The sequence below is a fragment of the Saccopteryx bilineata genome, chromosome 3, assembly GCF_036850765.1.
Source record: "Saccopteryx bilineata isolate mSacBil1 chromosome 3, mSacBil1_pri_phased_curated, whole genome shotgun sequence".
In the NCBI taxonomy this organism is placed as follows: Eukaryota; Metazoa; Chordata; class Mammalia; order Chiroptera; family Emballonuridae; genus Saccopteryx; species Saccopteryx bilineata.
The window spans coordinates 254733835-254805718 of NC_089492.1; the positions used below are offsets into that span (position 1 = coordinate 254733835).

Genomic DNA, 71884 nt, shown 5'->3' on the forward strand with positions numbered 1-71884 from the left:
GTCAAACTCAAGAGTGCAGCCAAGTCCTTATCATGGACTATTATATCATGGCCCTAAGTGATCTACCAAAACCTCCTCCCCCTTCAACTCTTTTTTTCTTAATGATTAAGTCCATTTATTCTGAAATAAAACAAAAGAAATAGAAGCCCTTCAACTCTTTTTTTTTTTTTTTTTTTTTTTTTTACAGAGAGAGAGAGAGAGAGAGTCAGAGAGAGGGATAGATAGGGACAGACAGACAGGAATGAAGAGAGATGAGAAGTATCAATCATTAGTTTTTCGTTGCAACACCTCTCACCTGCAAAGAGTACACTTACCTGACAGCCTTTTTAAAAAAATTTTTATTTTATTTATTCATTTTAGAGAGGGAGAGAGAAAGACAGAGAGAGAGAGAGAGAGAGAGACAGAGAGACAGGGGGGAGGAGTTGGAAGCATCAACTCCCATATGTGCCTTGACCAGGCAAGCCCAGGTTTCGAACCGGCGACCTCAGCATTCCAGGTCGATGCTTTATCCACTGTGCCACCACAGGTCAGGCAACCTGAGAGCCTTTTGCTGGCCTTAGCTTTGGTGCTTGCTTTCAGGGATGCCTCAGATGATTATTGAGCACAGCAAAAGTTCTAGCGATTTCTAACTAATGTGGGACTCCTCTAATGTCCAGAGTTCCCTATTGAATTGGCCAACACTTTATCAGACATGCATCGCTCTCTGAGACTTTTCCTACTCTCGCACCAGAGCTGAGGAACTGACCATCATTTCCCTTAAAATATGTGCCCGGAGAATTTTTCTAGGAAAGCAGAGAATGACCTTTGTGGAACATATATTTCTTGGCTAGTTTGATACATTTTATACTCTCTCAAAAGGGTGGACACTTAGGCCCTGGCCGGTTGGCTCAGTGGTAGAGCGTCGGCCTGGCGTGCATGAGTCCCGGGTTCGATTTCCAGCCAGGGCACACAGGAGAAGTGCCCATCTGCTTCTCCACCCCTCGCCCTCTCCTTCCTCTCTGTCTCTCTCTTCCCCTCCTGCAGCTGAGGCTCCATTGGAGCAAAGTTGGCCTGGGCGCTGAGGATGGCTCTGTGGCCTCTGCCTCAGGCGCTGAATGGCTCTTAATGCAACAGAGCTGGGGCAGAGCATCGCCCCCTAGTGGGCATGCCAGGTGGATCCCCGTCGGGCACATGCAGGAGTCTGTCTGACTGCCTCCCCATTTCCAGCTTTGGAAAAATGCAAAAAAAGAAAAGAAAAGGGTGGACACTTATTCAGAACAAGACAGCCTACCAAGGCAGTTTAGACCTTAAGGCACTCCCATATTACCCAGTAAACTAACAAAAACAGAATCTAGAGGAAAGTAAGTGGCATTTCAAATCCTGACTCTGTATGATCTTTTGTTTCCTCCCTTGGAAATTTAGGAATAATACCTCTTTACTTTGACGGTTAGGGCAATTATATAAGCTAATGGCCAAGAAGATAGCTATAAATTATCACACCAATATGAATACCATATGATATATAAATATATATATATATACACACACATATGCCATATATAAATATCACCTGCCATTTATATATGAGGACAATTTTTTTTTAAATGTTTTCTATCCAGAAGAGAGGACACTTCTTTTTTTTTTTTTTTGTATTTTTCTGAAGCTGGAAACGGGGAAAGACAGCCAGACTCCGGCATGCGCCCGAGCGGGATCCACCCGGCACACCCACCATGGGCAGACGCTCTGCCCACCAGGGGGCGATGCTCTACCCCTCCGGGGTGTCGCTCTGTTGCGACCAGAGCCACTCTAGCGCCTGGGGCAGAGGCCAAGGAGCCATCCCCAGCGCCCGGGCCATCTTTGCTCCAATGGAGCCTTGGCTGCGGGAGGGGAAGAGAGAGACAGAGAGGAAGGAGAGGGGGAGGGGTGGAGAAGCAGATGGGCGCTTCTCCTGTGTGCCCTGGCCGGGAATCGAACCCGGGACTTCTGCACGCCAAGCCGACGCTCTACCACTGAGCCAACCGGCCAGGGCGAGAGGACACTTATAAGAAAGAAACGAAGAAATCTAACTTCCCCTCTCTTTTGCCCATTCAAGCAAAGGGTTTCTCGGGCAGTAGCAGAGCGATGAACTAGGCAGCCGGCACTTGCTTCCTCTGACAAGCTCACTTCAGCCCGGCCGGTTTTTTCACTGTGATTATGCAAGGCCCGCCCCACCCCGGAACTTAACCGTTGACAAAAAAAAAAAAAAAAAAAAAAAAAATCAAGTGTTTAAATCCTCCGGAACCTGATCCTGGAACGCCAGCGGCGCCTCATTTCTCCAAGGAGACTTGGGATTGGTCGAACTCTGGTCCGGTGTGGCGTGCTGATTGGCTAGCGCACCAGCGCGTCGCGGAGACTTTGCGTAAGGCTTCCGACACCGCCCCTGAATTCTGATGGGTCGGGTTTCTGACCAGTCAGCGGGCGAGGCGCGGGCTACGGTTTGACGAGTTGTGTTTGCCGCCTCAGTTCCCGCGACCCCAACGTCCCAGGGCGGAGTCGGTGGAGGCGTTCCTTGGAGCAGGCCTATGTTCCGGCTCAACAAACAGACCTGGCCTCGGCGGAGGTTTCGGTGAGGCGGATTTCATGCTTCGGTTTCCACTGAGAGGCAGCAGCGGGAACCGGGCGAGGACGGCGGCCACCGTGCCGGACTCTGTGGTTGGTTCAGCCCTCCAGGAGCCTGGGCTGACGAGGGAACTAGTGGGAGAAGTAAGCGGACCACGAATTTCTTGAGAACCATTTTTGCTTAGGTATTCAGTCGATAACGTGCCGTTTAGTTGTTTTCAGTGTGAAAATTTCTTAAGAACTGAAAAGGTGTATGCTCGTTCTTGCATTTCTCACGTTATGTAGTTCACACAGCTGCATAGTAAGGGACCGGTTAATGTTTGAAGTTCGTGGTCTCCTGTGAGTAATGTAATGTGTAAACAAGCAAGTGTGAAAATGCTGAGTGTATGAACACAGACAGAAATACCACCACCCTGGTGCCTAGGAGATGGTTTCACAGAGGACAGGGATATTAGAGTTGGATTGTGAAGGATGATGGGGGTTTACTGTTCCAACTAAAGGGGACGGCCTATGCAGATACTCAAACTCGGGAATTGCAAGTAGATCGGTTTGAATAGGATGTAGGATGAGTGGATAAGGGGTAAAGTTGGAATAATAGAGTGAGCCAGATTGTGATGATTCTTAATTCTGTATATGAAAAAGAACCAACAGCAAAAAGAAGAGCCATCAACCTTTTAAGCACGAAAATAATTACATCAGGTTTATATAGAAATAACCTAGCAAAACTGAGGATTTTACAGTAAATCTGGTGAGTTGAAGAAGTCAGGGATTAAGTAGAGATGGAAAGACATTTTATCGGGGAAGATGAAGAAGAGGTAAGGATGACTTGATTTCTATTTTGTACACAATACCATTGTCCAAGGAGAATATGTTTTGCTAGGTATAGTTGTTAAGTTGCTTTAATTGCTTGAGTGATTCTATCAGAATGTACTGTTCCACGTGTATTGTTTTAAAATGAGAAATGGATCAACGTTATCTTTTTACCGTAAGTCATAAAGAAAGGAGACATATACAGAGTTTTAAACCTCTTCTGTTTAATGAAGAAAAATGGCACTTTATATATTTCCTAGAGTTACAGGGATCAAGAAACTATTCATGACAACCAAGCAGCATAGAAGGGCTTTAGCGTTTTAAAACCTGCATCCATAGAAGTTCTGCCTGAAGTCCAGATACCTCCAATAGGGACTTTATAGTCTAACTTTCAATAGGATTTTGTTCTTGTAAATATTTTCAGTCTCTGATTTTATCTAAAAAGTCTCTTCTAAATGACTTTTGCACCTGCATTATTAACTCTTTGCTTCCTTATTTTCAGACAATTCTTTTTTTGCTAGAATTGAAATAGAGGATACAGGGCCTAAAGAACTCTAAGACAAAAATAAATGAATATAGGAAATACTGAATTGTAAAGAAAGGACATTGAGGTCTGTATTTTGTTTTGATAATATTTAGATGAAGATACCCAGTGAGCAATTAAAAACATGGGTTTGAAACTCAGCAGAGAGGTGGAAGCTGAAAGTTTGCTATATACAGATGGATGTGGAAGCAGTGGGAGTGGTAAGAGTACCCAAAGAAGATGGGTGGGGCCTAAAGAAACCACTGACTTTGCATGGATACAAGTCAGTTTATGGGGATGCAGTATATATCTTCAATCTCCACAAGATTGAAGGTTCATTGACTTCATTATAGACCCACTAAATATCTAGCCCAAATTATTCATATCTGCTGCTTTGTGGTGTTTTTTAATAATTTGGTACTTTTGTTCAAAACCTCATATATTAAATACTACCTGCCCTGCCGAGCTCATATAGTTGATACAATGATCTTGGGGCAGGACCTATGCTTTTCTTTTTTTTTTTTTTTTTCTTTTCATTTTTCTGAAGCTGGAAATAGGGAGAGACAGTCAGACAGACTCCCGCATGCGCCTGACCGGGATCCACCCGGCACGCCCACCAGGGGCGAAGCTCTGCCCACCAGGGGGCGATGCTCTGCCCATCCTGGGCGTCGCCATGTTGCGACCAGAGCCACTCTAGCGCCTGGGGCAGAGGCCACAGAGCCATCCCCAGCGCCCGGGCCATCTTTGCTCCTATGGAGCCTTGGCTGCGGGAGGGGACGAGAGAGACAGAGAGGAAAGCGTGGCGGAGGGGTGGAGAAGCAAATGGGCGCTTCTCCTGTGTGCCCTGGCCGGGAATCGAACCCGGGTCCTCCGCACGCTAGGCCGACGCTCTACCGCTGAGCCAACCGGCCAGGGCCATGCTTTTCTTAATGAATAGATATATTGGTAGGTTTTGCTGCCTAGAATAAATCTCAACATTAATTTATAGGCAGAATGACTATGAAGTATACAAAAATGATTAGAACCCACACACATTTAATCTTATTAATCTATAGCTGAAGACACTTTATGTAAGTAACCTAATTTTGCCTGTAATTTGTTAATAAGTGGTTAAATCATGTTTCTTATATTTTATTTTTAGTTACTCATTATTAATATTCTCTTTTTTAGGATACTGAACATTTAAAATTGAATACATCATTCACCAACTATCATGCAGCCTCCATATCCTTTTGCAGGGTCCCAGATGAATACCAGGTATAAAAATATTTTTATAGAATTATTGTTCACAGCCGCTCACATAATTTGGGAAAGTAGGTTGGAAAAAAAGGGAAAAAAACTTTAAAATCAAGAAAGTCTGGGACCATATCCCAGCTCTGCCACTTATTAGGTGGGTGACCTTAATTGAGTTAATTAGCTTCTCTAAGCCTCACTATCCTCATCTATAAATTGCGGGTGGTAATTTTTATCTAACAAGATTTTTGAGAAGGGTTCAGTAAGATTACTAAAGAGACTGTTACATAGTAGGCACTTGATAAATTTTAGTCTCATTCCCTCCTTCCCTTATTTTAGTTTCACAGAGGATCTTTTTATTGATGGAAAATAATACCTGAACTCGTTTTTGTTTTTATTTTGTTTGTTTTTGTGTGTATGTGTATGTTTAGTGAGAGAGAGAGAGAGAGATAGGAAGAGAGAGTTGTGTTTATTGATTGCTTCTCATACATGCCTTGGGGGGGGGGGGCAGGGGGGATGTGCTCCAGCTGAGCTAGTGACCCCTTACTCAGGCCAGCAACCATAGGACCATGTTGAGAATCCCACGCTGAAGCTGGTGACCCTGCACTCAAGCCTGATGAGCCCACACTCAAGCCAGCAACCTTGGGGTTTTGAACTTGGGACCTCAGTGTCCTAGGTTGATGCTTGATCCACTGTGCCACCATCAGTCAGGCCCTGAATTCTAAGGCTAAAAAGTTGTTTACATCCTAGACAAGTGGGAAAATGGTTGGGTTCCTTCCCTCTTCTAAACCCTAATTTCTTTTTTCTTTTTTTTTTTAACCCTAAGTTCTTGATGGGAAAAATCTTACATTGGCTATACTTAGTTCCTTTAAATATCCCTAAGCCTTTTCCCACACATGTGGAAGTAAGAAGGAGGAGCTTGCCACCTGTCTGTCTCCTGTTTTCTAATTCTGTCAGTACTGAGGGGACCAGTACTGTGTTATTTGCCTCTTTGAATCATTTATTCCAGGGGTCCCCAAACTACGGCCCCACCGGCCCCCTGAGGCCATTTATCCAGCCCCCACCGCACTTCCGGAAGGGGCACCTCTTTCATTGGTGGTCAGTGAGAGGGGCATAGTTCCCATTGAAATACTGGTCAGTTTGTTGATTTAAATTTACTTGTTCTTTATTTTAAATATTGTATTTGTTCCCGTTTTGTTTTTTTACTTTAAAATAAGATATGTGCATTGTGCATAGGGGTTTGTTCATAGGTTTTTTTATAGTCCGGCCCTCCAACGGTCTGAGGGACAGTGAACTGTTCCCCTGTGTAAAAAATTTGGGGACCCCTGATTTATTCTATTTTCCCCCTAGGGAAGAACAGTTAGTGCTGACATGTGAAATTTTATTTTTCTAAACTAGAAGTACATCCATGAGTTACCTTCATTCTCTGTACTGCTTTTCTTTGTGCCAGATGGTCTTGAGGAAGACAATGGGAAACATGACCCAAAGAAGTGATCTTATTTCTTTCGCTTAATTTTGGCCCTTCTGTTCTGTTGACACTTGTAAGGTTTTGAAAACTTGTCAACAGAAGTTCTTTTCTTTTTAAACTATTATTGGGTCAAATTTATTCCTTATATTCTAGGTAAAATAATATACCCATGTGACTTAAACTTATTATTCTCGGTATATTCAACTGCAGTTTTTAAATTCAAACTCAACTGTAGTTTTCTGTTTTTTATTTTGTTTTACTGAAACCTGTGGTTTTCAGTAATCTATAGGCTTTAGGGCAGCAATTCTGAATTGGGTTAGAGACTGCTTTGAATATCTGATAGCCATGAATTTCATTTTCTAAGAAAAAGTACTTATATACATACATGCAAAATTTTGCACCTTATTTATAAAGCTGTTTTTGTCTCCCAAAGTCTACATGTATATCTTAGATTAAGAAAACAACTAACAACAGTGTCTTTTTAAAATCTTGCTGTGCCAGGTGCTTTGCATGCATTATATATTTTTATTTTTTTAAGCCAGAGAGATAGGCGGGGGAGAGATGAGAAGCATCAACTGATAGTTGTGTCACTTTAGTTGTTTACTGATTTACTTTATATATAAAGTAAAGCACCCTTGATGGAACGGGGGTGCTTAATCCAAGCCAGTGATCCCTTGCTTAAGCCAGTGACCATGGGATCATGTCCATGATCCAACACTCAACGTCCAATTGACGCTCTATCCACTGCATCACCACCAGTCAGGCTGCATGCTTTATTCTTAATCTTTACAACAAACCTATTAGTTATAAATACTATTATTATCTACCTCTTTTTTCCTAAATGACGAAACTGTAGCTTAGAAAGATGATCCAGCCCTGGCTGGTTTGCTCAGTGGTAGAACGTCGGCCTGGCGTGCAGGAGTCCTGGGTTCGATTCCCGGCCAGGGCACACAGGAGAAGCGCCCATCTGCTTCTCCACCTCTCCCCCTCTCCTTCCTCTCTGTCTCTCTCTTCCCCTCCCGCAGCCAAGGCTCCATTGGAGCAAAGTTGGCCCGGGTGCTGGGGATGGCTCTATGGCCTCTGCCTCGGGCGCTAGAATGGCTCTGGTTGCAGCAGAGTGACGCCTCAGATGGGCAGAGCATCACCCCCTGGTGGGCATGCGGGTGGATCCCGGTCGGGTGCATGCGGTAGTCTGTCTGACTGCCTCCTGGTTTCCAACTTCAGAAAAATACAAAAAAAAAGAAAGAAAGATGATCCGACCCCAAGTCACACAGTGGTAAGTGGTACAGTCAAGATTTAAACTTGATACATCTTCTACTCTGTACTGCAACAAAGTAAACCTGAATTATGTAGTTTGGGCTTGAAAGGTATTATGGACTACTGAGAGCAAAAAGAAATACCTAACATTAGTACTTACAGGTCAAGAGTTTTTCTTAGCACTTTACATATATTGACTCATTTGATATCCAGTATAACTCTTTCAGGAGATACTGATATTATTCTGTTTAATAGGTGAGGAAATTGAGGTACAGAGACATTAAATATACAACTAGCAAATTTTGAAGCCTGGTTTCAGTCCTAACCAGTTGGTCTCCAAACTTTTTGCTTTAGCTTTGCATTATACTGTCTTTCATCAATTTATATATGATGTATTAGATATAGAGATATAAACTTACACTTTGTCACTTCTTAATCTCAGATTATGTCCTGATTTCAAAGCAGGGTGATTAAACATCCTTCCCTTCCTATAGATATCATGAACTCAAATTAGACAAGGATTTAAAAGCACATAGCTGGGAATGTGGTGGAGCCAGAATTTTTTTTTTTTTTACACTTTCTTGGGTTTTTTTTTGTTTTGTTTTTGAGCCAGAATTTGAACCTAAGCTCTGAAGCACTTATACCACTGAGCTGCTAGAAGTATAAGATTTGAAATCAGCTACACTTCAGTCCATATCCTAGCTCTGCTACTTAATTGCTATATGAAACTAGGAAAGTTAGTTTATTATCAATAAAGTGTCTCTGGAACATTTATAGTGAGAAATACTGTGTATGTAAAGTGTCCATTAGGATGCCTGGTGCCTCATAATAGGTGACTGGTAAACTGGGGCTAGTATTTTAGTTGAGAAGGTTCAACAGGTGATACATGAAAGTAAGAAGGTATTCATGATGCATGATATGATAAATATTCTTTCAGTTCAACTACTTAACAATCAGCTACCAGGCAAATGCCCTGTTGTAAATAGCTCACTGTCAGGGCTTTTTTGCTTTAATTACATGTGACTCTGACAGTTTCTCCCTAGTCTTTTCTTTCCATTGTCTTTTCCTTATTGTGGTTTTCTTATGTTACTTACGTAAATAAAAACTGTGATGGTATCTTGTGTGATTTAATATTGAGGCCTTGCTTTATGCAACCCCGTAGGATCTTTGTTGGGAACTAATAATGTCTTTTTGATGCTTCAGTAATTAACTTATATGATAGGGCCCAAGATACCAAATTTGGAAATACTGAAAAGTAGAAGACTATTAAGTTTTTGTTTTTCATAATTTTATTAGGTATTACTTATCAATTATCTAGAAATCAGTTCTGAAGGACAGATCTTAATTTTAAATTTAAATGTAAATTCATGGCTTATACTCATTTTTCTGTTACTTAAAGCAGATTTTATAAGATTAGTACTCCTGGTTGTTTTTTAAAGCGTGTATGTGTTTAAATTTATGTATACATAAGAAAAAAAGGACAGATAAAAGCTATATCTAAATTTTGAGTGCTTATTCTCTTAAAAGTAGTTACAAACTGATATATTTTTTGCTTTTTAAAAATATTTCAGCTGTTCTCAAATAACAAAAGTAATCTGAAAAGCATCATTTAAAAAGTTAAACTGTTTCTTAAAAAAGTTTATACTGTTTGCTTTTCATTGTTCTTTGATTTGAATTTTTTTTTTAAAGGTTTTCTTCAAGCAGGATGGTACCTTTTTACTTTCCTCCATCAAAATGTGCACTTTGGAACCCGATACCAATTGGAGATTTCATCTACTTACATATTAATTACTACAGGTATATTTCTTTTTTCAAATCAAACCAGAATAAACAGAAGTCAAAAATATGTGTAAGGCAAAACTGATTGCTATGATATTTTATTTTTTTTATTCAGAATCTTCCTTCCCTTCTGCTTCTTTTTAAATCTGTTCTTCATGCTTTTGAGGAAAAAATTTTAATTACACAGTTAAAATAGTCTGCAAACCTTATTATATAGTCTTATTGTTCTAAGTACAATAAGAATTCAAAAGTGACAAAATAATAAAAACTGAAAGCATTTTTCACAATGCTTCAGCATCGTGTCTTTGTAGAGCATTGAGAAGATTGAACTGATTTTTAGTGAGTGGATCTTATTAGAAGGAATATAAAATATGCTATTCCAGGATCTTGATAGAAAGACATAGCAATTTAGGCTTAAAGTCATAGAAAATAAAGATCCATTGAGATTTTTATATAACGGAGTTACTTGTTAAAAGCAAAATTCTAAGGATCGATCATAGTTGAGAGAGCCTAGAGTCAACCTATCTGCAAGATGGTTTTCTATAATATAAGAAACAGATTTATACCATAGTTGTTTAAAGTACTATAACTAGAGTGAGACTGCTTAGAGGGTTAAATCCTGATTCTCCTATTTCTTATTTATGTGACCTCAGTAAAGTATCCAAGAATCAGATTCCTTAGTTATAAAGTGGGGATAATGGTACTTGTTTCATAATATTCTTATAGGATTAAATGAGCCAGACTATAAAGCATCAGTTGGCACAGTGCCTGGAACATAGGAAGTTTTCAATAAATGGTAGCGATTATAAGGATTTAGAGCAGTATTGGGATCAAGAGGAAAGAATGAAACAATGTTTTTGAAGAAAGTTTATAGCATTTGATGATCTACTGAATAGAGGAGCTAAAGATGCAAGTCAAAAAGTAAGTTCTAAAACAGTTGGCAGAGATGGGTGGTATCACTGACGGAAACAGTCCTGTAGAAGTTCAATTAAATATTTGTTAGACTTGTGTGTTCTTTTCTCCATGTCTCTTAACCTATCTTTTGTATTTTCTATTATCTTTCTGTGCTGCTTTTTGAGTAATTTTATTCTTCAGCTCTACTAATTTTTTTTAGCTGTGCTTAATTGCCATCTATCTTATTCATTTAGGTTTTTTAAACATGGAAGTATACTATATATATGAAGGACTATTTATAACATATATGCACAGTTTATAGAATAATAAGCATTTGTGTATCTATCCCCACTTGATTATATAGCCTATTGAGTTTTTAATTGATCATATTTTTAATTCTACAAGCTTGTGTGGTTCTTTTTAAGATTGACTAGTATATTTAATAGTATCTTGTTTCTTGCTTATATTTTAGAGTCTTTATATTTCTTTGAACATTTGGATTATGTTTATATTCTATATTCATTAATGCTAGACATCAAGTGAACAAATGAATGTGACTATTTCAGTGAAACTTTACAAAAACAAGAGGCTGGCCTTATCATTTCTCTGTCCCTATTCTGGTTCATAAAATTAAGCAAATGTCTGGAGAACAACTATTACTTCCGTGTCTGCTTACTGCAGTTCAGATTTCCAGGCAGCCCTCCCAGTGCCCTACCTTTGACCATAGGATTTCCCAGCAATGATCTTTCTGTACATTTTTAAAGACGTGAGTTATATTTTAGGCAGCATTTCATAGCAGGAGGGTTTTTTAGGATATCAGATCCACTACCTTCATAAAAGACTTATTATTTTTCAGAAATCCAAAACTTGTGGTAACTGAAAAGACCATCCGACTTGCTTGTCGACATGCTAAGCAGAATAAAAAGAACCTACCGTGCTTTTTACTTGGTTCTCTCACAGTAGATGAAGGTAATACACTTTAAAAATATATATTTTTATTACTATAAGAGTTTATTTTTACCAATCAGCCAATTATTGTTATAAACTTTGTTATGAAAAAGAATAAAACGACACTATTTATCACAGATTTCACAATCTGGTCAGATGGAAGAATATATACCCCCCACAACATGCGCGCGCGCACACACACACGCGCGCGCAAGTAATTTTTAAAAATAAGAGTTTAGTGTTACTATTAGTAAGATATGAATACAGTATTTTGCTGTAATGTATGTTTGCTTGGTTGATTTCACTTTTTTAATTGGCATGCTATATACTAATTGCTATTTTTGTTGTTCAGATGAAGAAGGTGTAACATTGACAGTGGATCGCTTTGATCCTGGTCGAGAAGTACCTGAATGCTCTGAAAGAACTCCTACTGCTTCTCTTCCTGGGGATTTTGTGATTCCATGCACAGTTAATACTCATGGACTTAGTTCAAGTGAAATAATAGTTCACAATGAAGATAACTTCAGTTCAGCTTTTAAGGTGAGATTTATTGATAACTGTTATTCTTAATTCAACACAAGAATCAAACTGTATATTATATTTTAATAAATCCATATTTACTAAGTATTCATGATAATTTGTTGGCCTAAATGCAATTAAGCATGGTTTCTGAGGGCATAAATCCTAGATAGGTAATATGGGTAGCATTTCAGATAGAGGAAGCAGTGTGACCAGGCTAGCAAAGTGCAGTATGTGCTCAGAGTTACTTTAACGGTGTAGATTTTTGCTGGATTTGTGTGCATTCAGACTGGAGTTATTGTTTGTACAGATTACAGAGAGCCTTATCTGTCAGGTTAATGAATTTAAACTGTCATATGGGTCATGTAGAGTCACTGAAAGTTTCTGGAAATAGGAAATACTGTTAAATCAGGGATAGTTTTTTGATAGGGCAGGCTGACCTATGAAGTGGACAGAGTAGTTAGGCATTGCAGCAGTCTGGTGTGTGTTAATAGGGTGTGTTAGCCTATAGAAGAGTGGTGGCAGACTAGGAGGACACAGCGTGAGCAACTACAGAGGAAGAACCTACTTGACATTTTGAGATGATAAGAAAAGAATCAAAGAGGAATGGATTTTAGATTTTTCTGGGACTGAGTCAGAGTTAATTGACATCTATCCATTTTTCCCTTGTATTAAATATTTATTAGAAGTGGTATTCTCCAGTAAGAATGTGAAATACTGCTGAGACATCTAAGTTGGAAATATGTGATGGAGCTTAACACTGTTGATCTTATTTGCTTTGACAGAATTATCTATGTGACTTTTTGGTCACAAGAAAGGAGATCATTGACATGTTGTAGTCAGAAATGGTTAAATTTTATTAGCACAAGAGATATATATATGTATGTACCAGTAGCAAATAAAATTTTTGAGAAGTGGGCAAATTACAAAGTTTTAAAATAATTGTATAATATTGATTCCTCAGGCTCTGCAGCACCATGTATGTAGCAAAGATTCCTTGGATTGTGGTAAACTGCTTTCCCTAAGAGCTCATATCACTTATAGGGAGAGTTTGGACAGTATGGATTTTGACCAACATTGGGCAGCAGTAACTCTAGCAAATACCTTTACATGCACGCCGGTGAAGCCCATCCCCATTATTCCAACAGCTCTGGCAAGAAACTTGAGCAGTAATCTGAGTATTTCTCAAGTTCAAGGTACCTATAAATGTGGGTAAGTAAAAGATTTATTAATCCAAAATTTTAAATATTGGTCACATTAGTATATTTTCATGATATCTATATAATATGAAATAAGATCTGCAGTGCTTGGTAAGTAACCAAGGAATATGAAAAATGAAGTTGTTAATTTTTGCTGAATATAGTTTTCTTTCAAGAGTTGTGCCCTCCACTCCCAAGAAAAATTAGTGGTAAACATTATATTAACATTGGTTATATTTTGTGATTTAAAAACACAAGGAGAAAAATAGTCCCTTCATCATTTTGTCCATTGTATTTTGCCTAGGTTTTAAGTCATCATTTTATTACTTTGTCTTTTTTTTTCACTATAACTGATTATGAGCCTAAAAGAGGCTTTAGAATTCATCATATGCCATTTTAATTATAAATAATGAGCATTGCAGTTAGAGAGAAAGGAGAAAATAGAAATTTATAGTTCTCCTGTTTACCAAATTATCAACCACTTGAGGGTGGAGTTTCCTCACGGAGCTGAAGTGGCATTCTCTCCAGCTTCCTATCACCACTCTTAGTTTCTTAGGAAATGAAAGCCAATTCGCATGCTTCTGCTCCTCAGCAGGGCTGCTTCCCTGAATCCTCATCTGCTTTCTTTATCCATTGTCTACTGAGCTAGGTTAGACAATGTAAGCAACCTCTGCTTTAAAGTCTAAGCAATTCACTTTTGGCTTCCTTTGCCACTAGACGCCACCCTAGTTCCTGTTAGGTCCCTAAAGCCAGAAATGTTTGCCAAGTTACATTCAATTCCAAGTCTTAGTCTCTAAAAAATGCCTCTTCAAAAGAGGATAAGGAGAAGGGAGGATTTTCTTTTCAGAGGGTCCCTGGAATAGGAAGAAAAATCCCATTTTGAATCCCACATGCTGACCTTTCTGGTTGGAATGGCATAAAAAAAAGTGTTGGTATAGTCTGGAATCATGGAATGGTTAAACATGATGGTGATAAAAATGTTAGAATTAAGTATAACATTTAATTCTCTTATTGTAGTAAAGTGAGTCTCGATTGGAACATGGGGTTTTGTGTTAAAATTAATCAAAATACTAATTTTTTTTTCCTTAGTACCCGTGTTAGTAAAATATGAATTTACCATGCTCTAAATCAGGGGTCCCCAAACTTTTTACACAGGGGGCCAGTTCACTGTCCCTCAGACCGTTGGAGGGCTGGACTATAAAAAAAACTATGAACAAATCCCTATGCACACTGCACATATCTTATTTTAAGGTAAACAAAATGGGAACAAATACAATATTTAAAATAAAGTACAAGTAAATTTAAATCAACAAACTGACCAGTATTTCAATGGGAACTATGGGCCTGCTTTTGGCTAATGAGATGGTCAATATCCGGTTCCATATTTGTCACTGCTAGCCATAACAAGTGATATGACGTGCTTCTGGAGCCGTGACACATACGTCCCGTGTCACTGGAAGTAGTACTGTACGTGAGCGACGCCGTGCTTTGTGTCACTCTCTCATTGACCACCAATGAAAGAGGTGCCCCTTCTGGAAGTGCGGCGGGGGCTGGATAAATGGCCTCAGGGGGCCGTAGTTTGGGGACCCCTGCTCTAAATTATCCTTCAGTGACCCCTTGACATGCTACCAGTAACCCAGGATGTTCAGTATTCTAAATGTCCATTCCCCTTGCCCATTATCATCTATATATAATTACATATTAAATGTGTGATGTTTGCCCTTTTTCTTGACCACATTCATTTGTTTACCCGAATATTTATTAGGATCCATTATAGAGTAGTTGTTGTGTTAGACACTAGAATTAAATAGATTTTTTTTAAAGCATACTCAATATCCATTAAGTATTATATATTAAGGTGTAAAGATGATGTAGGTAAAGATATTAGAGGTTTATAGTACAATGCAGGAAAAGCAGGAAGTTGCGTCTAAATTGCCTGGGAAAGTCATGGAAAGCTTCAGCTAGTTCTTTTAGAGAGTAGGAATTTATCAGGTAGGCAAAGGCAGAAGAGCCTTCAAAACAATATAAGTGTCATAAGTCCCCTGCTAACTCAGACTTACTCATCTTGTCACATGGCCTGATAAATTTATGATCTTTGTGTTTTAGGGTTTTAGTAGGAATGAAATGGATTTGTGGTGGAACTATCAAGACTTTATGTCTGAAATGACATTGTTTTTATTTTTGTATTTTAAGCCATAATAAAATTATCCACAATTCTGTAATTATTCATATCCTTAAAACTTACCGTTGGTAATAAGCATAATAACAAAGTATAAATATAGTGTAATATCCTTTTAGGGAATAGTGAGGTTTGAGTTCTTGATAGTGGTTGGAGGATTATAGTACATGGAAGGTTGAATATACCTCATCTAGTTCAGCCTCCTTCAGTGTGAGGTCATATCTGTTGCAGTCTTGTCAAATCACCTGTATGCTTTAACACTTAGAGTAAAAAGGAAAGTCACTTCTCCCAGGGAACCTATATGGTTCTCCCAATTGTTAGCCTTGATTTTAATAATTTTGATTAAAATAAGTTCACACTTTTAGAGCAAAACTTATTTAAAGTGTTTTTCAGTGACCATTTAATACAGTGTACAGAATTTTAATATATTGAATCACTTTAATCTCTTTTACTGGAGTCTTTTTTTACATATTAAACTGTTTGCTTTGTGTATATATGTGTGTGAGAGAAAAAATATTCATTTGAATGATCTCCCCTGCCTGAAGTGTGCTTCAGTCACATGATCTCTTTTAAAGGTAAAAAGTACATACTTCCTATTGTTTTTACATGACTATTTCCTATTTAGATATCTTACCATGGATGAAACACGCAAATTGTTACTTTTGCTGGAATCTGATCCCAAGGTTTCTTCTCTACCATTAGTGGGAATGTAAGTGTTGCATTATTTATGAAAACGTTTTTAGCCACATGTGTATTCAACTGTATATGATAAACATGCAAATTAATTGTACTGTGAATATATAATTAAAATTTAGATCACCTTATAGAGCCACAATGGCCAATGATTCTTACGCTTTCTTATTTTTGTAGAAGAATTGGTTAAAACAAGATTTTTCCCAGTCTCAGGAAGAACTTTAGTGTATGAAACAAAAAGTTGAGTTCTTCTGGTTGAAGTTGAAGCATTAGAGCCCTGTTTCTTTTAACTTTCTTCACTACCTGCTGTCCTTAAAGTACTTTGAAGAACACAGGACTACAGTAACAGTTTTAAAATTCACTGTCAGGCAGTTTTGCACAAATTTCCCTAAATGTTAATGGCTTTCTCTTTAGAGTTAGTGGTTAATGACATTTAGACAGATTATTCAGTTAGAAATTTATATTTATTTCATATTTATTGAGTTCTTACTATATGCATAGAGTTATTTTTGGTACTGTGGTGGAATTTAAAGCTCAAGAAATGTATAATCAGGGTGAAGTGATAAAATATTTAAATATTTACACATAAAAAGATAAATAATAAAATACATGATTTACTATGAAATGACAGTGCAAATAACTATTAGTGCTTGTAAGAGAGACAATGGAACATTTTGTTAGAGAAAGCATTCTTGAGCTGGACCTTTAAGCCCTTGGATCATAGAAGCGAGGATTGGTGTGGAGGGAACCCATGTGAGGGAATAGTTTGTACAAAATTAAAAAATTAAAAATGTACAAATGTTCTGATTCTGTTTGCCATGTTCCTGGTATTGGCTATGGCTTTTGATGCAATTTATCGGGGTGACATTGGTTAATAAAATTATATAGATTTCAGGTATAGAATTCTATAACATACCATCTATATATTTTATTTTGTGTTCGCCACCCAAGTCAAGTCTCCTTCCATTACCATTTAACCCCTTTACCCTCTTCTACCCTGCCCCACCCCTCTTTCCCTCTGGAATTTCTACTTCTATGAGTTTGTTTGTTTCTTTCTTTCTTTATGTTTAATCCAGTGCCCTCAATCCCCCTTCCCTCTGACAGCTACCAGTCTGTTCGCTATGAGTCTGTTTCTATTTTGTTAGTTTATTTTGTTCATTAGATTCCATATATGAGTGAAATCATATGTTCCTTGTCCTTTTTGCTAAGTGAGTATCTGTTAAGAGCCTTCTATGTTTCAGGTTGCCTATGTTGTTACAGTGTTTAATCCTCTCAATAACTTCATGATTTTGGGCTACTGACTTCATTCTCCCCGAATTTAGTCTGTGTTTTCTAATCCAGGCTAATTGTTTTCTGCTTTCACCTCTATTATTAACCATTTTCTCTCCCAACATTTTCCCTTCATCCCAGGTGGGAGAGGACAGAAAGAAAGAAGGTCTCTATCTATGTATCTATATCTGTTCTTCTTAATTATTATCATGGGCTGGTATTAATAGATTTCTTATTTATAAGGCCTTTGATGAATTGCTGGTGAATGCCAAGAATTTCTGCCATATTAACCTAAGAAGAGCATAATCTAAAGTATATTAAGTTTCCATTTATAAATAACTATAGTTTTTTATTTCTTCTTTTAGATGGCTGTCTGGCATTATACATATCTATAATCCTCAGGTATGGGCTTGCTGCCTCCGATACATGTTTAGTTCTTCTATTCAAGAAAGGCAAGTGGTATTTTCTTTGTAATATTTTTTATCTTTTTCTTCATATTTAATTGATCTTTAGAATTCATTTAAAGCCTTAACCTTTTATAATACTTATAAACTCAAAGAACAAGCACATTAGAAAAACAAACCTTATATTAAATGAAATAACACCAAAGTTGAGGTTGCACTATATTTGGAAATATGAAGGAATCTACTTGCTTAGCCACAGAACTGTAAACAAATGATAAACTTTTTAGGAAAAAAGCCAAGAGGTCATCTACTCTACCATTCTATTTTATATAAAGATTCATGTTCAGTGAATTGGCTGAAATGAGTTTGAATTCGTTATAAGTGTTTTATGAAGTTACACAGTAGTACTACTAGCACTGTAAGGAACATTTGAGATATGTTTAATTTTCTTCCTGGAACTAAAGCACAAATATTGGAACTAATAGGGAAACTTTTTCTAACCTCAACTCATTTAATTTTGTTACTTTGTATGTGATACCACTATTTGCCTCTTACCTTCCTCATCTATTAAATGAAAATTCCAAGAGCTGTTTCTGTCTACCTTGGATGGCTATAATATACTTTAGAAAAAACTTTATTGAAAAGACAGTGCAAGTACATGTTAATAAATTAGACAAATAAAAATATGTAAGTCTTCCACTCCATTTCCCCAAACCCTATCCCCAGAGACAATACTGGTAAATAGTATGTTGTGTTTCCTTGCTGCAGTATGCTATACATAGACAAATAGCACCCTCCTCTGGCCTGTAAAAATTAAATCACAAATGGGAGCATTCTTTTTTTTTCTGTGTGTGTGTGTGTGTGTGTGTGTGTGTGTGTTACATCTTGGCATGTACAGATTTCACACATTTTACAACTGATAGTAAATAATATATACTATATTTTATTTATTTATTTATTTTGTTTGTACTTTTCTGTAGCTGGAAACGGGAGGCAGTCAGACAGACTCCCACATGCGCCCGACCGGGATCCACCCGGCACGCCCACCAGTGGGCGATGCTCTGCCCATCTGGGGCGTCACTCTGTCATGACCAGAGCCACTCCAGCGCCTGGGGCAGAGGCCAAGGAGCCATCCCCAGCGCCCGGGCCATCTTTTGCTCTAATGGAGCTTCGGCTGCGGGAGGGGAAGAGAGAAACAGAGAGGAAGGAGAGGGGGAGGGGTGGAGAAGCAGATGGGCGCCTCTCTTGTGTGCCCTGGCCGGGAATCAAACCCGGGACTTCCGCACGCCAGGCCAATGCTCTACCACTGTGCCAACCGGCCAGGGCCCTATATTTTAAAAACTAGTCCTTTTATGTATATGTCTTTGTGTGCATATCCTAGTATGTTTGTAAAATAAATTCCAAAAAGTGGTATTTCTGGTCAGACTTTAAATTTTGGTAATTGCTAAATTGCCCTTCAAAAACCTGCCAATTTATAATTTTCCAACAGTATTTTTCCATCACCTCCCTAACACTGTGAAACAAATATTTATTGAGCACTCACTATATATCAAGCACTTTGCATAATATTGGGGGTAAGTTGTAAGCAAAATGAAGACCTTGCAGGTAAAGGCAGTAAATAGAACAAATAAGTAAAAGAAATAATATGTTACAAGATGAAGAGTGTTGTGGGAAAAAATAAGCAGCGGAAGGGGATGTTGTGTTGTCTGGATGGTGGTAGCAGTAAGAGAACCATTTTAAGTAGGATAATCAGGCAGGCAAAGAGTTGAGGTGAGAGAGTAAGCCATGTTGCTGTCTGGGGCAGTCCCAGGCAGGGGATTAAGTACAGAGGCCATGGGTGAAACATCACTTTGCATCGTAAGGAACAGCAAGGAAGCCAGTGTGACTGAAGAGGAGTAAGGAAAGTGGGGAGAGTTGCAAGACCTCACAGAGGTAATGGAAATGGTCTTGACTGATGTTTCATAACCATCTTCTGGGAACTTTCTATTCATATCTTTGGCCATTATTCACTTAAATTGTGTATCTTTTCACATTGCGTTTGAAATTTGATTTCAAACTCTAATAACGTTTGGACCACATGTAGACTATGGTATATCATGGAACCTAGTTGTGTAGTACATCATACTATGTAGGTTTGTGTAAGTACATGCAATGATGTTCACACAACAAAGAACTTGCCTAACAATGCATTTCTCAGGATGGATCTCCGTCATTAAGCGGTGTATGATTGTGTGGGTGTGTGTAATATGTAAAATATATAGAGAAAAATGTAATTTATAAAAATATATGGCAGAGCCCCCCCCCATTGTCATTTGACTTAACTTTGGTTAATGATGTTTTTCCCAGACTTTTTTTTTATCATATTTATAAACCTTTTTCCTATCTTGCTTAGAAAGGATTTGCCCACTCTAGAAGTATTTACTGAAATAAAAAATGTCCTGTGCTTTCTTCAGATGCTTTTTTTTTTTTTATTTTATTTTTTTTCATTTTTCTGAAGCTGGAAACAGGGAGAGACAGTCAGACAGACTCCTGCATGCGCCCGACCGGGATCCACCCGGCACGCCCACCAGGGGCGATGCTCTGCCCACCAGGGGGCGATGCTCTGCCCATCCTGGGCGTTGCCATGTTGCGACCAGAGCCACTCTAGTGCCTGAGGCAGAGGCCACAGAGCCATCCCCAGCGACCGGCCATCTTTGCTCCAATGGAGCCTTGGCTGCGGGAGGGGAATGGAGAGACAGAGAGGAAAGCGCGGCGGAGGGGTAGAGAAGCAAATGAGCGCTTCTCCTGTGTGCCCTGGCCGGGAATCGAACCCGGGTCCTCCGCACGCTAGGCCGACGCTCTACCGCTGAGCCAACTGGCCAGGGCTCTTCAGATGCTTTTAAAGTTCAACTTTTTATATTTTATTTTAAGTTTGCAAGAGAATTAGCTTTTGCTATAAAACAAATGTTTGTTTTAGTATATTTGTACAGTTTAATTATCAATGACTGGTCTTGCTTTAAGGTCTTATTGACAGGAAATGCTCAAAAATAAAATTTTAAGCTCTTTTGATCTGTGTTCAATCTGAAACATTAGAGAATTTCTTTGCTACCTGAACTCTTTAATTACTACCAACCCTTTCAAGGGAGGTTTGACCCAGAGAGGGGTCAGCACTGCATAGCGTAGCTCAGGTTGGTACTTTATAGCATTCTGAGTAGTGATCTTCTCTGACCCCAGAGAGAGGAGTTGAGCAGAGTAGGCATTCTGCCTCTCCAGCCTGCATTGCTTTGTTTTGTTAGGAGTGTAATATACTCCCAGATTATTTTTTCATTCAACATTTTACAAAGTAGGGACAACTGCCCTGGCTGGATAGCTCAATTAGAGCTTCGTCCTGAAGCATAGAGGTTGCTGGTTCAGTCCCTGGTCATGTTCCTACCTCTCTCTCCCTTTCTCTTTCTCCCTCCCCGTTCCTCCTTCTCTTTTTCTCCCCCTCACTCTCCCTCCCTCACACTCCCTCCCTCCCCCTTCCTTCTCTCCTTCCCCCTTCCTCTCTCTAAAATCAAATAAATTTAAAAATCTTTTTTTTAAAAAAAGGGATAACTAAGGAAACTATTTTAAAATAGCTGGTTTTAATATATTAAAGACTCTTGATGACTTTTTGTTATATAGTGGATAATAAAATAAATGTTCAACCTGATTGGTGTGGCATAGTGGATAGAGCATTGACCTGGGATGCTGAGGTCCCAGGTTCGAAACCACGAGGTCATCAGCTTGACTGCAGGCTCATCTCAGACTCATCAGCTTGAGTGTGAGATCATTGACATGATCCCATGGTTGCTGGCTTGAGCAAGGGGTCACTGGCTCAACTTGAGTCACCTCACCATCCCCCATCAAGACACATATGAGAAGCAGCCAGTGAACAACTAAGGTGCCGCAACTGCTAGTTGATGCTTCTCATCTCTCTCTTTCTGTCTGGCTGGCTGTCTTTCTTGCAAAAAATTAAAGTAAATGTTCACTATATCAGTGTTTGTAATAGTGAAACACTGTAAATACTGTAATTCTAATATACATTTTTAGAAGTCTAGGAGAATCAACAGTGGCTTATCTATAAATCATAATACTAGTAGTTGCTAAAAAAAATAAGGATGTCTGAGATATAGAATAATGATGTGGAGAGAAAATCAGGATAGTTCAATATGCAATAGCAGTTGTAAATCGTGTATAATATGGCCTCATCTTTGTTCAACTGTATGAAATGTGTTTGTATGCCTAGGAGAATCTCTGGTAGTATATATACTAAACTAGAGAGTGGAGTGGGGTGGCTTTCATTTTCTATTTTTAATTTTTGTTTGAAGTTTTTAACAAGGAATGTTTTTTCATAATAAAATATATCTGGCCCTGGCCTGTTGGCTCAGTGGTAGAGTGTCGGCCCAGCGTGTGGAAGTCCTGGGTTTGAGTCCCAGTCAGGGCACACAAGAGAAGTGCCCATTTGCTTCTCTATCCCTCCCCCTCTTGCTTTACTCTCTCTCTCTCTCTCTCTCTTCCCCTCCTGCAGACCTGGGTCTATAGGAGTGAATTTGGCCCTGAGTGCTGAGGATGCTCTATGGACTCTGCCTCAGGCATTAAGAAGAGCTCAGTTGCTGAGCAATGGGTCAGTGCCCCAGATGGGTAGAGCATTGCCCCCTAGTGGGCTTGCCAGGTGGATCCTGGTTGGGGCTCATGCAGGAGTCTGTCTCTCTGCCTCCCTTCCTCTCATTGAATTTAAATATATATATATACACACATGTATTTCCCCATGTATAAGACTCATCCTTTCTCGAAAAATTTTGGTGTCTAAAAACTGGGTACGTCTTATACAGTGGTTGTAGATTTTTTACTTGCATTTTCTGATTTTTCGCGCTTTTGTGCTCATTGTTGAAGACTGATTCTTCATCATACACAGATGAGGACAAGCTAATGGATGGGAGTTTTGACAGTGATGAGGAGTTGTATGAATTTTATGATGAATAAAACTTGAGCTCAATAACTTTATGTAATTTTTTTTCAAATTTTGTGCCCCAAAATTAAGGAAGCACCTTATACCTGAGAGAATACGGTATATAAATTACAATATTAAAAGTCAATAACCGCCTGACCAGGCGGTGGCGCAGTGGATAGAGCATCAGACTGGGATGCAGAGGACCCAGGTTCGAAACCCCAAGGCCGCCAGCTTGAGCACAGGCTCATCTGGTTTGAGCAAAAGCTCACCAGTTTGAATCCAAGGTCTCTGGCTTGAGCAAGGGGTTACTCAGTCTGCTGAAGGCCCACAGTCAAGGCACATATGAGAAAGCAATCAATGAACAACTAAGGTGTCGCAACACGAAAAACTAATAATTGATGCTTCTCATCTCTCCATTCCTATCTATCCCTCTATCCCTCTCTCTGCCTCTGTAAAAAAATAAATAAATAAATAAAAGTCAATAACCTTTTGCTCCCCGGTTTTCTTCCAGAAATTGGACTATTTAGTCAGTCTATTATATAGATTGAGAGACTCATGTAGAATTCTTTGAGTATATTCATTAACCTCAGTGAACTTTAATTAAGTGGCATTTTTTTCATCCAGGGTTTTTTCAGAATCAAGACATTTCATTATAGTTCTATATTCTGTGACACATAAGGATCCTGAGTTTTATGAATGCCTCCCTTGCAATGGCAGCATACCTGACCTTCAATTCCAGCTACTAACCAGCAAGGAAACATTACATCTTTTCAAAGTAAGTGATTTGATTGATGACTATTTACAGTTGCATGTTGTCTGTTTAAGCCCAGTGATCTTACCCTTTAAAACAGTAACTATTAGGTTTTATGTATTTATAATCAATATTACTTTATTCATTTATGGTTAATTTTGTTTTGTTAACTTTAGATCATATCTCCAGAACCAAATTAGAATACAGGATCAGAGGTTATTCACAAAATACCTTGTCAGTGTTTTTTCTAAACTTTTTGAAGAATATGTTGAGTGTATATGTTGTATTATTTTATGATATTGAGTTAATTGGTAATTTTAGTATTTTCTTTGCCCTATTATTTTTAAAATGTAGGGGTATAACAAATGGTTTCTCACACTTAAAAGTCAGTATTAATCATATATAATCCTAGGAATCAGAGTAGATTGTTGCTATATCTAATAAAATACATTAATATATGTGTGATTGTATAAAAATATTCAAAGACTACTTTTCAGTTTTAGTATATGTGTTGCCAAATTGCCAAAGTCCACTTTTCAGTTAAAATGGTTAGTTGTCCTTTGTCTCAGACCAATAATAAAAAGTTCTGCAATTTATTACAAAAATATTGAGCAACTGAATAATCATGTGTTTCCACTTAGCTCTTATATTGTGTCTGCTTTCATTTTATTTACAGGTTGTATCATTTCATGAATCAAGCTTTTGTATTTTAATTATAAATATTTATATAATCATCTGAGATGAAGTCTAATTTGTTTCTGTTTTACAGACATTTATCATTTACTCATTTTATTCTTGAGGTTGTGTCCTCGGTTCAAAGTTAGTATTTTAACTGAATCCCTGGTAATTGAGTTACATAACACAGGTGATTAATACTTTACTTTTGTAGCAGGGATATGGACAGTATAAAAGAGATAGTTACATAAAAATAGAACTACCATGTGATGCAGCAGTTTCACTGCTGGTTATTTATCTGAAGGAAATTAAAACAGTAATTCAAAAGTCCTGCACCCCATGTTCATTGCAGCATTGTTTACAATAGCCAAGACATGGAAGCAATCCTTGAGTGTCCTTTTATAGATGAACGGATAAGGAAAATGTGGTACATATATACAATGGAATATTATTCAGCAATAAAAAAAATAAGGAAATTTGCCATTTGCCACAAACTGGATGATCTTGGAAGGCATTATGCTAAATGAAATAGAAGAAAACAAATATCATATGATCTCATTTATTTGTGGAATCTAAAAAAACAAAAAACGTAAATACAGAGAACAGATTGGTGATTGCCAAAGCTGGGGTTTAGGGGATGAGAGAAATGGGTGAAGGTAGTATAAAGGTATAAACTTCCAGTTATAAAATAAATAGGTCCTGGGGATGTAATGTACACAATGGTGACTATAGCAGGGGTCCCCAAACTATGGCCCGCGGGCCACATGCGGCCCCCTGAGGCCATTTATCCGGCCCCTGCCGCACTTCCGGAAGGGGCACCTCTTTCATTGGTGGTCAGTGAGAGGAGCACATTGACCATCTCATTAGCCAAAAGCAGGTCCATAGTTCCCATTGAAATACTGGTCAGTTTGTTGATTTAAATTTACTTGTTCTTTATTTTAAATATTGTATTTGTTCCTGTTTTTGTTTTTTGTTTTTTTTTACTTTAAAATAAGATATGTGCAGTATGCATAGGGATTTGTTCATAGTTTTTTTTATAGTCGGGCCCTCCAACAGTGTGAGAGACAGTGAACTGGCCCCCTGTGTAAAAAGTTTGGGGACCCCTGGACTATAGTTACTCTATTGTACGTAGTTGACCCTTGAACAACACAGGTTTGACCTGAGCAGGTCCACTTATATGCAGATTATTTTCAGTTGATCAGTGCAGTTCAAACCCACATTGTTCAAGGCTCAACTCTGAGGTTTGGAATCCATGTACGCCAGAGGACCAGCTATTGTTATACATGTATTTTCAATTTAGGAGATTGGTGCCCCTAACCCCTATGTTGTTTAAGAGTCAATTGTATTTCAAAGTTGGTGAGAGTAGATCTTAAAAATTCTCATCATAAGAAAAAGAATTTGTAATTCTGTGTAGTGATCATTGCATAATATTCACAAATATTGAATCATTATATTATATACCTGAATCTAATGTTGTATATCAATTACATCTCAATAATATAATTTTTTTTTAAGTTACAATTCTAGTAATTAGAAGTCTCCCTCCCCCAGGTGTTTCAGAGCTACTTTGCAACTGAATAGAATTCTCTGGTGTTTTAAGTCACATCTCAAAATATGACCTACTTCCTTTCAGAATGTTGAATCTTCTGACAAGAATCCAATACATTTTGAACTGAGTGCTGAAAGCCAAAATGCAGAAACAGAGTTTTTCAACAGAGTTTCTAAGGATCTTTCAACTAAGAGGTAAAAGATATATTTCATTATTTGTGTACTCTTAAATTATTTTCATTAGTCTTTGATACATAATTAAATTAACTCCCCAATTATTTCTGATGAAACTATTTGTATACCTTATATACTAGAGATGTCTTTGCCTTAAATACATTCCTTCATACTCAGAAATTAGTGATAATTTTAATATAGTGACAATTCTAATAGTTTTTATTTGAGTTCTTTTTTTTTACAAGGGGGGAAAAATATATATTTGTCAAGCAGTTATCTTGTTTAGGAAGAAGCATCCTGTTTCTAGTTAGTTTACCTTTGTTTGTTCTTCCCTTTCTTGTAGTTTTAAACCTGAGTCTATCAAATAAACTACACAAAAATAATTCCTCTACCTGAAAAAGAAATAGTTTGTTTTAAAACTTTGAAAGCACTTAGGGAACATTAATTAAATAACAGCTTGTGACTTTTGGAGTCAGTATATATCTTTTGCAGTAAAGAAGATATTCTCTTGTAGTATTCATGGTTGTCCAGAGAAACAAAACTGACTGCCCTCGCGTGCGTGTGTATGTGTAGAAGTTTTAGGAAATTAGCTCACACAAGGTAGGCTGGCAGGTTAAGAAGAGTTGCATTTAGAGCCTAAAGGTGGTCTGCTAGCAGAATGCTATCTTCTTGGGGGAAGAGGGGTGGTCTTTGTTCTATTATGGTCGTTAATTGATTGGATGAGGCCCACCACACTCCGAGTATACAGATTTAAATGTTACTTTCATCTAAAAAAGACCTTCACAGAAATACCTAGAATAATGTTTGAACAAATATCTGGGTACTGTGGCCTCACCAAGTTGAAACATAAGGTTACCCCTTCATACTCTATTCCAGCTTTGTCATTTGTTCTACTGTGTGTCAGATGATATGCTGAGGGCTGAGGATATGGTAATAACAAAAACAGATAGAGACATGGTCCCTTCCCTCGTGGAATTTATAATCTAGTGATGGAGGATTGAATGTTCTCCATATTAATTGAGAGGCCCATTAATTTAATAATTTTCAAATATTTAATGACCTTATCTAAAAGTTTCCTTAGAATGCTAACTTATTCTTTTACTCTATGGTTCAGAAACTTGTATTTTTAACTTTCCCTAGAATTTGATTTTTTTCTCTTTTCAACTTTTTCACTAATCTTAACCTGTCTTTGAGCCCTTTTATTACTATCTATTTATTACCGAGAAACAGGTAGATATATGGTTCACTATGGATTATTGCAATTATTGAGAACATGGCTTGATATTTTATATAGCATTCATTCTTTCGTCCTTAACACTTGATTCTATAAGTGGATATTAACTATAATACAAGTTTAAAGTAGATGCAACTATGCCAACTATTTATAGAAGCAGCATAACATAATAGTTGTGAGCTCCAATTATTATATCAGACATATCTGTGTTCAAGTCCTGGTTCTAAACATCAGTATCCCAGCTCTAAAATGGGGATTGTGATTGTATCTCTATTAGTTTCCCATTACTGCTGTGCCGCATACCACGCAACGAGTCTATTCCAGGGTCCCGGGCGGGAAATGGTACGAAATTGAATTAAAGATAGAGACTTAAAGATATATACAGGATGGGTTCCGGAGGATGCCACAGCTTGCCAACAGTCACTACTGCCCTGGCCGCAAAAACAACATAGCCGCCCCCAGAAAACATCCATCTTTATTTTCTGGGTAAGGTGGGCCATTAGCAATTCAATTAAGTTTCCAAGGCAACTCAAAGACAACCCCCACCATATTTGTCAATCTAACTTTACACCAAGAAACTAGTTTCCAGTCTCCTCCAGGGAACATGGGCGGGCAGAATGAGCAGAGAAGCACAGTCCTTTGTTAACTTAATTAGGCAGGTGAGGTGGGGGGTTGGGCCCAATATCTCTGTCCCCTAGATATCCAAACTTCAAAATACCCTGTTGGCTTATTTGGTCCCCAACACTGCTGTAACAAATTACCACAAATCTGGTGACTTAAAACAACACAAATTTATTATCTTAGAGTTCTGGAGGTCAGAAGTCTGAAATGGGTCTTTGGGGCTTAGAGCAAGGTGATGTCAGCCTGCGTTCCTACTGGAAGCTTTAGTGGAAAATCCATTTTATTCCCTTTTCCGGCTTCTAGAAGCCACCTGAATTCTTACTGGACCCCTTACTCCTTCAAAGCTAGCAGCATGGTATCTTCAAATCTCTTTCTCTGACATCTTCTATTCTCACATTTTTTTCTCGACTCTAACCCTTTTGCTTCCATCTTATCAGGACCCTTGTGATTACATTGGACTTACATGGATAATTACATCTTCCAGGGTAATTACATCTCAATATCCTTAACCACATCTGCAAACTTTATCATATACTACAACACAGTCATGTGTTCTGGAGATTAGAAAGATGTCCAAGGTATCCTCTCTTCATCTTTGGGTATTTTAAATTATTCTTGAAACTGGTTAGATCACCAGAAAACTATATTTTTAGGGCTTTGCAAGAACACTTTTACTATCTATTAAGACTTTCTTCAAGGTTTTATTGAATATTTCTGGAAGAAAAGGCCTAATTAAGGAGATGCTTGCATTTCTTTAACATTGTTTTTGAAAAACCCTGTCTATTTTTAACTCTGACCAAGGCTTTAATAAGGATCAGTCATTTTAGGTTTTAATACAATGTTTGTCTTGCCTAAAGAGCTGATGTTATAACTAAACAAACAAAGATCTTTTCTTTTTGCCTTGGCTGCTTAAAAAGCTCAGAAATAGATTTTATTGCTCACTGTCAGAAATTATGTGTTTGTGTGTGTTTATCATAAGTATGTAGCAGATATTAAATCCTTGCCACAAACTCAGGTGTACAAAATGTGATTTTTAAAAAAATAATTGAACTTAATTTTTATTTTGAGCCCTTAGTCATTGGATATAGAAACCAAATTCAGTCAATTCAAAGTCTGTTTATCCTCTTTCCTCTGAGGTAATATATAATTTAGAGGGGACTGAGGTGCTATGGGTGACATGATTGTCGTCCATGCTGCCATTTGCTGAGGTGTTTTCATTTACATCTGGTCTTTGGCAGTATGTTTGTGCAGGTTCCTGCCGCGATCTCTTTACCCTGTTCAGGTCACTGGTTCTCTATGTCATGTCTGTGCTGCACTGAGGTGCATGGGATATCATTCTGTATTCTCCATGTCATTCTTGGGGCATGGGGAGAGATCTTTCAGGATATAGTACAGACCCTATTGCTCAAATGCACCATGCAGTTAGTTACTTTGTTTCATTGTGGCACCTTGACACAAAAAATGCCTTGTGTTTTCCTCTAGACTACCAGGGCGTGTGGCAAATGCCTCTCATGCTTGTAAGATCTTCCCGATCTACACGGGGGTTTCTGTTGGTCTTCCTGCTAGGGAAAAGGGATGCAGGACCTTTTCTTAGGGTATCTGTTAATGTGTAAGCTCTCTTAGCTTCCTTCTGGCATTTCTTTCTTCTTTCCTAAACCATCTGTTGTGACTTTTTCTAGTTTAGGATATAAAACCACCTGATATTAATAGTCTTCCAAATTTTAGTCTTAAACTCTAATTTCACCTTTTGAAACTTAGTACCAGCCCTGCCGCAGCATACCACCTGTGATACAATGACTGCACCCAACTAAATCAGACAAGGTACCTCAATTAATGTCTCAAAGTATTTCCCATCACAGATATAAGTACATAGGAAAATTAATTTCTTACTGGATTTTCCTTTTTAATACAGTGAGTGTTTAATACAATGAATATCTTTATCGTCAGATTATAATGTTTTTGATGTCAGGTGCTATGTTTTACTTATTTCTACATTCCTCAATGTGGTTAAACAGAAGATGCTCAATAACTTGATTTATTATGACATTAAGAATAACTAGTTAGGCCCTGGCCAGTTGGCTCAGTGGTAGAGTGTCGGCCTGGCGGAAGTCCTGGGTTCGATTCCTGGCCAGGGCACACAGGAGAGGCGCCCATCTGCTTCTCCACCCCTCCCTCTCTCCTTCCTCTCTGTCTCTCTCTTCCCCTCCCGCAGCCGAGGCTCCATTGGAGCAAAAGGATGGCCCGGGCCCTGGGGATGGCTCCTTGACCTCTGCCCCAGGCGCTGGAGTGGTTCTGGTCATGACAGGGGACAGAGCGACGCCCCGGATGGGCAGAGCGTGGCCCCCTGGTGGGCGTGCCGGGTGGATCCCGGTCAGGCGCATGTGGGAGTCTGTCTGAATGCCTTCCCGTTTCCAGCTTCAGAAAAATACAAAAAAAAAAAAAAAGAATAACTAGGTTAGCCTGACCCAGCAGTGGTGCATTGGATAGAGCATCAGACTAGGACACGGAGGACCCAGGTTCAAAACCCTGAGGTCACCGGCTTGAGCACAGGCTCATCTGGCTTGAGCACGGGCTCACCACCTTGAGCGCAGGATCGCTGGCTTTAGCATGGGATCATTGACATGACCCTATAGTCACTAGCTTGAGTCCAAGGTCCCTGGCTTGAGCAGGGTCACTTGCTCTGCTATAGTCCCCTGGTCAATGCACATATGAGAAAGCAATCAATGAACAACTAAGATGGCTCAACAAAGAATTGCTGTTTCTCATCTCTCTCCCTTCCTGTCTGTCTGTCCCTTTCTCTGACTCTGTCTCTGTTAAAAAAAAAAAAGAAAGAAAGAATAACTAGGTTAAACATGCCATGATCAGGCAAAGGGGTGTTTTATTAAGCATGAGTCTGATTGGGTCAGCTGTACTGGGCAACTAACATTGGCCTGAAAATAAAATATAAGGTCTACTGGAAAGTTCTGTCCGTTTTTGGAATAAAACAAAAGACAAATTTTTCTTACCGTCAGTAAACTTTATTAAATAATATAATTGCCATTATTATTAATGATTTCTTGCCAGCATGAGGGCAATTTGTATATCCCATTTTTGAAAAATGTTTTATCTTTTGATGCGAAAAATTGAACCAGTGCTTGTTTGATATCTTCTTCATTTTTGAATTTTTTGCCCTTCAAAAAATTTTGTAAGGACAAAAACAAGTGATAGTCGGAGGGTGCTAAGTCCGGGGAATATGGTAGATGCGACAGACATGCTTCTGTAGCATTTCTTCCTTGTTGAAATTCGTAAAATTTACAGTGGCGTAAATGAACTTTATCAGGTACACTATCGCTTCACACATAAGACTAATGTGAATCAACTTTGTTTTAGGTAATTTGCTACGTCAGTATGTATACATTAAGTGATAAAAATAGAGAGGCACACATGCACCAAATAAACATGTGCTTATGTGTCGAAACTTGTTGTGATAGAAAGGGACAGAAGTTTCCGGTAGACCTTATAATTTATGATTGTTAGATACTAACTTAAATGATACTACTATGACTAACTAATGAACTTTCTTCAACTTTAAAAAGAAAGAACAAATGAACACTAGATTACTGAAGACTTTTTTCTTGTCTTCCCCTCTACTCTTCAGGTCTTCCAAAAAGTTTTCTCCAGGGAAAATGCCAATAAATGATCATGACTCTGGTGTTGAAGATGAAGATTTTTCTCCAAGACCAATTCCTACTCCTCATCCAGTGAGTCAGAAGGTATCACTGATCTTAACAAGTACACACCTTGGTGGCTAGACACCTAAAAGTCTCTTCATGTTAAAGCACTCAGTAATGCAACCTAAAACTTACTAAAGTTTTATTCTAAGATGTATCTAGCTATCTATTTGTAAATGACTATATCTACATATATATTCTTTATAGGTATATGATTCTTTTATGTAGTAATATACATGCATATATACATGTGTCATAGTACATATAATTATTATTCTAAGAAAAAATTGAGGCACAGATTGGTTAGGTTACTTGCCCAGGATTACTTAGCTAGTAAGTAATAAAGCTGGAATTCTGATTCATGAGATTTGGTTTCAGGGCCTAGTGCTTTTAACACATATAGACTCAACATTCTATACATCATCAGAGCTTTGATAGTGGGCCTTATTACCATATTCTAAGTAAATATTCTGCTTTCTTTGGGAGATTAATTGCTAGTAACCCCTGTCATAATTTTTTTATTGCAGCCAACCAGGGGGTTACTTTAGAATTGTTTTACTTTAATTGGACTGATGGCTTATTAGAAGAAAAAGGAACGGGAAATATTTTTAAAAATTAATACCAAATTATAACCAGATTCACTACAGCAAGTATTTTGTTTACTTTCCTGCTCTCTTCCAACTCTTTTAGTTGGTATTAGTACAAAGAATAACTGAATAATTTCACTTAGTAGAAAAATATTTATTGGAAGATTCTTTAAGATTCATAAACATTATTTACTACCGAATAATGTATTTTGCCAGTGATAATTTTTGTGCAGAAAGGGGTACAAAATGTCTATTTTAAAAGTTTTTCATGTTGTGTTCTGCGATCTAAGCAACGTTAATCAGTGTTGCAATAAAAGGAATTCCATCATTATATAAGTTTGTGAGACGCCGAGTTTCATTCTTTGAGGGTGAGGTATTTTGCTTACAGTTGTATTCCTAGTGCCTGGCACATTGAAGATGCCCAGAAAATATTTGTCAACTGTCTAGATAAAGAATAAACCCTTTTTAATAAGTAACTGGATATAATTTGGGAAATACTGGTCTAAGAAAAGTGGAGCATATATCTTTCTCCTAAAAAATATTTTTTCTTCTTTTATTTCTTTCCCATTTATAGGTTTCTAAAATCCAACCCTCAGTTCCAGAACTTTCTCTTGTGTTGGATAGCAATTTCATAGAATCAAACCCTCGGCCTAATCCTTTGGAAATGGTGAATAATGGAAATCCTTCTTTGTTGATGAACCACTCTGAACACTTGGAACCACTGCAACCCCACCTTAATGATAAACACAGCCCAGAAGCTGAAGCTGGAGAGCCTTCCTTGAAAGGGCTCCCAAATCAATTAAACCAGAGCACTGCTCCTTTGAGACACTGCAAAGTAAGACAGCCATCTACCTGTAAGAAGGAGAACCCTGCTGCAAGGAACAGTGTTAAACCATCTTCCCTTAATGGGTCATCTCCTGATGCAGCTGAAAAGCTTCAAACGGCTTCTTCTGGAAATGTACACAAAGAAGAGTATCCTATAAGATCTTCCACATTTAATTCTAAGCAGTCCCTTCTTGCCCCACAGTCCCACCCTCACAATTTTAGTTTTTTACCTCATAATTCAGGAAAACCAATGGAATTTCAGATACCTACTCCCCCACCACCATCTCACTATTCCACAAATGTTTGCCTTTGTTGTCAGCATCATGGCCATATTCAGTATAGCCCAGTAAATTCTTGGCAAGGAATGAATGCCACAGGATCCATTCAAGACCTCCAGGCTGAAGCCCTTCAAAAACATTCATTGTTTCACCCAAGTGGATGTCCAGCTCTTTACCATAATGCATTCTATTCTTCAAGCAGTCCTATAGCCTTGAGACCTCAAGGAAACCTGGGTGGTGGTTCTCCCCTCAGCAATGTAGAACCGTTACCTGTGGCAAGACTACCTTTACATGTGGACTCATGTAACCCACAACCTTGTGCAGTATGCATGCACACTCCCAAGACTGGGCCAGATAATGGAATGATGGGACTGTCTCCGGATGCATATAGATTCCTCACAGAACAAGACAGACAGCTGAGACTACTTCAGGAGCAGGTTTGCTGGGAACTTTCTTAGTTCCAAATATTAAAATTGTTTCTTAAAAATAGTCCTGGCCACTGGTTTAGTGGATAGAGTGTCGCCCAGCGGATGGACATCCTGGGTTCGATCCTGGTCACGGCACACAAGAGAAGTGACCATCTGCTTCTCTCTCCTTCTCTTTTCCCCTTCGCTCCTTCCCTTTCCCACTTCTTCCCTTTCCCCCTTCTCTCCCTCTTCTAGCGCAGCCAGTGGCTGGATTGGTTGAGTGTGGCCCCAGGTGCTTAGTATAGCTCAAAACTCTCAGTGGTATTTCATTACAATGAGAATAGATTCCAAATATATGTCTTACCTTGACCCTTTAGATTCAGCAGCTGTCTCCACTCTCCCGCTCATCTCTTGCCACTGTTTCCATGTTCACTACACTTCAGCTGCAGTAGTGTGCTTTTTCTTCAAAAACGTGAATATGTTTCCACTTTAGTTCTTAAACTCACAATTCCCTTTGCCTAAAACAGTATTCTAGTTCCAATGGGCTAGCTCCTCATTACTCAGGGCTTCTAATTAGATATGTTTGTTATTGTTTTTTTATCTCGAGGGAGGAAGCTTACAAGATTCATCACTATTTTCTTAGCACCTTAAATAGTACTTAATAGTTGCTTAATGCACATTTTGTAATTTGAATGTGTGAAAATGGCTACCAGAAAAGTTATACCAGTTTAGTACTCCAAAGATGTTTTCCCACATCTCCAATATCAAGCATATCAAGCTCTTAAACTATTATCAGTCTTATAAATAAAAACAGGATTTTTTGCATAGTATTATAAGTAAGATTGACCATTTTACTATTTATTGGCCATTTGTATTTTCTTTATACAAAGTCTCTGTGATTTATCCAATTCCCTATTAAGTATATATCATACTTTTCTAATTAATTTATCAGAAGTCGTATATTAAGGAAATTGGTTCTTTAGCATATGTATATGTGGTAGGTATTTCTTACAGTTTGCATTAAGTGTTTTAACCATTTGTTTTGTACAGGATAGTCTTATTTAGATATAGTTACATTTATCAGACATTTTTCTTTCTGGGTTTTGTATTATATTTAGAAAAGCCTTTCTTCCCATCAAGATTACTTTTAAAAATCTGTTCTTCATTCTTCCTTCCCTTCTAGGATTATATTTGTTGCTTCTGTTTTATTTTGATATATGAGAGATTCTTTTCTTTATAATCCTCAGATGACTGGTCCCATATATTTATTGAATAATATGTCTTTTTGTTATTGATTTAGAAATGCATCTTTATTGTATAATGAAAGTATCATGTGTTTGCATCTATTTTTGTACTACTGTATTCTCCATTGATCTATCTATTTCAGGAACAGTACCATTCAACTTAATCACTATAGCTTTATAATGTCTCCTCTTGAGTGTTTCCTATTTGATTACTCCAAACCTTACTTATCTGCAAATTTCTACTGATTTTAACAATTTATTAATAATAATTATTTTCCATATTAATAAAGTTAATCTAAAATTAGTAGAATGAGAGAAACACATTAATATAATTTATAGGGAAGTAGAAAATCATTGTTTAAAAAGGGAGGCTATCCAAGATAAATGTTCACACAAAAATTTGTATACAGGTGTTCATAGCAACATTATTTATAATAGCCCAAAGTGAAAACACTCCAAATGTTTATTGACTGATGAATGGATAAACACATACAATGGTACTATTCAGCCACCAAAAGGAGTAAAGTATAGATAGATACTACAGCATGGATGAACTTTGAAAACATTATGTTAAGTGAAAAAGCAAGATCTGAGGCCACATACTGTATGGTTTCATTTACATAAAATATCTAGAATAGGCAAGTCTGTAGACATAAAAAGTAGATTAGTGGTTTCCTGGGGCTAGGGAGAGGGGCAATGGAGAGTGAATGCTAATAGGTGCAGAGATTTTGGGGGGATTGATGAAGGCATATTTTGTGAATATACAGAAAAAACAACAACACAGAATTGTGTACATTAAACGGATAAATTATAAAAGGAACCTGACTGGTGGAGGCACAGTGGATAGAGTGTCAACCTGGGACACTAAGGTCCCAGATTCAAAACCCTGAGGTCACCAATTGAGTGTGGGATCACCTAGCTTGGGTGCAGGCTCACCAGCATGGGATCATTTACATGATTCCGTGGTCTCTGGCTTTAGCCCAAGGTCACTGGCTTGAGCAAGTGGTCACTGGCTCAGCTAGAGCTCCCCTGTCAAGGCACATAATGAGAAGCAATCAGTGAACAACTAAAGTATCACAACTATAAGTTGATGCTTCTCATCTCTCTCACCCCCTTCCTTTCTCTTGCTAAAAATAAAATGAAAAGGAGGAGGGAGGAGGGGACATTTTTGGTGTTTGAATCTTAGCTTAGCTACTTGTTATATGACCTGGGCAAGTAACTTAATTTTTAATGCCTGAAGTTTTTTTTTTATCTTTAAAATGTCTCTAATATAGTATGTTCTTCATGCAGTTGTAAAATTATACATAAAAGCTTTTAGTATAGTGTCATGTGAACAGGGAGCATTCAGTAATTGTTAGCAATTGTTATTAATATTTCCAGTTTCAACATGGCAAACTTGGGTGATACTGATTAACTTTTGTTGCTTTTTTTGTGACACAGAGAGGGACAGATAGGGACAGACAAAAACAGGAAGGGAGAGAGATGAGAAGCATCAATTCTTTGTTGTGGCACCTTAGTTCATTGATTGCTTTCTCATATGTACCTTGACCATGGGGCTACAGCAGACCGAGTGACCCCGTGCTCAAGCCAGCGACTTTGGACTCCAACTGTTGAGCCTTGCTCAAACCAGATGAACCCACACTCAAGCTGGTGACCTCAGGGTTTAGAACCTGTGTCTTCTGCGTCCCAGTCCGATGCGCTATCCACTGCGCCACTGCCTGGTCAGGCTGATTAACTTTATAAAAAGAGTCTTGGGTAAAAATGTATAATATTTGGTACATGGAGTCAGCATATACCTCCTACCATACTTTTGATTTTAAGTGAAATAAGAATAAAATGTAGGATTGAATAAAATTCAGGCTTTTCTACATGAGCGTCCATTTTTTAATGCTAATTTAAACACTTGTGTGTTTTCACTTTGAAATTCACACATAGCCCACAGTTTTTCTTAGTAACAAGTGAGAATGGTTTTGTACATTGAATAAGTTTTATGGTATTATCTAGTTGAAATGTGAGAAAATATAGTGAAAGTTCAGTTATTTATAACTGGGACACTGTTTAAACTCAGCTGCCAATTGTGTTGATTACTTCACTTTCAGTTTAAAGTATGTTTTTAATTGATACAGATTCAGCGTTTATTGGAAGCACAGTCTCTTCAGCCCTGTTCCCCTAAGACAACCACTGTTCAAGACGGAGGGCAGACTGCAAGACCAGTGGAGTTGGTTTCTATGGAAGCACAGTCATCCCCTGGTTTACACATGAGAAAAAGTGTAAGCATTGCTGTGAGTACAGGTAATTTCCTTTTTTTTTTTTTTTTTTTTGGTAAGGAATTTTTTTTTTCTTTTTTAATAAAATTTCTGAAGCTGGAAACGGGGACAGTCAGTCAGACAGACTCCCGCATGTGCCGGACCAGGATCCACCCGGCACGCCCACCAGGGGCTACGCTCTGCGCACCAGGGGGCGATGCTCTGCCCCTCCGGGGCGTCGCTCTGCCGCGACCAGAGCCACTCTAGCGCCTGGGGCAGAGGCCAAGGAGCCATCCCCAGTACCCGGGCCATCTTTGCTCCAATGGAGCCTTGGCTGCGGGAGGGGAAGAGAGAGACAGAGAGGAAGGAGGGGGGCGTGGAGAAGCAAATGGGCGCTTCTCCTATGTGCCCTGGCCGGGAATCGAACCTGGGTCCCCCACACAGCAGGCCGACGCTCTACCGCTGAGCCAACCGGCCAGGGCTGGTAAGGAATTTTTTAAAAAACGCTTTTTTCCCCCTTTTTCAAGTGAGAGGAGGGGAGCTAGAGAGACAGATTCCTGCATGCACCCCAACCAGGATCCACCTGGCAACCCCCTATCTAGGGCTGATGATCTGCCAGTCATGAGCCGTGCTTGCAACCAAGCTATTTTTAGCACCTGTGGCAAAGGCTCCACTTAAAACACTTTTTATGTTTGCTTCAGAATGTTTTTACATTGAAATTGGTGCATGGTACAAATAGAACCAAAACCAAGGTAATGGGAGTAAAAGTTTTTAAAGTGTTTTGCAATTTTACTCTTTTCTTTGTTTGTTTGTATTTTTCTGAAGCCGGAAACGGGGAGGCAGTCAGACAGACTCCTGCATGCGCCCAACCGGGATCCACCCGGCATGCTTACCAGGGGGCAATGCTCCGCCCACCTGGGCCATTGCTCTGTTGCATCCAGAGCCATTCTAGCGCCTGAGGCAGAGGCCACAGAGCCATCCTCAGCGCCCGGGCCAACTTTGCTCCAGTGGAGCCTTGGCTGTGGGAGGAGAAGAGAGAGACAGAGAGGAAGGAGAAGGGGAGGGGTGGAGAAGCAGATGAACGCTTCTCCTGTGTGCCCTGGCCGGGAATTGAACCCAGGACTCCTGCACGCCATGCCAACGCTCTACCACTGAGCCAACCAGTCAGGGCCTGTTATTTTACTCTATGAAATAAAACTATACCTGAAAACAGATACGAAACAACATAACATAATACATTGTTTTTGCTACTTTGCCAGGCTGGACCCAATTCTAATAAGAGAAATTATCTGTGGTTTGGGGGATCAGGGAAGGTTTTATATATGTACTGTTATTGAATCTGGACCTTGAAGGGTATGTAGGGTTTTCGTATGTGGAATTCAGAGATGGCAGAACAGATTGGGTAGAGAAAATAGTTAGGGCTCTGAGTTGTTTAGCCCTTTGAGTTGTATGAATGTTCATGTATGTTCTCAAAATAATATTGAATGTAAACTGTAATTGAAAAAAAAATTTTTTAAAAGGAAGAACATGCCTTGACCTGTGGTGGCGCAGTGGATAAAGCGTCGACCTGGAAATGCTGAGGTCGCCGGTTCGAAACCCTGGGCTTGCCTGGTCAAGGCACATATGGGAGTTGATGCTTCCAGCTCCTTCCCCCCTTCTCTCTCTCTGTCTCTCCTCTCTCTCCCTCTCTGTCTCTCCCTCTCCTCTCTAAAATGAATAAATAATAAAAAAAAAATTAAAAAAAAAAAAAAAAAAAAAAAAAAGGAAGAACATGCCCACTGATATGGCACAGATCAGACCATAATCCTCCTCACTCATCAAGAGTAACTTGGAGAACATCATACACTTGAATTTCCTCCTCCAAAGCAGGTAGCTAGGAACATCCAGAGTACGATTGATTTACTTTAAAAATGTGTAAGGCAACATTAAAAAAAGGCAAATGTATGTTCTTCTTGTTTCCATAAATTGGTTATTAAACAAATATGATTTAAGCTAATAAAACTGGAACCGGAACTAATTTTATTTTTTGAAAAGTCACTCCTGCGGGTTAGCGAGCATGAAAAAAACTCACTGCTCTTTCAACTGCCGGTCCATGGACTGGTCTACCAGAAATTTCATACCAGTCTATGAACGAATTAACCACTCTGATGTTGCATGAAAATTACAGACCCACTGATCTTAGTCAAATTTGCTTATTTACTTATATATTGAGGTTGATTTCTATCTTAGAGGTCACCAAAATAATTTTCCTATGTTTACCAGTCCCCAAGTGTAAAAAGGTCAAAAACCACTGCTCTACATTACAGTGTTATGGAGAGCCTTTCTTTCATCTTGTACAAAGGACAGTTTGCTTTATTTGGTAAGCAACACTGAATTACAGTTGCTTATTGTCTGTATATGTCACTAGACTATAAGCTTTTAGGATCTGGAACACAGCCTTATTTGCTATTGTATGTTCATTACCTAACATGACACCTAAAACATCATGTGTTCTGAGTAAATGATAATCGACTAAAGTTATTCACGTTTGAACTGATGTTCTAAAATTATGTGAAACAAGTTTTCAAGCATGATATATAGAATTCATATATTTTGAAACTTCCTGGATTCATATTTAGATGTTACTTAGATACAGAAAAGTGAACTATTAATCATTTGAATTAAGTGGCTCTTAGAGGCACATTTATTCTATCATATAATAGTACTTAACTCCCAAAAGTATATATAATGATACATATTCAGGAAGAATAGCAATACATATGTAACTTGCATAATTATCCTTTTCCTTTAAAATATGTTTTTTAAAATGTTCAGTTGAACAAAAGATGAAATCATGCTTTTATTTATTTTCATAAAATTACCCAAATTGGCCCTCAAAGTAGAATTTATTTTGACTTGGATTTACTTTTGGGTTTTGACTATTTCTTTATGTCATTTTATAGAGCATTATTTCCCAAACTGTAGAATGTATACCACTGAGGCTTAAAAGATGACTTAGGGTGGTTGGTATACAGAGGAATATATTTATTCTTAGGAGTATTGGAAAAAATGTAACACTTCAAATCTCTGATTTCTTGGAAATGATGCAGCTAGATACAAAAGTGAGGTGACAAAATATAGCAAGTAAGCAATAATATATGCAAATAGTTCTGCAAATAATTGTGCAACTGATCCATAAAGTTTGGGAAACATTTGATTAAAAAAATGTTTTTAAAGATTTCATTTACTGATTTTACAGAAAGAGAGGAGAGACAGAGATGGGGGAATAAGAAGTATCAATTCATAGTTGCTTCACTTTAGTTGTTCATTGATTGTCTTATGTGCCTTGATCTGGCAAGCCCAAGGTTTCAAACTGGTGACCTCAGCATTCCAGGTCAACATTTTATCCACTGCGCCACCACAGGCCAGGCGGGAAACATTTGATTTTTAAATACATGTCTGATATTACATATGTCTGGTATAGCCCTAATAGAGCCTTATAAATATTATATTTAAGTGTCAAAATCAGAGAGCATTGGGATTGGTATTTTATATATTTTCTTTTGTTTTTCAAAACAGTGGTTTTCAACATTCACATGCGCATACATGCACTCCAAATTGTATTAAAAACTTTAATAGGTAAAACACATCATTTTTTTATGTTTTGTATGAGTGCCACACCTCTTGAAGAATCAGGGCCCAGAATATCCCCTCTCCCTTTGTACCCCAGTTTTCTACCTTTTCACCTTCTACTTAACTCTTCGTGACATTTCTGAAGAAATATAATCTGAAAACAGTTCTAGGTAATTATGTTCAAATAATATAGCTAGTCTTACTTAACAAAGAGTGTCAGAATTATTTTTACAATGAAATATTTGTTTCAATATCTGTTAAAACGTTTTATCTCCAGGTGCTAGCTTGTTCTGGAATGCACCAGGTGATCATCAAGAGCCTGGCTCTCAGCTGAAGCAAGATGATACCAAGATTTCTAGTGAGGACATGAATTTTTCTGTTGAAATTAATAATGAAGTCACAAGTCCTCCAGCTAGTGCATCTTCATTAAAAGCAGTTGATATTCCTAGTTTTGAAGAGAGCAACATTGCTGTGGAAGAAGAATTTAATCAGCCACTTTCTGTATCCAAGTAAGGCCTTTTGATTCAATATTTATTCTGCTTCTTTGGTGATGTAACTCATATGTGCATGCTAACCCATGCATACATCTATGTCTACATTTATTTCTATATGTATTTATCTGTATTTGAAAATCCTTGACTTCATATTAATTTTCTGATTCCAATCCTATACCCCTTGTGCTTATTTCAAACTTTCACCCCAACAGTGAGAAACCTGGCTCTCATTATGTACACTGTACTTAGTTGTTTGGTCCTAGTGTCCACATAAAATAGTTCTAGAATTACTAAGAATTCTGACACAAATTTACTAGAGTATATTTGTTTACAGTTTTTATCTTTAGCCTTACAATATCCAGTGAAAATACCTTTTTTATAGTTATTTGGGTTTTCCCCATTCCCTTATATTGTTGTTTGCAAGTACTATTAGGTGTCACTGTTTTTATTCTGTTTTGGGGTCGCTCTATACTCTAGCTGATTCTTTTTTTTTTTTAGTGTGTGAAACATCACTGTGGTTCTAATAGACCAAAGTATAGATAAACACTCAAAGAATCATTTACCTCTTAATCCTCTACCTTATTACCAAATTCTCCTTTTTCCACCCAATCTCTTTAGTTACTGGCTTGTTCTTCTGTGTTTCTTTTGTACAAATGAGCAAATATCTATATTTTATGTTATTTCTTATGCAAAGTATAGAAAAGTAGCATGCTGTGGTTACTCTCCTAAACATTTCTTTTTTTCACTTGGCAGTGTATACTTCAAATCTGTTTCTACAGATTGTCTTCGTTTTTAATAGCTGTATAATATTCCATTGTGTGGATGTACCATATTTTTAATAATACATTCTCCTACTTATGAACGTGTAGACTTTTTATTATTTATTTATATTTTTGAGAGAGAGAAAGGAAGTGGGTGCAAGGAGCATCAACTTGTTGTGCCATTGATTGATTCTCATATGTGCCCTGACCAGGGCTTGAGCTGGCACCCTGTGGGTTGAGCCAGAGACCTAAGCACTCTGGGACAACACTCCATCTACTGCAGCACCAGCCAGGGCCCCATATTTTTCAACTACAAACAATATTATAATCAATTACTTAGTTCATGTGTATTTTTTAATTGTTTCAGAGGTGGAATTCCTGCATGCAGAGTTAATTACTTATATAGTTTTGTTAAGTATTACTAAATTCCCCTGCAGAAGGGTTGTACCACTTTGCATTCTCATCAGCAGTGTGTGTCATTATCTGTTTCCCCATAGCCATGCCAAAAAAATATGTTTCCATATTTTCCATATTTTTTTCCATTTTTTTTATTTTTTTGTCCTGGCCATGTATCTCGGTTGGAGCATCTTCCCAATATGCCAGGGTATGGGTTCTATCCCTGGTCAGGGCACATACAAGAACTAATCAATGAATGCATACATGGGTAGAGCAACAAGTTGATGTTTTCTCTCCCTCCTTCTCCCTTCTACTGTTCCTTTAAAATCAATCAATAAATAAAATTTTAAAAAGAAAGATTCTTTTTTTGACCAGTCTGCTAAGTGATAAATTATATCTTGGCATTATTTTAATTTCCAATTTTAAGCTTATAAAGAAGTTGGATCATCTTTTCATGTTGTTTTGATAAATTTGTGAATTATCTGCTGGTCTCTCTGATACCATTTTCTTTTTCTTTTTTTTTTAGAGCAAGAGAGAGGGACAGATAGGGACAGACAGAAAGGGAAAGAGATGAGAAGCATCAACTCATAGTTGTGGCATCTTAGTTGTTCATTCATTGCTTTCTCATATGTGCCTTTACTGGGGGGGAGGGGGCTCCAAGCCAGTGACCATTAGGTCATGTCTGTGATCCCATACTTAAGTGGGTGAGCCCATGCTCAAGCCAGATAAGCCTATGCTGAAGCTGGCAACCTCAATGTTTCGAACCTGGGTCTATAGCATGCCAGGCCAATGCTCTATTCTCTGGTCAAGCGATAATATTTTTCTGTTAGTTTTATGTCCTTTACATCTCAATTTTTAAGTGTTCTTTATTGATTAGAGATGTGAGCTAATTGGCTATTTGTGGTATATGTTATGAATATTTTCTCCCAGTTTATTGCTTGTCTTTTGACTTTGATGTTTTTTGTCATGTAATAATTTTTTACTTAGGTAGTTAAATTTATTGACTTTTTTTATCTTGACCAGTTTTACAAAGATTCATTTCAGCTAATTATTGAGATTATCATGTACCAAATGAGTGCTTGGCATTTCATATCAAGTTAAAATTAAACAAAATAGAAAAAATTGAAAATAAGCTGAGTTTTAAATAAGTGTGGTTAGAAAAATTGCACCGTATCTATAAAATGAAATATTATGTAAAGATCAAAACTTGTTCTTTAAGAATGTTTAATGAAATGAGTAGATACTTGTGATACTATTTTTTTAAAAATGGCTTACAAAGCTATAGTATAGTATAGCTCTTCAGAGAAAATACATATCAATAGAAAAAGCATATATGGAAATATTCTGAAATGTTAGCAATAGTTATCTCTAGGTATTAAATTACCTGTGACTTTTATTTTCTTTATAATTGCTATAACTTTGAGTAGTTACATAACTTCTGTGCCTCAATATCCTCATCTGTTAAATAGAGATAAAATGTAGTATCCATCTCATAAATCTTTTTGGTAAGGATTATATAAGATGATGCACTTGAAACAGTACGAGGCCTTTTCTGCTAATTTTTATTATTTTCTCTTCTACAATAGCCACAGTTTACTGTTTTTACAAGAAGTGTTTTTAAATATTGCTTTCCATGGTTATTTTTAAAATATGTATTTATATTCTAATTTTGAAAGTAACAAATGCTCATTGTATAATATTTGAAAAATGCACATAAAAGCATAAAGAAGAAAAATATCACCAAGTATATGATATGATTATAAATGGCAACTTAGGGACTCTCATTTGACCAGGATCGTAACTATGTTTTAAAACTTAAAGTGAACAAGTAATATATTTTAAATTCTGAGTATCTAAAAAATATTAGTGAAGCCTTTCCTATCTTTGAACTCTAAAAATTTTTATTGCATCAAATTTAGGAGAAATCAGCAGGTTGTTTTCCAACTTTCCAAGAAAGTTGTCTAAATATATTATAAAAACATAACTCAAAAAGGTAACATGATCCAGCTTATATGCATCCTATCAATGAGATGCTATCATCATTAAGAGCTGAAAATGCAAACCAGAATGCTGCTGAGTCTTACTTCTTTCTTCCAAAGTTACTGCACGTCAGATATATGGTAAAAGTATCTTGATAACTAATACTTAACATTATATATATCCTTTCAAGCAGCTCTTCTCCAGATACGAGAAAAGAACCTGATATGCCTGTATTCTTTCCGAATTCCCTGCTGACCGAGGGTGTGAGCATGTGCTTACAGAGCAGACCAACAGAGGGTGCTAGTAACAACTCTGTAACACCAGTGGAACCAAAAATTGAGCAAGTAATGCAGCCCTTGCTTCATCAAACATCAGATAACCAGAAAATATACCAGGATTTATTGGTAAGGAAATGTAAACAGTTTCATCAACCCTGTAAGATAGTTATTTAGTCTGGATTATACCAGTTAATGCTTTTCTATCTTTAAACTGATTGGGACCTTGATATAAAAGGATTTTCTGCTAATTAATGACATCATTTATTTCTTTTAGTTTTTTGTAAATTATGATCATCTAAATTTAGTAATTTACTGTAAGCATGCCAGTTACCAGGTACTTAGATAACCAAGGCAGGAAAGCCTTATTTTAAAAATACAAATGTTGCTATTAGGCCAAATTCAAACTGAAATTAGTACCATAAAAAAAACAAGCAAAACTTTGCAGGAAGTTTGAACATTGTAAAAAGTAGAATATGTATGATAATATTTACTGATTTGGTTTAGATGAGCAGCATTTTATTGAATGCTGAGCCTGGTCTAAGAAAATGTACTGAGTAGATAATGTAAAAAGATGAATATGACAAGTCTCTGCTTTTGAAAACCTAGGGGAAATATCACAAGGATAGCAGTAACAATTATAGGGCAGGTAGAGAAGTGCTGTAAGCAAAGGCAGTGCACAGGCTAAAAAGGGATAATTCTTGTTGGAGAAAATACTTAGCTTGGAAAAGGTAGGATGTGAACTGGGACATAAAGGTCACATAACCTTGGCTGTCACTTCAATCTAAATTGTAGAGTTTGGAACATTTGATTTCTTTATTTAAAATTGAAGACTAATTAAGGTTACTTCACTCAGGGCACACACATTTATTATCTGCCTGCTGGGTCCTAGACTACGAGCATCTGTGCGCTGTATGCTCAGGGACCGATGGTACTCTAATGCTTGGAGGAAAGAGGTAGCATTCATTCTCACTCAGAGTGAGGAAAGAAAGGAGTCACATTCTGAAATAACGAAGATCTATGAAATGTATAGCTGAAACATTTTTCAAATGAAAGAATGGTTTAAAACTCTTATTTATGAAGAATTTACTATAAATCCTAACTTGAAATACTGTTCAATTTTAAATCTTTATTTTTTATTGATTGATTTTAGAGAGAGGAAGGAAGAGGGAGAGGGAAGCATTCATTAGTTCTACTTAGTTGTGTGTCCATTGGTTGTGTCCCATGTATGCCCCGAACAACACTCAAGCCAGCTGAGCTAACCAGCCAGGACTAAATCTGTTGGATTTATTTTTTTTTTAAATCAGGACAGAAACTTTATTAACAAATGTTGAGAATTTAGTTTTGAGATATATTGGTGAAAGGCAAAATGGATGTTTATTATTTTCTTCCCTTTGAATCGTTTTTATTTTTAAATTTTGGGGGTGACTAGCTAATAAGATTGTATAGGTTTCTTTTAATTATTTATTTATTTATTATTAAGTGAGAAGCGGGGAGCCAGGGAGGCCGAGAGATAGTCTCCCGCATGCACCCTGACCAGCTGGGATCCATCGGGCAAGCCCCCTACAGGGTGATGCTCTGCCCATCTGTGGTTGCTGCTCTGTTGCTCTGCAACTGAGCTATTTCAATGCCTGAGGCAAGGCCATGGGGCCATTCTTAGCCCCCTGGGCCAAATTGCTAGAACCTTTTGAGCCATGGCTGTAGGAGGAGAGAGAGAAGGAGAGAGAGAGAGAGAAGGGGTTGAGGGGTGGAGAAGCAGGTGGTTGCTTCTCCTGTGTGTCCTGACCAAGAATCGAACCCAGGACATCCACACACCTGGCTGACCCTCTACCACTGAGCCACCTGGCCATGGCTGATTATATAGATTTCAAGTGTACATTTCTATGATACATGATCTATATATTGCATTGTGTGCCCACCACCCATGAACAGCTAAGTTTCCTCTAGTGTCTCATGAACTCATTCATTAAGATGGGCTGCTTTTATTATAAAACAAACCAAAAAAGCCATAATACTTGCAAGTGTACTTGATATTTTGTAGAATTTGGGAAGATATTATTTTACTTTTCCTGGCCTAACTTAGCCTGTTGTATATATTTGTTTTCTATTATTACTAATACTAATTTTCTTCTCATCAGGGTCAAGTGAACCACCTATTAAATAACTCCTCTACAGAGTCTGAACAGCCATCTTCAAAAGCAGTAATTATCAGTCATGAATGTGCTAGAACCCAAAATGTTTGTCATGCAAAGAAAATAAAACACGATTCAGGACTGGTGGACAAAGATTGTGTTCTTAATGCAACCCTTAAGCAACTAAGAAGCCTTGGAGTAAAAATTGATTCTCCCACAAAAGTGAAGAAAAATGCACATAAAGTGGATCACGCCAGGTAATTTAAAACTTGTGTTAAAGGATGAATATATTTTAGATGTACTATGGCAGTCTCATGAGAAAAGGTATAAGCTTGCCACTCAGTTTAATTGATTTATCATTTATTCAGGGCCTGCTATATGTGTGATGAATAAGAAATCATCTCTACCCTTTAGATTCTTTATTTTAGTAGGAGAGAGGGTTATATAAGTAATTACAGAGATATTGTGGGATGTCTCCTGGGTAACAATGCCAATGAAATGCTGTGGGATTCTTAAGGAAAGAGAAATGAGCTTTTGTTCATTTTTGTCAACTGGAGTTGACAGTGTCTGCTCCAACCTCTGGATATTATGCACTGTGCCTTCTAAAAGGTAAGAGTAGGCCCTGGCCGGTTGGCTCAGCGGTAGAGCGTCGGCCTAGCGTGCGGAGGACCCGGGTTCGATTCCCGGCCAGGGCACATAGGAGAAGCGTCCATTTGCTTCTCCACCCCTCCGCCGCGCCTTCCTCTCTGTCTCTCTCTTCCCCTCCCGCAGCCAAGGCTCCATTGGAGCAAAAGATGGCCCAGGCGCTGGGGATGGCTCTGTGGCCTCTGCCCCAGGCGCTAGAGTGGCTCTGGTCGCAATATGGCGACACCCAGGAGGGTCGCAACATGGCGACGCCCAGGATGGGCAGAGCATCGCCCCCTGGTGGGCAGAGCGTCGCCCCCTGGTGGGAGTGCTGGGTGGATCCCGGTCGGGCGCATGCGGGAGTCTGTCTGACTGTCTCTCCCTGTTTCCAGCTTCAGAAAAATGAAAAAAATAAAAAAAAAAAAAAAAAAAAAAAAAAAAAAAAAAAAAAAAAAAATAAAAGGTAAGAGTATAAGTTACGTGAACCTTGCTGTTGTTCACCAGTTCTAGCTGGCCATGATCTTCTTTCTCTTCAGTTTCCTCTTCATCAAAGATAATCTGAGCACATATTTGATTTTAAAGAGGATAAAATACATAAATTATATTGTTACGGTTAGTATTTTTTCTGTTAATTATTTTTGTTGCTATATTCTAGTTACAAAAGTAATATCACATGATTTTTTAAAAAATGAAACAATACACAAGAATAGCAGGTAAGCCTGACCTGTGGTGGCGCAGTGGATAAAGCATCGACCTGGAAATGCTGGGGTCACCGGTTCGGAGCCCTGGGCTTGCCTGGTCAAGGCGCATATGGGAATTGATGCTTCTAGCTCCTCCCCCACTTCTCTCTCTCTGTCTCTCCCTCTCCTCTCTAAAATGAATAAATTAAAAAAAAGCTAATAAACTTTTAAAAAAAAAAAAAAAAAAAAAAAAAAAAAAAAAAAAAAAAAAAAAAAAAGAATAGCAGGTAAAACACAAAAGCCCCTAGTTCCCAAACTTCAGTCCAATTCCTCCAAGGTTACTTAACTCTCTTGTTTGTTTTATATTCTTCTAGAAATGTTCGAGTACTCCATGTGTGATGAGTATTGTGGTTTGGTTTTTTGCATAACATTTGTCGCTTACTTTTCTTTATAGGCAGATACAGTTCTTTCTCGTGCATTTAAACAGCTGCATAATATTCTGTGGGACCCATGTGAACCCTAGTCCCCTATTAATGGCCTTTTAGTTTGAATTTCTTATTTCTTTTCTCAAAGAATGCTAAGTAAACATCATTTTACAGGTGCTTATACAAGTATCTTTGCAGGATAAATTTCTGCATGTAGGCAGGATCAAAGGATATGTGCATGTGAGGTTTTGGAATTTTGGTAGGTGTTGCCATTGCCCACTAAAATAGTTGTACCAGTTTATATTGCTCCCGACAGTGTAAGAGAGTAAGGCTAGCATTTTTGAGACAGAGAGTATATAAATAACATTTGGGAAGCATAGATCACCCTGCTATCTATGTGGAACCCTTATGTTTTGGTTTGGCTGCCTTTGGCGAGTAGTTTCTAGATAATGTATTTCTTCATAGTGGCCACCCTATTTTAATGCATCATAAAATAATAATGTCTAGGCCTTGGCCAGGTAACTCGGTTGGTTGGAGTGTCATCCTGATATTGCCAAGGTTGTGGGTTTGATCCTGGGTCAGGGCACATGGCAGAATCAACCAATGAATGCATGGATGAGTGGAGCAATGAATCGATGTTTTCTCTTCTCTTCTCTTCTCTCTCCCTCGCCTGCCCTTCCCTTCTCCCTCTTCCCCTTCCCCTTTCACTCCCCCCCCCTCCGGTCTTCTCTCTCTCTCTAAACATCACTAAATTATTTTAATTAAAAAATAATATCTAAAAATCGGTAGTATCTCATTCATCTTATTTATATTTTAGACAGTCTCTAAAGCATTAAGTAGCAAGAAGGTTATGGAAAAATTCCATATAAAAACCAGCATATTGAGCATACTGTCCCATTGCCTGCTGATGACATCACTGGTTTTCAGGGAATATTACTGATGAGAGTTATTTGGGTTGTGTAGGGATAAGGATGCACACAGTGGTTGGCCATATAAGACAGCTGAATTTCTTCACTGAATGATATGGAAAGTTATAGCTTATTCTTTGACTAGAATATATTGCTTGCTATAACAAATAGTACACCAAAAACTTTAGTTTTTAGGGAACAGAAAAACTGATAGCAAATATAAGTTGCTGAATACAGTATAATGAAACAGTGGTTATAGAACCCCAGAGAGTAAGGTAGACTTGTTCTCAGTTTGCCAGTTATTCCCTCAGTTTTCTCAACTGTACAATAAAGATAATAATAGTACCTACTTTTATTCATTCAGTAAATATTTATTGAGTGCCTGTTACCAGGCACCAAGGATACTGTAGTGGGAGACAGAATCGCACAAAAGTTCATGGGCTTTCATAAGGGATCTGGACAATAAAAGAGAAATGGCTTTCTGTTTGTTTTGTTTTGTTTTAAATGAGAAGGGGGGAGATAGACTCCACATGCTCCCCTACTGGAATCCACCCAGCATCCCCTGTCTGGGGCCAATACTCAACACTGCAAGAGGGGGAGAGAAGGGGGAGTGGGAAGGGGAGAAGCAGATGGTCATGTCTCGAGTGCCCTGACCGGGATCGAACCCAGGATATCCGCACGTTGGGCCAATGCTCTATCCACTGAGCCAGCTGGTCAGGGCTAAATAAAGAAATGTGAGTTAAGTATATCTAGATAGCCATAAATGCTAAGGAGAAAACAGAAGAGCAGGAAAGGAAAATGTGAGGTATTGGAGTGGATGATAAAGTTGAGATATTTGATAAGGATGACCTCTCTGAGAAAGGTTTCTGTGAAGATTAAATAAGAGAATGAATGTTTAGCAGAATGCCTAGCATCCATAAGTATTTATGCTATAAAGGGAAAGGCAAGTCAGTTAACATTAATGGTATAATGCCAGCCAAGATGAGTTGAAGGTTATATCCAGTGAAAGAAAATCAATGTACACACACACACATGCACAATAGTCCGTATCCAGAGATGATCAAATGTGTTTTCTATTTTTGTCTTACTTTACTAGTATTTACCTTAACAATGACTTTTACATTTTCAGGCCTGCATTCTGTTTTAAAACCATGACTGTTATTTAAATTTAGGAAAATTAACTTGTGTTCCAGTCTGTGTATCCTGGATTACCTTCTAGGTTATCATATTTATTCCTTGAATATATCTGAATCACCAAGACTTAGATGTCTGAGCACTCAGATAAAAAGTAACATGAGGCTTAAAGCTGAAGACTTTTTATTGCTTTCATAGAATGAAACACATTTAGAATAACACTCTTTGGTACTCAAAATAAGATAAATGATGGCCTACTGCATTGTGTCTTTCAGTGTGTTGGCATGCATCAGCCCTGAAGCAGTGATTTCTGGATTAAATTATATGTCATTTGCTAATGTCGGCATGAGTGGTTTAAGCCCTAACAGTGTGGATTTGAGCATGGAGGCAAATGCTATAGCTCTGAAATATTTAAATGAAAATCAGCTGTCACAACTGTCTCTCACTCGATCAAACCAAAATAACTGTGACTCATCTTTTAGCCTTCTACACATTAATACAGACAGAAGCACGGTGGGGCTTAGTTTAATTTCACCAAACATGTCATTTGCAACCAAAAAATATATGAAGAGATATGGACTCATACAAAGCAGTGACAATAGTGAAGATGAAGAGGAGCCTCCTAAGAACATGGATAACAAGAGTGAACATGTATTGAATCAAAACCTCACATCCATACCTGAACAACTTGATTGTCAAAAGGAGCCTTCTAGGAATGCCTGTGAAATAATTAATTGTAATACCTGTGAATCCTTGGGCACCCACACAGATGTGCCAGTATTGAGAAATATTACAAATGAAGTTCTTCGGCCAAAAGCAGCTCAGCAGTTGAATGAAAACCCAGCTTTCTTATTAAAGAACCTTAAGTCAAGTCCTGCAGTGAACCTTCAAACTGGAAAAGCAGAGTTTACCCAACATCCTGAGAAAGAAAATGAAAGGGACACTCTAATTTTTCCTGAAAGTTTGAAACCTTCTGAAACTTCAAAACAAATGAATAGTATGAATTCCGTAGGCACCTTCTTAGATGTAAAGCGTCTCAGACAGTTGCCAAAATTATTTTAAATCTTTAACTCCCTGCATTCCTGATAACGAGGAGAGGATGTCTTCTGAAGATAAAGAAGCCAGAGCCTTTTGGTAGTTTGGGGATTCCTAAATATTCTAGGGGTATAATAGCTGTTACTTATTTTTTGGTAACAGCTGATTGCAAAGACCTGAAGAAGGGACCTGATGGCTAACTAGTTAAGAGGGCTAAGCTCTCTTTGTTAGAGATTTTCAGTGTCACTGAAACCTTTAAAAACAAACCACGAGATCAGTTATTTCCACAAAAAGAGACGCTATCCAACTCTGAATCTGAACTGCTCTTATATACCATACATTTTGAAAAATAAATGTTTTCCTAGCATGTTGTATCTCTGCATCTATGCAGTAGTACCTAAAAGAACATAAAGTTATCATGACTGACTAAATTAGCTAAATCAATCCTTACTGAGTTTAAGGGGAAAGTTTTGTTTTTAAAAAATAATTTAAGTTCTATTTATACAAGGGATATACATATCATTTTAAGATGCATACTGTTAAATTCTGTGGAAGAAACTTTTGCAATATGATGGGTTGAGGTAATGTAACATGTTCAACATAAGGACTATCACAGAACAAGAAAATTATTAGGTATGAGTGTGTTTTAAAAACTGAGTTTTTCAAAGTTTTAATTTTTAATAGAACTAAAATATCTATTAAATTTAATAAAAAATGTCTAGATTGACTTTTCCTTTGTCCTCTGCTATAGCATATTCTTCTCCACTTATAAACAAAACAAAAAAGTTTTAGGCCCCAGAAAGTTACAAAAATAGTATAGAGTTTGGGTATACCCTTCTCCCAGTGACTCTTAATGATAATTATATCTAACATAACCATAGTAAATGATCAAAATCAAGTTGACAGTGGGTACAGTATTAGTAACTACACTACAGACCTCTCAGGCTTTACAAGTTTCTACATGCACTCAATTGATATTACCTTTTGGTGTGTAATTATGAAATTGTATCACTACTGGTAGATTTGCATAACTGCCATCCAATCAGCATACAGAAAGAACTGTTCCATCACCCCAAAGAAACTAGTTTTACCCTTCTTCCAACCCTAACCCCTAACAACCAATGGTCTGTTCTCCATCACTGGAATTTTGTCGTTTTGAGAATTTTAATAAAAATGGAACCGTAGTATATAACTTTTTGAAATTGATTTTTCACTTAGCACAAGGTCCTTGAGATCTCTCCAAGTTGTGGAATGTATCAATAGTTTATTCCCTTTTCTCCCATCTTAAATATTAATTTCTAATTGTTATTTCTGAATATAAATGAAAACTTATTCATTTGAGAGATAAAGCTCTTCTGAAGTTAAGATGTCATTGCCTTACATCAAATCTTAATATATAAACTGGCAAGAAATAGACTTTGGATCTCTTAATATACTTTCCAGCCCAGCTGGGGCTCTCTGAAGTCATCATTTTTGATTCAATGTATAGTTAGCAAGCCCAAGTATAGCAACATGGTGGCTCTGCTCTTTCTCACTGGAACCAGAGGCTGAATGGTCAGCCTTACTCTTTCAGGTTAAAATCAAGACAAGTGAATGGCAATGATGATTCTGTGCTTCTCTTTGTTTCCATTGGCATTGTTTGAGGCTTTCATTATTTTAATAAATTGCACGAAAGTCCACTTACGGATTTCATTGAGTTAATTTTTAACGAAATTGCCCATGTCAGATTCACAGAGCACTGTGTGTGCTCTGTTTAACGTTAGCCCTCAGTGTTTCGCTCAAGAGAGTGTAAGTACAGTTTATATTACACATTATTGGAAAAACAAAAACAGGGAAAGTTAGTGAGTTAACTGACAGCCTATCAATTATACTGTTATCACACCAAATAAGCTCTGTATCTGAACAATAAAAACAACCTGAAGCTTTTCAGGCAAGATCTACTTCCATCACTTCTCTTACCACATCTAATTTAAGGCCTCTTATATGACACGCAATTTTGGGGAATGAATTTAGACTACAGATTAATTCAACAGAACATGTCTCTTTCTACTGAATACATGTCCAGAGAAGAGGGACCATCACTGAAGCCTACTCTAGAAAGTTCTCTAAGAAGAGTGTTTTACTAGAGGAAGTTATTTGGCAAGCTAATTGCTATGATAGCATTTAGGCTTCTTTGGTAAAAAGCATTAGTACTAGGAAAATTGGATTAAGAGATGGGATGATTGCTTCTCAAGTGACATTTCTCTGAATTTTTTTTCTTTCATCCCCTGTATACTGTTTATAGATATGGTTATGCTACTTCAAATGAAATAAGCAAATTAATGGAACTTTTGTTATCCAGAAACACCCACTAGTCTGGGTCTTGGCCAATTGGCACCACCCCCCACACCCACCCACCAAATGTGCCTTCACTCAACCTCTGAGGCCCTTGCTGGCTAGTTACTCCATGCTCACTTGTCCTCTTGCCACTTGTGCTAGAATTCTGCAGAAGTGGTTGTAGAATGTTAGGCATAAACCTTGCCTTTTGCCACTATAAAGACTAGGGAAAAATACACCCTGCAAACAGTCACATAACAGTATATGATGAAAAGCCAAAACAAGTGATCCAGACGATACGGAGCTATAGAAGTGTAATCATGAGAGCTTCCATCTTTTTAGGACTCCATGTGCTAACACGGTGCTATGCTGAGCACTTAATATGCACTAGTTCATTTAAGCCTCCTGGCTGACTCCAACTGGTGATTGTCATCCTCATAGATGAGGAACAGCCTTAGGGAAGTAACTTACCCAAGTACGTTGCTCTGAGAGATTCAAGTTCAAGTACAACTCCAGAGCTCAAGCTCTTGCTAAGCCACTGGGAAAACAACTTCTCTGAGCTTGAGAATTCAGAAAGAGCTTCCGACAAAAAAAACATCTTGAGCTGAATGAATGATTTTGAATACAACAGTCAATGCTGTCTTCAAATATACACTGTCTTCCAAACTGCCCTGCCATATTTCCCCCCAAAAGGAGCCCTCTTGTTTCTTAGCCAAGACCAGAAATGACTTTTTTTTCAACCTAAGAGTCCTGAAATAGGCAACCCCAACTACCTATGTTAATGTTAAAGGGTTCATTTCAATCATTTTCATCCTGGCAAACTCATACTGAGTCTACTATAAGGGCTCCAGGAAATTAGAGGAACAAAAGATTTTTCTGTGCCCTTCTTTTCTAGACATTATTCATAAGAGCAGAACCTTTGCTACTAGCCTCCTAGAGAGGCCTTTATGCCTACAAAATAAACTTCATGGTAATGTCTTAGGTTGGCAGACTACTTCACACTTTTCAAAGTGTGCTTTTCCACATATTTCCTCATATTAATACTTACAAAACCGAACCCATGTATGGCAGTATCATTGACCCCCTTTTTCCGTTGATGAGACAAACACAAATAATGGCCAAAGTCACTCATGTATAGGTAATAATCTAGTGTCCTTCCCTAGCATCTAGCCCAGCAGTGCCACTCCCTCCATGCTTCCAATCCCATCAGCACCTTTTTTGCTCCTAATCCTTCAACAGGTACTGATGTTGGTTCGCCTGGGCACTGAGCTAGGTGCTGAGCATAAATAAGGTGATAAACAAGACAAATTTACCCTGTAGGAACTCTAAAAGGGGATAGATGCAAACATTAGCAATGCAAGGAGGTCGGTGATTATAATAAAACTATATACCATAGGAGAATATATTATCAGGAGTTTGGAGAAGGGTTATTCTTACAACATTCTGGATTTTTCTAGAATCTTGCAGGAGCAATGGGGAAGAGAAAGAAAAGAGGTGATAGTTCTGATAGAAGAGCTTGTTGGAAAGCATAGAGATATGAATAGATTCAGCGTTAGAGGAGGGGGTTGGGGACAGGAAACCAAAGATAAGTAAAGGGGTAAAATATACATGTAAAAGAATTAGAAGTCAGCAACAATCAGGTTCTCGTAGCTCCGCCCCAAATTCTGACATTGGGCAAGTCAACCTCATGTCACTAGACTAGTTTCCCAATTTTTGAGGTGAAAGGGTTAGCCATGTATCTCTGACATACTATGGTTATATGAACAATGATTCACAAATGGTGTGAGGAGTGGTTTACAAGTCCAGAGGCGGCAAAGGCTTCTATAAGACGTCACTGGAGTTGAGCCTTAAGAATTTCCACAGAGATGAGGAAAAGGGGATTTTCCTAGTTTTTATAATGCTTCATGTATTTCACAATTTAAAAAGAAAAATAGAATACCATTTTCCCCACCAAAATGTTGAGTAATAATATCTGTTCAAAGGGATACCAACATGCCTTTTTTCCAGCTCTGAATTACACATTCCCTGATTTTAAGAAGTTCAAAGTTCAGCATGGAAGAAGACATCAAACCTGCAGAAAGGGGCTTCAGGGTTTGGAAGCCTGAGTGATGTCCCTTATCTCCTCCCTGCTTCCCAAACCGGAACTGTCTGGGTCACAGAGAATATCCTCAGAGGAAATCCTGCTTTCCCACTTCCTGGTCAGTGACTGAACTCCAGGAAAAGGACGGATTAGGGGAGAGCCCTGTGTCCTGTCTCTTCACGGGAGGTCTGGGACCAGAGGGCAAGGGGGACTAATTAAAAACATAATGGAAACTATGACATCGGGTATCCAAGCTGCAGGACCCTCAGAAATCACTTTTCCTCATTGTACAAATGGGGACACTGGGGCCCAAAGAAGAGGAGGGACTTGTTCAAGTTCACATAGTTTAGTAAGCACAGAGCTGGGACTGGAACTCAGGGCTCTAGCTTCCCAGAGCATACTATTATATGCCAAGATATCTGAGTCAGTAAGTTAGGTATCAAGCAGTCAGACCAAGGCCCACCTGTTCCCCTTTATACCATAAAGGGGAATAGTAAATAAGAGGCAGTTTGTGAGTGTGTGCATGTGTGTGCACGCATCCATGCACACCTTTCTTGCTCTGCTCACTTTGCTCCCTTTACCTCCAAATCCCCCATCAGTTCAAACCCAGCTTAAAGTCGACTCCCACCCAAATCCCATCCTGCAAGAAATCTGAGAGCCTTCTTGTGCAAGTGATACTTTTCTCCTTTGACTTTCCATAATCCCGTCTTTAGATCTCTTCTTGTCCTCTTACAAATTTATTACAACCAGTCTGTATTTGGTTATGCATACCCTTGGCTTGGAGCTCCTCAAGGTCAGAAAGTATGTATGATCCCTTTGTCCAATGAAGAGTCATAGGGACAAGATCTGCTAGATGTGCCTGCAATGTCTGGATCCTTGTGCTAGACCCTAAGGAGCATAATGGAGAAAGAGGAGGCACTGTTAGACCCTGCCACTGTAAAACTATTTATGCATGCACAGACACATGTGCAGAACCACATCTAATATTTCTCAAAGTTCTACTCAGAATCTCATTTACACCTCACAGTAAGGCTGTGAAGTAACAGAAGCAAATGTGTGCTTTCACATGCAAACACTCATAGATGTACTCCCTACCACAGAGAATCAGGACAAAAACATGATGAGACCAGTAACGGATCCTGGTTCAGGACAGTGGGATGAGGACAAGATGGGAGAAATGAAGATGAGATTATGCTTTGAGATCTTTTTGAAGATCAGAAATGACCTGTTATGGAGTTGGTGCTATTTGCCTGCTGCATGGTGGATCGATCATTAGGGTCATAGGGGAAAGCACTGTTACGTCTGCTCTCTTATCTAATCATAACATCTCAGTGAGGTAATACCACTAGTTAACATTTACTGAACACTCCTGCTATGTTCTAAGCCCTGCACATTTGTTAACTTATTTATTCCTCACACCTTCTGTATGAAGTAATTAATTTTATTATCTCCCATTTTATGGCATAGAAAATAGGAACAGAAAAGTTAAGTAACTTTCCCCAAGGACACACAGCCAACATGAAGAACCAGAATTCAAACCCTGGCAGGCTCACTTCAGAGTGCTTGCTCTTAATCTGAGCATTGTCAGAATTATCCCTAAGAGGAAATGGAGTCTCAGTGCTAAAGTGATGTACCCAAGGTCACACAGGTGAAGCCAGGAATTGAACTCAGGTCTGTCTGGCCTCAGAGCCCATGTTTTCTTCTCCTCCTTTCTCCCTGCCTCTCTTTCTCCCGAGAGCAGAGGGTTAAAGTAAACTGTTTCAGTTCCTTAAAGCCCATTACTCCTACCTTGGTAGGATATCAGGTCATAGACACTGACTGGTTGAAAGGGAGGCAGGTATATGGCTGTCACTGTCAGTCCTGATGAGTGACTTGCTTCAACCCCCCCAGAATTGCCCTAGATGGCCTTGCTTTGTGACTCTCCAAGCCCCTGCCTGTGTTTCCTTTCCCACCCAGCACAGAGAGTGTCTGTGGAGATACAGAGAGTCCACCGCCCCCACCACCACCAAGGCCTGCATTTCTGGGGTCTGCCCCCAAAGGGGACTGCCACTCACAGCTTGTATAATCACGGAACCCCTTCTCTCCCTGACAGGGGCCTTACAGGGGCACTTACATGTTCTCTGTGGTTGGTTTCTAGGACCCGGAGGGCTGGCCAGTTCGGCTTCCTCTAACTTCATGGCCCACATTTTTCCTGTGTAGTGTGCCTGCCTCACACTCAATTTCTTTCTCCAGGTCTGCCACTGTCACTCGTGTTCATCATACATTTGTGGCACTCCTACTCTGTGATAAGCTAGTTCCTGTCTTTGAGGGGCTTGGTGGAGTACACAGACAACCAGATACGTGTGGTCAGCACCATTTTGAAGGAATGTTAGGTGACACAGGAGGGGGATCTGGAGACAGGAAGTTCTTTTCTGCTGGAAGTTCTCCATATTCCTTTGTGTCTTGCCTCTTTCACTAAACACAACGTCTTTGAGATTATTCCATATTCTTGCATGTATCTGTAGTTTGGTTCTTTTTTATTACCGAGTAGTATTCTATTGCAGGAACATACCACAATTTGTTTACCCATTCACCTGTGTGATGGGCATTTGGGTTGTTTCTAGTTCTTAATTATAATGAATGAAGCTACTATGAATATGTGTACAAGCATTCCTGTAGGTGTATATTTTTTAATTCTCCCAAGAAGGTGTGTGTTTATAAACTGTATGTTGATAAAGAACTGCCAAAGTGTTCTCCCAAGCGGTTGAGTCATTTTTGCATTCCCTTCAACAATGTAAGGGAATTCCAGCTGCTCCACGTCCTCACCAATACTTGATATCGGTATTATTAATCTTTTAACTTTTAACCATTTTAGTGGGTGTGTCAGTAATCTCATCACAATTTTTGTTTGCATTTCCCAATGAGAGTCTGAGTATCATTTTATGAGATTGCGGGCTACTTGCCTATCCCCTATAGTGTCACAAAGGATTTAAACCAGGACATATCACAGTGCTATCCATGTCCAAGACTTTGAAGTAGTTTTCCCAAAATAGCAAATATTTCATTACAACTATCAGGAATGGAGAGGACATTGGGTCCAAGCTGATATGGGTGCCACCAGATGAGTCACTTTGGATGAGATAAGTCTCTTTCCTCATCTCTTAAGGTTGGGGTCACAGCCTGGCAGGTTAGTGTGGTAGATGAAATGACAGAACAGAACAAGGAGAGGTGCAGGTAACACACAGCTTGTGCTCAGTTCATATAGTCCTCTTAAGTGATTCAAGGTCTGCCCGCAAGTATTTACTGGTACAAAAGGGCCAGGGCCCTACCTGAGTGATGGCCAGGATCTATTTGCTAGCCAGAGGGCTGGTGGCCACAACATGTTCTGTCCTTTTCTGACAGCTTAAGGAGCGAAACCATTGATAGCAGAGCTGTCTGGGCTTCTCTGCTTGGGAGAACAGATAAGCTTAGGCACATGTGAGTGTTCCATACGTCTGGACGGCAGCTTCAGTCTTCTGTGTGCTCCTGTAAAAAGTGTGGGTTAGGGAAAGCAAAATGGCTTCAAAACATTAGGAAGATGCCTGACCAGGCGGTGGTGCAGTGATAGAATATCGAACTGGGATGTGGAGAACCCAGGTTCAAGACCCCGAGGTTGCCAGCTTGAGCGCAGGCTCATCTGGTTTGAGTAAAGCTCACCAGCTTGAGCCCAAGGTCGCTGGCTGGAGCAAGGGGTTACTCGGTCTGCTGTAGCCCCACGGTCAAGGCACATATGAGAAAGCAATCAATGAACAACTAAGGTGTCGCAACGAAAAACTAATGATTGATGCTTCTCATCTCTCTTTGTTCCTGTCTGTCCCTGTCTATCCCTCTCTCTGACTCTCTGTCTCTGTTTAAAAAAAAAACAACAAAAAAAAAACCACATTAGGGCCCTGGCTGGTTGGCTCAGCGGTAGAGCGTCGGCCTAGCGTGCGGAGGACCCGGGTTCGATTCCTGGCCAGGGCACACAGGAGAGGCGCCCATTTGCTTCTCCACCCCTCCGCCGCGCTTTCCTCTCTGTCTCTCTCTTCTCCTCCCGCAGCCAAGGCTCCATTGGAGCAAAGATGGCCCGGGCGCTGGGGATGGCTCTGTGGCCTCTGCCCCAGGCGCTAGAGTGGCTCTGGTCGCAGCATGGCGACGCCCAGGATGGGCAGATTATCGCCCCCTGGTGGGCAGAGCGTCGCCCCTGGTGGGCGTGCCGGGTGGATCCCGGTCGGGCGCATGCGGGAGTCTGTCTGTCTCTCCCCGTTTCCAGCTTCAGAAAAAATGAAAAAAAAAACAAAAAAACAAAAAAACAAAAAAACAAAAACAAAAACAAACAAAAAAAAAAAACCACATTAGGAAGCACTTTTTTTTTTTAATTTTTTTTAATTTATTCATTTTAGAGAGGAGAGAGAGACAGAGAGAGAGAAGGGGGGAGGAGCTGGAAGCATCAACTCCCATATGTGCCTTGACCAGGCAAGCCCAGGGTTTCGAACTGGCGACCTCAGCATTTCCAGGTCTATGCTTTATCCACTGCACCACCAAAGGTCAGGCCAGGAAGCACTTCTTAATACATTTAATCATTTCACACTGGTCTTTGCTACAGAGGAGGGTTATAAACTGGAGTGATGGTTCTCAGATTTTTGTGCACATCAGAAATCACCCGGACATTAGATTTCTGGGCCACCCTTGCTGAGTTTCTGATCTGCAGGCGTGTGTGGGCCTGAAAATGGGCTTTTCTAACAAGTTCCAAGTGAGGCTGATGGTCCACCTTGAGAATCACTGAATTAGAGTGACATCCTCTCCATCCCTGAGAATCATGACGGCAGCGCTGAAGTTTGGAAGTACAGAGATGACTCTCCCCACATTTCAGTCTTAGAATTCTGGGCTCAGGCCTGCTTACCAATAGGGCAAGTGTTCTTCCAGGGCAAGCAATAGGGACAAAAATGGAAACAACGGTCCTATGGAAGGGGAGGGGGAAACAATGACATCTCCATAAATCAGGATTAAAAATAATCCTAAGAACACTATGGCAGATGGACAACTGTCACCTCCTGTCTGTAGAATTAGAAAAGAGAAACTCAGAGATTAAGTAACTTTCCTAGAAACACACAGCTGGCAAGTGCGGGAGCAGGGCTGGGAACTGGGACTGCCTGACTATTGCACTTGGTCTGCTGCTTTTGTGGCGGCACAGGCTGAGCCAGACTGCCCGAGGTATGAACCCTGGCTCCACCACTTAGCCAACTGAGTGTTCTCCGCAAGCCGCTCAACCCCTCCGTGCCGCAGTTGGCTACCTACAAAATGGAGGTAATGGTAGTCCTTATTCCGCTGGGTCGTTGTCAGGATTAACTGAATTAATATTTATGAAGTGGTCAGGTCAGTACCTGGCACATAGTACTGCCATATACATGTACCTATGGCAACTAACCCTGGCTGCCCACCAGAGTGAACACACTGCTTTGCCCTAGAGGGCAGGATCGAGGGAGAGAGCTCAGAGTTCAGTGGCCCAGAGAGTCAGGATAGGCAGAAATGAGAGCTTCACACTTGGAGTTTAGGGAGAATCCAGCCTTGAGTGGGGGTGGGGAACAGATCAGAGGGTGGTGACAATGCCTCAGGCCCAAATATTGGCTTAGTTCTCTCCAGGCTGCTGAGCTCCAGAACCAGGCTCCAGACCAACCAGACTGGGTCCCAACCTCTCCTCCCCTTTGACACCCCCAACTGAGGAGCTCCGAGTTTCCTGCCCGCCAAGGTCCCTGCTTGGGGCGGGCGGAGGAGGGGTGGCATTTCCTGGCGGGGCCGCAAGCGGCGTCACCCGCTCCTGGACGCTGGGACAGAGCGCTGACCGACAGGCACCAGATGCTATTTCGGGCGGCTCCCCGCTCAGCTCACAGTTTCCGTTTTTCCACCGACTGTCAGAAACGGGAAGAGGAGGGTGCAGACATGAGCCCCCAGGCCCAGGCGCTGACGGTGGGTGGGGAGGGGGGGTCGCCTGGCGGAGGGAAAGGTCTGAACCAGCTGGCAGAGGAGAATAGAGGGGATGGTGAACGTCACCTCTCCGGGCACACTCTGCGGCAGGACTGACAAAACCCTTGCATCCCTGTTTCTTCCCCAGGGCTCCTGGGCAAGGTCATTACCCGGTACACAAATAGCAGCCTGTAGGTGCCTCTAAGGTACCTAAAGTCAAGGAATTCAAAACCAAATGCAGAATCCTCCTCTATGTCCTTTGCCCTCTACGTGACCATCTAAGGAAAGAACCAAAACCCCTGAGAGTGCCTGGATTTCTCCTTCCTCTACAGCCCCTAAATTCTTACAAACCCGGTTTTGTATCCTAAACACAGATCATCTTCATCTGCCTCTTGCCATCTCTTCTGCCAGCATCCCAGTCCATGCTCCAATCCCCCTTTCATGGGCATGCCATTGGCCTAAGAACTGGTGACCCCACGTCCTTCCCACCCCTACACACCTCTTCTCCACCTTGCAGTTAAAGACATTCTAGAAATGCACATCTGATCCCCTATAGGACCCTACACCTCTCCTCAAACCAAATAAACTACATAAATGGTTCTCTCAAAGTCCTTTGAATTGTCCATAGGCTTGCTTATGTCATACTAGACTATTTTTCTGTTCCTTTCATGAACCTGAAGCCCTTCTGCTCTAGCCCTCCAGCCACCTAGAAGGTTCTCGATGCTCACTCCTCTACCCACCACTCAGGTCCCATTCATAGATCTGAGTCCAGGCATTATTTCTCAGGGAAGCATTCCCTGGCTGGGCTTGCCCAATGGCGCCACAGCCCAAGGATGGCAGAGCAGGGCTTTGAAGTCAGAATTATATGAGTCCAAACCTTTCTATAAGTGATGAAGCCAAGCAAAGGCAGTGGAGACCAGGGGAGGGAGAGGTGAAAGTCAACCACTTGCAGGGAGGTTTCAGGCAGGAAGTGACAGAAGATTAAGTCTGGAAGGATGATGTGAGAGGAGGAGGAGGATAATAAGGCAGAAGAAGGACAGCAGAAGCTAAGGCACAATGGAGGGAGAGTTTGGTTTGATAATAGTAAAAAGGCAGGGTTGGAGCCATGGGATGGGGGGGGGGGCACTGAACAGAACACAGAGGGCCCTCCTCAGGGTCCCTGCTGAGCAGTTTGTATAGCTGGGCCAGGGGAGGCCTTGTGGAATTAGACTCTTTTTCTCAGGGCAAGATGGCCCTTCCTCCATGGAATTCTGTAAAGGTTACCTGTACCCACATGGTCACCCTGACTTCCACCAGAGAGCACAAAAGGATCACAGGGGACAGATGGCTGCACTGAAGCAACTGGTCTTTATGGAGAACTGTCCTGCTGGCCAAGGAGGGACCAGGACTCAGACTACAGTCACACTCTAGGCTCAGTCCTTGACAGGGACTGAGTCTGTGGCCAGGCAAAGGGTTTTCCCCTAATTATCAGGTCTAAAAAGAAGCTCAAGACCAGAGATTCTGGAAGGACAAAGCAGCCTCACATTGTGGGTTGAGCTGTGGACTGGGAACTGGAAACTTGACCTTGGGTCTTGGCTTTTCCTCTAGGTCACTAAAAGCTTTGGCCAAGTCACATCTCTCTATGCTTTAATTTTTTTTCTCTGTAATAATAGACACAACCCCCATACAGTGCATATGATGTCATCCTGGGCTCTGGGCTAGGTAAGATTTCATAGATTGCTGTCCTCACCATCACCTTTTACGGATCATTTTATTTAATCCTCGCAACAACTCTGTGAGGTAGGTATTATCTCTTCATTTTATAGATGAAGAAACTGAGGTTCAGAGCTAAGTGACTTGTAAAATTTGAACTTGTGCTATTTCTACTTCACCTTAAGAAAATAAACCCAGATACCTTCCATGGGCTGAGCCCCAGTCGCCTGCCTCTCCCTTAACCCAGATTTTGACCCTACAGTACAGATTCTTGTTGTCAATGAGTAGAGCCCAGATTCCTCCTCCCCCAAGCCTAAACTCTATCTGCCCTTCTTGGTCACCAGAGAAGACTCTGGTGCTAAATTTGCTTCAAAGTCCACCACTCACTACATATGTAACATTGGGGAAATTACTTTTATTCCCTGTGCCTCAGTTTCCTCACCTGTAAAATGAGAATATTAATAGCACCAACCTCTCAGAATTTTTAAAAAAACTAAATGAGTTAATATCTGTAGAGTTCTTAGGACAGTGCTTCAGTAGCAAGATTAAAATGTTTAAAATATTATGGGAGAATAATATTCCTGGGCTCTGATCTCAGCCTGAAACGCAGTAGGATGGACATTTTAATCTCTCCACTGACAGCAGTTCTGCCTCCATAGAGCGCCTGGTGTGAGCTCAGTCCTTGACACTGCAGGCAAGCAGGCTCCATTTTAGAGCAGAAAAAGAGCCAGGGCTGAAGAAGGTGGGATATCAGGGAGTAGCTGCCCAGCGAAATCTGGGTGTCTAGGACACTGGAGAAAGAATAAACAGTATTGTAGGGAAGGGTTGGGAACGATGGTTTTGGTGTCCTGGTCTTCGGAGGCAGGGACAGAGTGCTGGCTTGGGAGTCGCTGAAGAAAGGTGTTTGGAAGGCCGAGGGAGGGTCTGAGGTGGTGGGGAGCCCGGTTTTCCCCAAGAGGCCTCAGGATCAGAAATGGGGCTGGACCAGCCGGGTCCTAGACAGCGCGCCCGATTCTCTGCGCCGCGCATTCCGGAGCCGGTCCCAGCTCCACGCAACCAGTCCCCACTCCCTTTGGTGAAATTGCCAAATTAAAATGAATCATTTGGCCCATAATGGCCGAGGCGCTTATCGAGGGCGAGCGGACCCGCGGCAGCGCCTTATCTCCGCGGCGCACACCGCCCCGGCGCGCCTCGGCCCATGCTAACGAGGCCTGGAACGTGAGCGGGATTAGAGCGAGTTAGTGGAGGAGCCGAGTGCGGCGCGCGCGCGGGCGGCGGGCGGGGTGCAGGGGGCGGGGAGGGCCTCCGCACTAAGGACCAGGCCTCAAAATGGCCACACGCATCCCCGCGTAGCTGCAAAACGTGAGCATTCACTCTGGTCTTTTTCTAGAGGGAAGCAACCTACGGCCTCCCACGGAATTCCCCATCCATTTCCCCCCACTTTCCCCACTCACAGAAGAGCTCTTCGCTCCTTTCTCCTCGGTTTCTTTCGATGGGGGGCATTTTCCACGGACGCCGTCGCGCTCGCCGCCGCCGCCCCTCCCGCCTCGGAGACTCTCTTCCTTCCTTCCCCTTTTTCCTTACGCAATATACAGAAATGCGCGAGGCGGTGGTTGGTTTTCATTTCTTCGTGGTTGTGTGCATGCGGTGAGATTGTGCGAGTGTGTGTGTGAGCGGCGGGCAGTGTAGACTTCTTCCGAGTGTGGTCTTCGAGGCGATCGGTTGTGTCGTTCGGAGTGGGATGGTGTCTGCGCTGTTTGGGTGTGTACATTTGGATTCTTCGGGGCCCTTCTGCGTTTTCATCGTTGTATTGATATATAATCGTTTGCCTTCTCGACACGGGTCTGGTTCTGTCCGAATAGTTTCGTTGTTGTGTTGGGCGTATGTGATCTTGACTAGACGGGGTTGTGTGTCCGTGAGCGGTTGCGTTTGCCCGATTTCGTTGTGTCGTGTTGGACAATGTGCGGGCCTGACCGTATCGGTTTGTGGGGCAGAGTCGAGTTGTGTTTACTCTGCTTCCCTTCTGTGGGGTTGGACCAGGTGTGGTCCCGTCCCCTGGGTTGTAAGTCTGTGTGCTTGTGTCCTTTAGAAGTGCATTCGCACGTCGTTGGTGGGTAGCGGGGAAGGAGCGAGAGATGGAGGCGCAGACTGAGGCGGCGTGGGGGCGCGGAGAGAGGTTGCACAGTTCATTACAAATCATGATGTATTTGGAAGCCAGTGTTGGCTGGATGGGCAGACGGAGCCCGACCGGTGGCTGCTCTGTCCAGAGGCCGATCTGCGCCTCAGTGTTTCAGGGATTTGCTGGTGAGCGGGAGGCTCTTCCAGGCTCCACGCTGAGCAGCTCTCAAGGCCAGCGCCTTCTAGTCGGTCGTCTCCGGCTCCGGTTTCTGCGGCACTTGGGCTTTGTCCATTTCTGGTCCGTTTCGCGGATACAGCCGCTGGGGTCCACCCGAGAGGACATTGCCCCGGAAAAGACAATGGGCACGTCCTCCAGGCCTCGCGCCCAGTGTGCTGACCCTCAGGATCATCTCCGAGGAACGTTTTTCCACCCCCTCCCTGGTGCGCGACATTCCCGCGTGGGTCGGGTACCCGTTGTATCGGGTGACCGTGACCGAACTCCGAGGGACAGGTCCGTGCTGCCCTAGCTCTGGAAGAAAGGGTTTTGTTTTGCCAGTTCTTGTGATTGCTAATGTCATCATCATCATCTTATTTTAATTAAAATAGTTGTCCAGGAGCAAAGCGCCTTTTTCTTTTAGATTTTTTGGCTCCATAACAAAGCATCACGGCTTCCTCCTAGCAGCTCTGTTTTTGTTTGTTTGTTTGTTTGTTTTTAATTGCTGGGTTTAGGGGAGGGGGAGAAAATGGAGAGGGATGGACACAGACTCAGTCATACAGCAAATGTTAATCCGGACGTAAGACACCGGGAATGAGTGGATTTCCCTTCTTCTCACCCCTCCCCCATGTCGATCATAAGAGGAGAAAGAAAATTTCCCGCATTGTATTGAAACCACAGGGGAGAATTGCTCCTGTATTTCCACCAAAGTCGGGGGGGGGGGGGGGGGAGATGGAAGCCTTTGCTTAATACAAACTTCTATGAGTGATCATAAACTGGACGATTTAGCCAAAACAAATTAAATAAAACCCTTCGGAGTGTGTGTGTGTGTGAGGAAGGGGGGGGTAAACTAAATCTACACCCTGGGAAGCAGTAATGTTTTTTTGGTGTTTTTTTTTTTTACCCTTATTCCCTTCGCCTTGTTTATTGCTGCGAGGAATTATTAGAATTCTCCCCTTCTCTGTCGATCTGAAAACCGAAAAATCGAAATTCGTTATGTAGAGATGGTTGAAGGGAGTCAGAAGTTATTGCCTTTCTTCCTTTTCTAAAATTGAACTTATTGTGGTGACATTGGTTAATAAACCATACAGGTTTCAAGCGTACAACTCAATAAAACATCATTTGCATTCTGCATCATGTGCTCGTCGCCCGAAGTAAAGTCCCTTTCTGTCTCCATATCTTTCTTTTCTTTTTCTTCCTTTTCTTTTTCTTTCTTTCTTTCTCTTTCTTTCTTCCTTTCTTTTCCTTCCTTCTTCCTTCTCTTCTTCCTTCCTTCCTTTTCCTTCTTTTTTTTTTCTTAATCATAGGAAGAAAAGAAGGGTCCTGGGTAGATAAAATACGCTGCCCTCCCCCATTTTCTTGGACCTGCGCGGTTATGGCTCCTTTCCTGCGGAAAAGCAGTCTTTTAATTAGGTTCTAGTTTCGCTTTGGGCTGGAGGTGGGATGGAGGTCATGGATGGAGAGAACAGGGGAGTGCTCAGAGGTTCTGCGCGGACCAGGGTTTAAAGACTAGATTCCCTTTTTATGACAGACATCCCCCCCAGACACACACACACACACACACACACACACACACACACACACACACACACACACACACACACACACACGACAGGCTGCTGACGACCGCGCGCTGTGGCCGCAGCTCCGGCCTGACCCGGATTCAGGAACCAACCGCGTAGACCCCTCAGCGCTTGGAACGCAGCCTCGGCCACAATGAACCTGACATCCCGGTTGGAGGGTCGGAAAATGTTCATGGCAGACTGTAGCCGGGCTGTTGTTGTGGTTGGACTAAACAGTTATTCCTGATTGGTCAGGTGTAGGGTCCTTTTTCATGGAGTGGGGGTAAGCTTCAAACACCTGCAGGTCGGGGGCGGAAAGCTGCTACTCGAGTCCCTGGGCTGGTTGGCCAGGACGTGAGGTAATTCCCAGCCACTGACCCCCATTTCTCTCTTTCCCTCCCTCTCGCCCTCCCTCTTTCTCTCCACCCCCATCTTTCCTGGAAACTCGATTTGGGCGCGGCAGACCGCCCAGGACCACACCGCGGCCTAACTGCCGGTCTCTCCGCGGGAGCGGGGGAAGCAGAGACCCCCGTCCGCGCCCCGGACCTCGGCCGCCGCCCCTCTCCGGCGGAGGAGTGGAGAGCCTGTTCAGAGGGGCGCGTCTCTCTAAATATGCCCCAGGTGAGTGTGGGGACGGTGTCCCTGGACGCGGTGCTCAGGAAGGCCTGTGTTCCGGCCCGGGTGGGAGGCTCAGGACAGAGCACAGTCCGGTCTCAGCTGGGGGGACACGGGGGGACGAACCCAGAGCGGAGGGTCCGGGCTCTGGTTCCACAGCTGCCTGCGGCCTCCACGGCCTCAGCAGGGCCCTTTCCTTGTTCGACTCTCGGTAAAAACAGCTCGTTCTTTTTCTTCCTAAACTAGTAAAACAGAACCTCAGTCTCGCAGGGTGCTCCCAGCGGTTCCGTGCACATTTTCCAGGGCGCCAAACTCGGGGCGGCTGTATCCGGGTGGTGCCAGCCGCCTGCGCAGGGATCCGGCGGCAGGAAGAAGGCCGCAGCCGTCCTGGCTAGTGCGGCCCGACTGGGGTGGGCCCTGACCCGGCTGCAGGCCTAGGGTGGGGCGCAATGGGCCGCCCCTCCCCTCGGTCAGCCGCAGGCTGAAAGTGGTTCTGTTCACTGTCGGTGCTGGTTCTTGGGGCGCTTGGGGCTCCCCCAGGGGGTCGTGCGGGTGTGGGCGCAGTGTGGAGACTAGAAGCTGGGTCAAAGGCGGTGGCTCTGGCCCTAGACACGGTGGAGGCTGTTTATCATATAAGAAATTCTCCGTTTCAAAATTGGGAGCTGCTTGAGACCGATGCTCCTCCCTTCTGCCCCCCAAACACAGGCGCACAGCCCAGGCGCTCCCGGGACCCCCTGACTTGCTCAGGCGTACGAAAACGCTCTGGTGGTTGGAAACAGGAGATGAAAATTCAGTGTTGGGTGCTGCGAGCTGGGTCTTGGCTGCACAAAGACAGATAAATTGTGATGGTCCGGTTCGCTAGTGCCATTCCGTTTGAAACCTTCTCCCTTTTCCTTCATCCTCCCCAAATAAAAATAAATAAAAATCACCTAGGCTTTCTTCTTAATCTTAAACGAAGCCAAGTGATGGGATCTAGTCGCTGAAAACTGACAACCGAAAGTGCTTGTGAGCCCTCCTGGGGCATCCTTTGGCCTGGGTGATACTGGTCGCAGAAGAGCCCTCTGGGTTTTCCTGAGGTCCCGGGAGGGGCAGGGAATGGTCCACCACAGACCCTGGGGACCAATCATAGGTTTCCCACAGGGAGCTTGCGAGAGATATTAATTTATAGGCATCTGGAGAGGGCATTTGGGGCCAGGGTCAACTCATATGGAATTTGTACTCTCCTTACCCCTCAGAGATCTGCTCCTACACTGAGCAGAGGAGCTTTAGAATTAATCAGAGGGCGTAAATATGTCATAAGGAGAGCTTGAGCTCAGTCCGGGGATTGCAGTGCATACCGTTTATCACTCGGTTAGAAACTAGGGCTGAAACATGTGTCACTGGGCACATCACGCATTGGGACAGTAAGGCAGGGAGCCAGCACCTTGGGGCTTGTGTATTTTGCCACGGAATGGTGTGTTTCTGGTGCCTTTCATTGCTTCTGCGGAAGCCAGAAGGACCTACGGGTATACCTTGGGTACCTTTCTAGTGGCCGCAGTGTCTTGGCAGTCCCATTCTGTGGATACAGAGCTATTGTTTCCTTCATAATCGTAAACTGGCTTCCAATGAAGCATTGCCAGCCCACTGCCTTTGCAGGTCTTAACACCAGGTCTCAGGCAATTTTGTTTCTGGGCTGGGCCTCAGGGCTGGTCCACCCAGGGAAGGAGTGAAACCTGAATTGCGATTCTCCATCGACTTGTGTGTCTGGTGGCAATTGAGCTGAGCTTCAGAAGAGATTTTAGAAAGTCCCGTTTCTCTTCTGGAGTGGGAGGATGGTGGCCAGGCCGACTCTGATCTTGAACAGTGCAGTAACAGAATGGGAGCTCAATGGCTGCCATGAATGATTAGATGGACTCTGCTTAGGAGTAAGTTGGATTTCTGTGAATTTATTTTCTGCTATAAAATACCCCAATTACATAAGTCTGAGAACAGAAACTTTATTTTGAATATCTTTTCTTTCTTTCTTCCTTTCTTTATTTTCTTTCTTCTTAAAGAAAACAATTTACAAGCAACTCTAATCTCTGGGCCTAGAGTCTTCCAATTTTTTGTTTGAGTTCTTGGTAGAATCTGGCTCCACTGGCTTCAAAGAAGGGTGATGAAAGAAATTGAATGAGTGCTTGTGGGGCAGTGGAGCCTCTGTGGTGGCCCTGGAGTGCTGTTGTGGAGGAGAGGAGTGTCCTTGCCAACAGGGATATATATGAGAGGTCATATATGGAGGATTATGTTGGCAGAGTAAGATGAGAGCTCTGGTCCTGATCTTGCAAATTGTGTGACTTTGCGCAAGGCCGCAGTCCCCAGGATGGCCCAATCTCCAAGTCAGTAATGATGTTTACTTGAGCCTTTGTGCAGTGCTTTTAAAAGCATAAGGAGGTATTTCCCAGAGGCCAACACCTAGGCAGAATGCTGGAAGAGTTCAAGGGCCTTTATGACACCTCTTCCCATGTGGGGATGGGAGCCCAGACCCCAATAGCCTCAGGGACACCCTTTGAACGCTCAGGCTCCATACTGCCTCAGCCAGGCCTCTTTTCCAGACCCCACCTGACTTCTGAGTCCAGCTGAGCAGAAGAGGCTCGAGTGTGTAGAGAGGTAGGGCTCAGATCATCTTCCTGATGTCTCACCTCCAGTCCTGGTTGCAGTAAAAGGCGCCTGGGGTTTCCAGCCGCTGCACAGAACACACGGTGGATTTACTTAGTGTTGAAAGGAGGTGTTGGTCCCCCCGGATCATTCTCTGGCAGCTCCAGCAGAGTGGATCGCAGGCCTTGTAGCCTCCATTCCCTAAACTCCCTATTTGCACCCACCAGGTTTCTAGGTATGTGTGTGGTTGTAGGTTGCAGAGGTTTTTAAAGCACCACATCTCCCCGGACAGATTCCCCGCCAAAACCAAAAGGGGGGCGGGAGGAACTCGGTCGGGGATTTGTTCCCTCCTCTTCCCTTGCGGCCTGAGAAGGGGGACGGGGGTGACATTTCTCTCTCGCTTCTTTCTACATTTCCTTCCTCCTTTTCTCCCTTCTGTTTGTCTTTCGCTGGTTGTATCCCTTTACTTTCAATGTCTTTGTCGTCTTTCTCCATCTCTGTCCTTTTAGCCCTCAGTCTGTGTCTCCCGGGCACCCTCCCTTCTTCTCCCAAACCAGACTCCACTTCTCTTCCTCCCCAGTCCCTCTAAGGCTTTAGGCCCCGAGGGCCAGTGTGTGTCACGTGGCTCTTAAGTTTGTCGCCTTTTCTCACGTCTCGGTGCCTGAGTTTCTCTTTCTGCCTTCACCCCCTTAACCCACCCCACGTCGGCAGACTGGGGCGGTTGTTAAAGAGGGCGTCCGCTTGTTTCTCTGTCTGCCGGCAGGATGACGGAGCGGCCGCCGAGCGAGGCGGCACGCAGTGACCCCCCACTAGAGGGACGGGAGGCGGCCGAGGCCCGCATGGCGCCCCCGCACCTGGTCCTGCTGAACGGCGTCGCCAAGGAAACGAGCCGCGCTGCCCCAGCCGAGCCCCCAGTGATCGAGCTGGGCGCGCGCGGCGGCCCGGGGGGCGGCTCCGCCGGTGGGGGCGGCGCCGCGCGAGACTTAAAGAGCCGAGACCCTGCGGCGGCTGAAGCGCGCCATCGAGTGCCGACCACCGAGCTGTGTAGACCTCCTGGGCCCGCCCCGGCGCCCGCTCCGGCGCCCGCGCCCGCTCCCGCTCCGGCCCCGGCGGAGCTGCCCGGCGACGGCCGGATGGTGCAGCTGAGTCCGCCGGCGCTGGCGGCCCCTGCCGTCCCGGGCCGCACGCTGCTCTACAGCCTCAGCCAGCCGCTGGCCTCTCTGGGCAGGTCAGTGCCCGGCGGGAGGGCGG

The 71884-nt window shown here is 40.9% G+C and overlaps 2 protein-coding genes and 1 non-coding gene across 6 annotated transcripts in view; 2 read left to right on the forward strand and 1 right to left on the reverse strand.

Annotated features, from left to right (window-relative positions):
* Positions 1-2503: 2503 nt before the first annotated feature.
* STIL (STIL centriolar assembly protein) lies at positions 2504-52222 on the forward strand. Its single transcript, XM_066269268.1, has 18 exons — positions 2504-2721; positions 4027-4131; positions 5081-5167; positions 9558-9665; positions 11398-11510; positions 11842-12029; positions 12973-13220; positions 16012-16095; positions 17714-17800; positions 23331-23481; positions 25766-25875; positions 31347-31461; positions 32581-33546; positions 36887-37052; positions 40896-41127; positions 44443-44653; positions 46663-46913; positions 50703-52222. The coding sequence occupies exons 3-18, from the start codon at positions 5124-5126 to the stop codon at positions 51487-51489; spliced, it is 3861 nt and encodes a 1286-aa protein (XP_066125365.1). The 5' UTR covers positions 2504-2721; positions 4027-4131; positions 5081-5123; the 3' UTR covers positions 51490-52222.
* Positions 37413-37488, reverse strand: TRNAS-GCU (transfer RNA serine (anticodon GCU)). The gene has a single exon. It is a non-coding gene; the product is annotated as a tRNA-Ser (tRNA).
* Positions 52223-64755: 12533 nt separating the features above from the next.
* TAL1 (TAL bHLH transcription factor 1, erythroid differentiation factor) overlaps positions 64756-71884 on the forward strand; it is a 15781-nt gene continuing 8652 nt past the window's right edge. Inside the window, exons 1-3 of one of the 4 annotated variants that reach the window (XM_066269262.1) lie at positions 64756-64873; positions 67869-68026; positions 71397-71861. In XM_066269262.1, coding sequence (XP_066125359.1) covers positions 71398-71861 — 464 coding nt within the window. In that variant the 5' untranslated portion in view covers positions 64756-64873; positions 67869-68026; position 71397. Of the gene's footprint in view, positions 64874-65143; positions 65273-67426; positions 67689-67868; positions 68027-71396; positions 71862-71884 lie in introns of those variants that run through there. The other 3 variants (XM_066269261.1, XM_066269263.1, XM_066269265.1) reach the window with 3 other exon arrangements.

What these genes read in the sequence shown, in the direction of transcription:
- STIL (XM_066269268.1), top strand. Translation starts at nt 5,124, where the DNA reads ATGCAGCCTCCATATCCTTTTGCAGGGTCCCAGATGAATACCAG. An exon ending in CAAGGTACCTATAAATGTGG is followed by an intron (nt 13,221 to 16,011) that starts GTAAGTAAAAGA and finishes TTTCCTATTTAG; the next exon opens with ATATCTTACCATGGATGAAA. An exon ending in TCTCTACCATTAGTGGGAAT is followed by an intron (nt 16,096 to 17,713) that starts GTAAGTGTTGCA and finishes TTCTTCTTTTAG; the next exon opens with ATGGCTGTCTGGCATTATAC.